At 42.1% G+C, this 72,089-nt stretch overlaps 2 protein-coding genes and 2 long non-coding RNA genes across 4 annotated transcripts in view; 2 read left to right on the top strand and 2 right to left on the bottom strand.

The window, feature by feature from the left end:
• Positions 1-1,900, top strand: part of utp11 (UTP11 small subunit processome component) — a 2,695-nt gene extending 795 nt beyond the window's left edge. The window contains exons 3-8 of the mRNA XM_067510574.1: positions 1-63; positions 293-412; positions 836-929; positions 1,082-1,212; positions 1,420-1,530; positions 1,633-1,900. The exon at positions 1-63 is cut by the window's left edge and continues 40 nt beyond it. Of these exons, the coding sequence (XP_067366675.1) occupies positions 1-63; positions 293-412; positions 836-929; positions 1,082-1,212; positions 1,420-1,530; positions 1,633-1,716 (603 nt within the window). The 3' untranslated portion in view covers positions 1,717-1,900. The remainder of the gene's footprint in view (positions 64-292; positions 413-835; positions 930-1,081; positions 1,213-1,419; positions 1,531-1,632) is intronic.
• Positions 1,901-17,343: 15,443 nt separating this feature from the next.
• On the bottom strand, positions 17,344-44,839 carry LOC137130868 (uncharacterized). Its single transcript, XR_010914912.1, has 3 exons — positions 44,713-44,839; positions 39,807-40,034; positions 17,344-20,480 (listed from the first exon to the last, which is right to left on the bottom strand). It is a non-coding gene; the product is annotated as an uncharacterized lncRNA (long non-coding RNA).
• pou3f1 (POU class 3 homeobox 1) lies at positions 25,385-28,733 on the bottom strand. Its single transcript, XM_067511504.1, has one exon. It carries the CDS (start codon positions 27,977-27,979, stop codon positions 26,852-26,854), a length of 1,128 nt encoding a protein of 375 aa, XP_067367605.1. The 5' UTR covers positions 27,980-28,733; the 3' UTR covers positions 25,385-26,851.
• LOC137130869 (uncharacterized) lies at positions 28,765-39,252 on the top strand. The gene is made up of 3 exons (XR_010914913.1): positions 28,765-29,626; positions 33,340-33,405; positions 35,976-39,252. It is a non-coding gene; the product is annotated as an uncharacterized lncRNA (long non-coding RNA).
• Positions 44,840-72,089: the final 27,250 nt, after the last annotated feature.

Here is a 72,089-nt window from a genome sequence, read left to right as displayed (position 1 = left end):
AAGAAAGCTCTGGAGAAAAACCCAGATGAGTTTTACTTCAACATGATCAGCTCTCAGCTGCAGGTAAGATCAACATCATGATCAAGACAAACTTCTTCATTCAAGCATGATAACCCACTGTTCTGGCTCTTCACAAACTATGTCATATATGTCTAATTTTCAGGATGTAAACAACTATTCATTCCATAAATTATAAAATCTGTGACTTTAGTGAATGAAAAGTAAAATAATGGCAACGATAAAAATGTTGGCATTCATTATGTATGACATATATTTTATGGCATGTTGACAGGATGGAGTTCACGTAGCTAAAAAAGCCAAGGATGAAGTAGAGGTGACGGAGGAGCAGAAGAAGGTGATGAGAACACAGGATATCAAATACATTGAGATGAAAAGAGTTGCAGAAGCCAAGGTAAGTTTATTACCCGTGTAGTAGCTCATCCATAAAGAGCCTGACCTTCTTAACCAAAGTCGAAGCTTAGCTACTTTCCATGTTATGGAAAAGATGACTGCTGTATTATTTACCTTCTGAGCTCAAAACTTTTAAATTAATATGCAGAATGTTTACCTTGCGGACTGAAATCCTATTGAAATCAGTTGTTTTTTTACTTACATTTGACCCTTTCCTGGATGTGTTTATATTTAGGGAAATACTTGTGGTCATTAACTTATCTTAGATAACAATATTAATATACCATTGATTATATTCAATACTATTTTAGAAGAAATGGAAATGTAACACATTCTATTAAATAATCTCAATTGAATTAGCTGACATTATTATTTAACATTCATAAACATATATTCATCATTTTGTTTTCTTTTGTTTTTTCAGAAAATTGAGAGGCTAAAAGGAGAGCTCCACCTTCTGGATGCAGACAGCAAACAAAAAAACAATCACACGTTTTTTGTGGATTCCAAAAAGGAAGGTAAATATAGAATTTTGGTAGAGCAGTGGGAAGCATGGGTCATAATTGTTGTGGTGGAATTTGATGTGCACAGACATCGTTTTTTCATAGGTTTAGATTAACTCATAAAAAAATTTTGAAAGTTTTAATAGTTGTGTTCTCTGTTTCCACAGTACAGTCATTTGACCTGGCAAAACACTTAAACACAGCTCCTGAGCTGGTGGACAGAGTGTACAACAGGCCAACTCTAAAAGTCCTGGAGACTACGAGCATCAAAGGAGCAGTAGAGCCTCACAGTATAAAGGTCTGAGTTTATTATCATTATCGCCCCTATTTGCTCATATTGTGCCCTATAATGTTTTGTGACAAATATCTATATTGAAAAATGGAAGCAAAATTACATGGCCTTGAGAATTAGATTATTCAGAAATCAAATGTTAATTACAGTTGAAGTGGCTTCAGGTTTCTGCTGTCAACATCACTAACTTCTGCTTATTCACTGTTTCTGCAGAAGCTGGCCAGGCAGAGGAAGCACCAATATACGATCCTTTCCCAGAGGATTGACAGAGAAAAGAAAATGTTTGTGATCAGTCAGAAGATCCAAACCCGCAAAGACTTACAGGTGAGGAGGAGGAGCAGCAGGTGGCCGGTCACATTATACATATTGGTGTTAGTGTCACACAGCTGTCTTCATTGCCATGCTATTGTTTGCTCTGAGCTGCAGGATAAAACCAAAAAAGTGAAGGTAAAAAAGGAGACACCCAGTGCTGCAGCTATCTACAAGTTTGAGGCCAAGAGGAAACGCTGAGAGGGAACTAATCATCAGACTGTGTGGGGGGGAGTCTGGCAAATTAATGGATCTCTACACTATGGAACTGCACAGAGACAAAGGATATTCCTTTTCTTCCATTTGTATTGTTGCAATTTTGCAGTTTTGTACATATTTCTCTCAAGATTTTTGGGTTTTTTTCAAATAAATATCAGAACATGAACCAAAATGTGACTCCTTGGCTTAATTGAGTTTGACCAACTATAGGGATAGTACTTTGTGGATTTTTTTATGGGTCATTGTGGAGAGAGAGGGACAAGGGGATGATTTGTGAATAACATACTGAGTTTAGCTGTCCAGATGGTTGCAGGTAGGTTCAAGGTTATATTTTACTCTCTGACCAGTAGGTGGCATTGGTGGTCTTTATGGCACGAACTGCAAAAATAGTTTGGTGGCTTAAGATCCTGGAATACAGACAGCTGGCTTCCAGGATTTGATATGAGTCACCCTTTAATTTTAAGAATGCAATGTTTGTAAGTTTTTTCTTCCTAACTAAAAGTGAGTAGTGAGCAGTGAGGTTCGACCTTTAATCCGCACGTCAAACCTGTCATTAAAGACGCCACTGCTTAATTTCAGATCTCACAGGCAGTCAGTAAACGCATTCTTCCAATCTGAATTTGAAGATACAACCGTAGCCCTCTGCGCCTCGTTATTTGTATTTGTGTATGTGAATGTTTTCAGTTTCATATTTAGCATATCACATAATCTCATTCATCTCATCTATTATTACCTGGCAAATACGGACATGATGTGCACCACTGAAAAGGCAGCCTGGGTATGTATGCAGCTTATGAGATGATCTCAGACATCATTCGACTTTTTTTGAGGGTAAATTTAATTTAGATAAACTTTAACTTTTGTTCACATGGAGCACACCAATGCCCATTAATGATTTGCCATCTTGCCTCTGAAGGACTGACTTTTCTTGCAGTCCTTGGCTTAGGATGCAGCACACCTCCAGAACCTTGTCACATCACAGCAGGGTAGACACAGCTGCAGCTTAAAAAAAAATGAAGTAGGATTTGGGTGTCAGCTAGCAAGCACTGATATTACTAAAGGCTTCTCACTGGTTCCCTTTTTTTTTTTACAATGACCCAGTGTTAATTTTGTAGCTGCAGTTTCGCTCCAGTTATACCTGGGTTAAAAGTCTGCCCTGACAGACAAATGCTTTCACTTATACAGCTACATCAGTTTGTATTGGAGTTAACTGTCGACTCTGTGACAGTGAACCAGTATGAATAATATCAACAACCTGAAACTAACATAGCTAAGTGGAATACAGTCATTATAAATTTTATTATTTACACGTGCTTTTCCTGCATGTCTTCCATGAAAAAGTCAGATATTTTCCGTCTCACACCATTCTGCTTCCACAAGTCTATCCACTCACCGATTTATGGCACTTGGTAAATCAAACTTATCAGGAGACTGTGTGCCTGTGCTGATCAGTTTGCCCGAGTGGACGAGGTAACAGGGTTTAGCCCTGATGCCTCATCTACAAAGATCCCTGATTTGACTGCCAGCTCTTCTGCTTTTAGGCCTTGCTAAGTCCTCCTGATTATTGAAGTTAGTTGTTATAAGAATTCTGGTTCATCTGAAATGTACATATTACTAGCAACGTATTTAAGGTAAGGAAAACACACTCAAAATGTCAGAAGAAGTTTTTCTGACACCATGAAGTTTTTTTTTTAAAATACATCTTCCTCCAGCAACCTCCCTGTAGTCACGAAGTGAGTACTAACAAACTGTATGTGTGGTTACTTTGCCAGCTTGTAATGTGAAACAGACTGAAGGCCTAGCACCCAGCAGCAGATCACAGTGACCCAGGCTTGATTGATCACCGTGGTGGCAGCAGCTTCATAAACAGGGCCCATCCATCAGCCTCTCTCGGGAGCCACTGGAAGAGAAGAGGGAAGAGAGAGAAGTAGGCGGAAATGTCACAAGGCACAGTGAGAGGTGGAGGGGCTGCAGGAGAGGGACCAGAGAGCAAAGGCAGGCCAACAGATCAGGACAGGCCAAAACAGGGAAGGAGTGATGTTTCCACTTGGTCTGGTTGTTCTCATTTAAATTCAATATGGATCTATTGGCTGTGAATGCCTCCAGTTTTTGGTTCCTAATCACAGTACAAACAATGAAGAAGGTGTTTAAAAACACGCAAACACACATGCATGTCCACTGCTGGCATTCAAGTCTTGACCATTTATGTGATTGATGTCCTTTGACCAGATCTCCCTCCTTCCTTACGCCTTCCTCCCACTCCCCCTGCCCTCTATTACTGCGTCACACTGCTGAGAGAGTGTGCGTGTATCAGGACCCTCAGGCCTAGTGTCCGTAAGCAAAGGGGGTGGAGGTCAGTGAGGAGAGCCCAGCGGTCAAAACACTGTGTGCGCAGTTCCGGGACCCCTATCTAACTGTGTGACCCCTGCACAGACAAGCCACTGTTCCTCCTCAAGCTCTCCTTTCATTCCGCTTCAGGAATGGGACTCTTAGGCTGGGGTGCAGTGGCAGGGCCAAGGGGTGGGTAGTGGGCAACCTTCAGATTTTAAAGATATAGGCATTTCTTTATTTTCAAAAGCCTCATAATTCATTGGACAACTTGCACGGGCCATCCTGTCCCCCCAACGGCATCTGTAAAGTTATTGACCCTGGAAGTTTTCTAACAAAAGTCAAATTTTGGAACGGTGGAAGTTAAAAACCGGCTTCTGTGTGGTAGCCTCACAGCTGCAGGGTATGACATTGACCCCGATGTGTATTAACTGTTTGACAGGGAAAGTGTAGCCTGGTTAAGAAGGGCTACAAAGAGTAGATCATTGTTTTCAAAGTTTAGTTATCCGATGTGTCATGGCAAGAACTCATTTAAACCATTTAAAAAACTTTTTATACTGTTATACATTTTATATCAACTGCATTGTTCAAGGTCCTGAAAACAAGCGGCATACCGTGTCACAAAAAGTAAACCCTAAGATACTGGCACTGATGGGAGAAGTGCACAAATTCAATACTCAAGTAAAAGTGCAAGTACTTGCCTACATAAACTCCACTACAAGTAGAACCACCCCTTCATATTTTTTACTCAAGTTAAAGTAGTAGCTCTAAAATGTACTTTAAGTAGAAAATTGCAAATACTCCATGGAGAAACACTGAGGTGTTGTTAAAACAAAGGTTAAATTCGATGCTGTTGAAAACTTAAAGGACGCCTTCGTTGATATTGAACTTGCTTTTTTCATTCTAGTTTGAGTACTACATGTAGATGAATGCCATTAAACCTCCCTACGTTAGAATGTCCCTCTACTTCTAGCTGAAAAACGTCACTTGGAGGAAACTTCAGTTCACATTATGTCATCTAGTTGCTCACGCTATGGAGTTTGTAATCATGGTCAACCTGCTTCTCCAGAGCTCCTCCACATGACATCATCTGAACTCCTCATGATGAACAAACTCCTTCAGGTGAGGTGAGTTTTTCAGCTAGAAGCAGAGAAATATTTTAATGTATGGAAGTCAGAGGGAAGTTTAAAAGCATTAAGCTACATTTACACCCTGAACTAAAGCCATAGAAAGCAAGTTGAAAATTGGTGAAGTTTCCTTTTAAATGCTCCATTCTTGATTTGTAGGACAATATATGGCAAAAAGAAATTCTAGTAATTCATACAAAAATAAGGACGAGGATTCCTGTTACTTCAAGACTTGGTAGGGAATAAAAACAGAAACAGACCTGATTTTAACCACTTTACATACTGACAGGTTAATTCATAGTATTTAGTTTATATATATATATATATATATATATATATATATATATATATATATATATATATATATATATATATATATATATATATATATATATATATATATATATATATATATATACACACACACACACACTAATTATATAACTATATATAAGTTATATAATTCGTTTATTATGTTTTGAATTAAGAATCTGCATCTGCAAAGGAACTAAGGCTGCAAATAAATTCTGCAAGTACTTCACAGAATCCAGACCTGAACCATTTTAAATTAAACTACGTTCTGTTAAAAGAAATTTCTCATAAAAATTGTTAAATATGTTGAGTCATGTTGACTATCTACAGTGGGGGCTTTTCCTGGAAAGTGATATTACATTTCCATGATAACCTCAACTGTACTGGGGAGATGACTAAAAGCAGACATATTAGGTAATTACAGATCATTTTGTGGCAACATTTTCTTTATTATGAAATGAAACAAAGTAGTCACAGACTCCCCCCAACAATGCTAACCTGGTACTTTAACCACAAGTGCTGTACCTCCACCAACCTTATTCACAAACACAGCTCAGCCCTGCTCCAAAGCCAGCTTACAGAGCCGAGGTTAAGGATGGTTAAGGACAGTACTAATCGATCCTCCAATTACGGAGAGCTGGAGAGCAAGATGTAGGGAGACGAGAGAGGTAGCCTGGGGTTTGAGTGTTGGGAGGGTGTCTCAGAATGCAAGGGCTGGGGGGATGAGAGGTAGTCTTTATCTTCGGATCCCTCTCTCCTTTAACTTGACGCTGGGTGTCATGGGGCTTTTGAAGTAGTGGATAGAGAGGAGGGACAGAAGGGGGGAGGGGGGGCAGCTGGTGTGCAGGCAGGGTCTCTCTCCATGCCAGGGGGAAGACATCTGAAGGAAAATCTTTACAGCCTTGACAGTGCCCCTGACATGCGTGGGTTTTTATTTTTTATTTTTGGTGTATTTGTGTGTATATGTTTGGATATGTGTGTGTATCTTAGCATGTTTGTGTGTGTGTGTGTGTGTGTGCATGCATGTGTGCTCGAGTTGAATTTCTGGCTCATGCAATGAAGTGGGGATCACAGAGCCCCCTTTTTAAATTGCTGCTAATGAGCCCTGGCTGTCGAGAGGTACTCGAATTGATTAAATTTGCATGGGAGCCTAAATCATGACGGGGGCCTCACACTTGTGCCCCCCACCTCTAGGTGCGAACACACACTTACACAGTACCCCTTGTAACCCCCCCCCCCCCCCCCCCCACACACACACACACACACACACACACACACACACACACACACACAACTCCACATAGACCTACAGGGGGTATCTGTCTGCAGGAGAGAGGGTCAGGATAGACCAGGGGGAGGGTGTGTACATGTGTGTATGTGCGCGTGTTTGTGCGCTGGGGAACAGGGCGTGGAGTTCACCCATCTGCCCCGGTATCACTGTCAGTCCATCATTCAGGGGAATGCCAGGCGCGCGCCTCGGGGACGTGTTCATTACACTTTAACTACCGGATCTGTCCTTGTCTCGCAGCCTCCCCATGTCATTGTCTGCCTGAGATTGTGCGTGTATATTTATGCATGTGTCTGCTTGCATCACAATTGAATGCACCCAGTTCATGTGCATGGGGCAGGGTGGATTGTGTGTTTTGAAACTGAGCAGTACACATACTGGATACTGTACTTGTTTTTGATACTGTAGGTGTGAGTTTTTGAAAACTACTCAGTCAGCTTGTCATAATCATTTCAACTTCATTACAACAATCTCAGTATCTTAATCTGTACTTCTCTCTCTCACGCAAACAAACACTCACCATGCACTTTTTTTGTCTCCAATTTGTTTGTATGTTGCCTCTCTAATGGGAACTGCGTAGCGATGCATGATGAGAGCTACTTTGTGTGTACATGTGAGTCTCATATCTGCTCAACAGTGAGGTATTTGAATGAGTGTGCATGTGTGTGTGTGTGTGTGTGTGTGCAGTGGTGGGGGACAGTGCTTGTGCGTGGTTAGCTTGGGTGATTGCAGTAATCAGATGGGGGTGTTAATCAGAGTTTGTTCGTCAGTGGCCTGATGAGGGGCGATGAGGGCCGCTGATTGTAATGTGATGCTTCGATCGGTTTCTCTTGACGACTACAGAGACAAACCGCCAAGAGAATCATTATCATACCGTACACTTTTTTCGTTCACTTTTGGAACGCCACAACAGTCAGCGCAAGTGTAAACAAACAAGCCAAACACTTCACTTCTGTATGCATGGAAGTATGTCACTGGGAAGATGCAGACTCATTATTATGCAGGATGTTTTCATTCCAGTGGACACAATGAAACACTGTGGCACAATGGGTTATATATCACTATTTAGGTGTCAGTGTCACCCCTATTGAATAAGTAGAGCAGGGGGAAGGGATGAGTTGGAGTTGGAGGGTGAAAAGACATAGTTGCAAGAAAGGTTGGGGGTAGGGAGGTAACTATGACCCCATAGTTTATAGTCTTGTCTGGTTACAGACATGCTCGTATCAGATCCCCTTTCCCCTTTTTTTGCAGAGGGGGGAGGCAAGCACTGACGCTATTATGGCTGCCTCATCAGCCAAGTCCCTACAAGGGCTGATACAAATTAATTAACCTAATTAGGGGCTGTGATTGCGGGTGTGATTATAGAGGCTGGAAGGGGAGGGATGGAGGGATGAGGCAGGGAGGAATGGTTCATGGAGGGTGGGGGTGCGCTGGCAGCCAGGGCCCAGGCAATGATGAGCCGGGAGGTGTGGGAGAGGAGCCAAGATGCTCTGCATGGTTAATGAGGGGAGCCAGCTAGCTGCAGCCTTTCCCTCCCCTTTCTGTTTTCAATTCTCCACCTTGAATTTACTACTGTTGTTTTTTTCTCTTTATTTTGTTTCTATATTTCACCTCTTTCAATTTCCATTAAGAGCAATGTCATATTTCCCCCATTTAGGCTTTGGCACCGATCACTCTGAATTAGGAAGAAAAATAGCCTGTTGCTGTAGAAGGGTTAACTCAGAGTATTCAGTTATCTTGTCCAATTAGACAGTAAATGCTATTTGGATCCAGATATTGGACCTTCAGTTAGATGTATCATTGATATTCAAGACCTTTATGGCTTAAAAACTCCCAACATTTTGGACTGTTTCCAAAAGTGAAGCAGAATTCCTCCAGAAAGCTGAAGTCTGCCTTTTAGTTCAGATGTTCTGTAGTATCACGCTGCATAGGGTGCAGTGCAGAACTGCCTATTGTTCACTTTAACTGTACTCTCCACAAGAAACAGAAATACCCTCTGGGAACACACAGTGTCTCTCTCTCTCTCCTTCACGCACACACACACATAACCCTAACAATTTCTCATCCTTTCGTATGCACAACCAATCACGACTCAACACACAGATGCACACAGTACACACACTCTCTCTCTTTCTCAACACCCCCCCTCTCACACAGCCACACAGGCACACTCCAGAGGAGCAATATTTAAATCTCCTTCTATTTGTATTGGAAACAGAACAAAGATATTCCTCAGACCGAAGCAAAATGTGTTTTCTTGCCGGCATCAGCAATTCTAATGTTTCTAATGAGTTGGAGGAGAAGAGGAGCAACTGGAAGCGGTTAGGTATCTGTAAATTAAAAAAAGAATCAAAAGAAAAGAAAAGAAACATCAGAAAAGTTCCTCAGAAGAGCAGTTCTGGGGCTTCTCCGATCCTGATCTCGAGTCAGTATTGTCCACTGATTACAATGTCACCTTAAAATACTGCAGTTGTATCTGTGCCATACAAAGCACGTGATGCATTGTGGCATTTGATTTCAAAGATAATGCCTAGTCCTGCCTCTGTCTCTCTTTTCTCTTCGTCTTGCTCACACTGCCTCTCCCAGACTGATTCTGCCTCACTATCAGTTGCAGGTTTGTGATTAGGAAGCTACTAGCAGACAGTGATAGGGAGGTGTTCATATCACTGTTTTATTCTGGAGCCCCAGGATAAAAAGGGCCCTTTCTGCTTTCCTCCCCCAAGGATTCTGCATCGTAAATGGCAACAAGGCAGTTTGTTGAAAAAATGCGAAGACACTTTTTCATCAAGCAGAGAGGTTAAAATAACCAAAAATCTAAGAGGTGAAATTTAAAGTAATTGTTTGACATTTGGGAGCTTAGCTTAGCTTAGCGTAAAGAGTGGAAACAGGGCCACAGCTACACTGGCTCTGTCTACAGGGGGGGAAAGGAATTCACCAACCAGCACTCTGTAATTAACAGGCTATATCTTGTTTGGCTATTCAATACACAAATGATGTAAAATGGTGTAAAATTGATTTCAGAAATACGCCTAATCAAGAAGTAGTCAGGCACACATGACACAATATTAAGTGTTTCCTAATGAGCAGTGGGCAATTTTTCTCTTTTATCTTTGGACAGTGCCTGGGCAGCTGTTTCCTGTCTAGATAAGAGATTATCATATATAACAATATATCATATATTGATGTTTATCAGACAATTGCTTTGATGAACAGAGATTCATGTGAACAGGACATAAAATTGGCCATTGCACATAAGGCATCACTAAAACTGTTCACATTATTACATGTTTGTTTGACAACAGAAGAAGAGAAATTGACTTTTTTTTTTATTCTGTGAAAATTTAATGAACTGCAGTGAACATCTGAAGGCTCTCAGGTGTGAATGGCTGCAGTGCCATAATTTTCCGACCCACACCCGAGGACCAGTGATCTCGTTGCGTTTCTTATGGGCTAGTTAAAGTTTAGCAACATTTTTGCATTGCTTTTCATTTACATTAGTTATGAAGCTAATGAATGGTCTCAATTACATCTTTCCAAGGAAAAAGCCTCTAAGTTTTCCAGCATCAGTAAAAAGTTGTTTAGAATTAATAGATACATAATTAGCGTGAATCACTACAGCCACATGACTGCAAGAAAATTCCTCTTTCACACACTGTTATGTTGTTTTGTTTTGATCTTAATGAGGTGTTATGAATGTTGATTTGACTAATGTCTTTGTAGTTACTGTATGTTTTATTAGATCATTTAATTTCTTTTACGTTTGTATTTCAAATGCATAATACGAGGAGAGAAGCATCACTAGCTAAGTGGCGTTCAGGTTGGGGTGTGTGTGTGTGTGTGTGTGTACAGTCTCTTTAGTGTCTAGGGAGAGGAGCCCGAGTGATTACTCAGGCCTTTGAGAAGTCCCTGTCTCTTGGCTCCAGTACTCTCGGAGCACTGATAAGCATGAGACCTGTCAGAGGGAAGGTAAATACAACACTTAAGGATTCCTCTCTCATTTTGTAGCCACACTTACACTTTAATTAAAGCCAGAGAGAAACACAGCGAGAGAGAACGATAGCCCTGCAATGAGCCGATGCTATCAAGGGACAGGCAGTTGGAGCTACTGGGAGATGAAGGGCCGAGATCTGGCCTCCGACCAGTGTATGCACGTGTGTGAAAGAAACAGAACAATACAGTCCGCGGTTAAGCATGTGTGTTTGTGTACATGCATGCACACCCTTGGAAAACCTTTGTGTGTGCGTATGTGCAAGGTGCTTTACGTTGTTCACCCAGCTAAACAGCTGTAGCAAAGCTGCTATCAGATATTTATAAGCGGCTCATGAATATGGATGGGCGGCGAGATGGGACTGATGTTTGTCCTCTAAGAGGGGATGAAAGGAGAATGTGCTCCCTTCCCTCAGAGACCCAGTCAGGGCCGCTTACAGAGCAGGGGAAGGAAGCTCTGGATTGGGAGCCGGCTTACGTTGGGGATTGGGGTAGGTGCCGGTGGTTCAGGACAGATGGTAACATTTAATGAAATGTGATTTGAGTACTCAAGGCAAAGCATTTCCCTTATGGGTTTCTAAATGTAAAACTTGTAGTGGAGTATTAACACTGATGACTGTGGGTTCTTGCTAACTCCCTCCTACATTCATCATTCCTGGTTTTCATTGCTTTTTGGATTCTGACATATTTGCATTGTTAATAATGAAATAAGATTGTCCAATTATAAAAAGATAAGAAGTATGACACATGTTGTTGATCAGTACTGATACTTAATAATTATATTCCTAATGGGTTTTACTTTCGTAGTCCAATTTTTAGGCATAAACCTTTTATGTAAGAATAGCTAATGAGAATAGTCCATGCCTGTTCATGATGATCATGTTCTCCTAGTGAAATGGAAGTCAAGTGTTTTTCAGGCCTCCAAGGAAAAAAAAAATGTCTTTGCCATTGTCACAGTGAATAATAAATGCCCTTGTCCATAGTCACTCTGGTTCCTAGCAGCAAACATTTAGTCAGGGATGTGCATAACTGACCTATGTCTCCACAGTAGAGGTCACCGTATTGAGAGACAGGGTTAGAGGACAGCAAGCATGGGGGCACGCAGCAGCCATGTACTACAATGTACCTTTCAATGGTAATCACTGAGTCATCTATCAGAGGTAATACATGGGCGCTAAGCAACCTGTACATGCATTAGGCCTCCCCAATTACCATAATGGGGTGGTTTTTAATATGGCTAATAGGCTGGCACGACCTTGCCCATTCACTCAGCAGGTACATGCACACAGATGATGTGAAATGGACATATTTAGACACTAAATGACCATTAGGGACTTTTAGCAGTTATAGGTCCGTAGTTATGCATTTGAAAAGAGAAGGATAGACGGATGGACAGATGGATAGATGATAAACAGGAACATTTGTGGGTTAAAGTCAATAAAATGAGGGGAAAAAAAGCTGAAATGGCGATGTATGCAGAAGAGAATGGATTTTATTGTTGGTTTTGCTCTTTGGGAGCACAAAACACAAAATGGCTATTTTATGGGGCATTTTGACCAAGCAGCCTTCATCATTTCTGAATGTGCTGGTGTAGAAATGCCCTGTGGGCACTGCCACGAAGTACGTCAGCGTAGGCGCAATGTTGTACCGAGAGGGCGGATGGGTAGAAGGAAGAAGGGGCAGAATCTGAAAAATGTGCCTCCGCAAAACCTTGGGGGGGTTAAGATTTTGGTTTTCTCTGAGTCTTTGTAGTAGTGGACAAATGATCCCAGGACTTGGACAATAATGTTTTTATGGGACTCTAAATGTTGAGCTCAACAAGGTCATTGTGGGAGTGTAATGGTCAACACGTGGCCAGGCTTGAACTCCAGCAGCCACGCAGTTGGTCTGGGGGCCAGAAGGGGAGAGGACGAGAGCAGAGACTCACCCCCTCTGGGTTTCTCCAACAAACCCTCACTTTGTTCTTAGGGAAGACAACAGCCACTCAGAGTACAAAGTACCTAGATTGCCAGACTAGACCAGGCCAGGCCAGGCTGGGCATTATAAGCTGTGCCAATAAGATAATGTTTCCCTGCAGTTGATCTGCGCCTGGGTGCCCACGCCCTGGCATCCAGTGAACAACAACCCCTTCCTGCTTCAAACAAGAATCCTTTTCTTGGTCTCTCTTAGGACACGCTGGACATTTACTGTCTCTTGCACTCCTGCGTGTAAGTGTGTGGGCCAGAGCTGAGTGATTTATCTGTTTGTTAGTCGGGATAAAGGACGTCACTGTTGTCTGGCTGTCCACTTTACCGTCATCAATAAACGGAGGAGACAGAACCTGCTGGAAGGTGCAGACACTTAGTGGTATCACACTACGCTTTTTTAAAATAAAAAAAAAATTACAGCAAACTGGAAGCAGCAGGAGATTTCCTTGCCTCTGGAAAAAAGTAGTTCATATTTAATTGAATAGAAGTCATGAAAAGCCGTAAACAGCCTCTAAGCTCCAGAAAGAACAGATTTCTTGGCTTCGGCTGAACAGATGTTTAATAGGACGGAGTTCAAAGAGGAATTTTCATCCCACCTCTCCTTTGAGTCATAGACCACAACAGTCACATGGTTAATAGATGGACCAATGTCCTCTGTATTCCTGTGAGGGCCCAGCTTGACTGTCCCCTGAGTGAGGCCGTATGTCAGCTGTTGTGGGGCTGCAGACAGCTGATCAATAGATCAATCATAACATTTCCACTCCTAATCAATTACTAGGTGACTACCTATATACCTATATCGGTTTATTTTTTATAGATTGTGCCTTATATGCTACTAATTATATGATTAGTTAATGTAATATCTGATTTAATTTGGATTTGCAATATATAAAAACTGTCATTTTGAATGCCTTTCAATTCATAGGCACCATGAAAAATCTCTGTCAAAAATAAACCATCAACACAATGCAGATTACAGCTACATTTACAGAGGATGGATGACTAAAAGCCAAAGGAGAGTGATTGAGAGTGACAGAGGGAAATAGAGAAAAAGTCATGAAGAAGGCACATTGTTTCCACTCTGCACGCATGAGCTTGTCTTTTCGACCATGTTGAATTCCAGCTATTCAGATGACTGGAGTGCGTAGGCCAAGCCTCCAACGCGTTTCCCCATCATCATCACAACAGTTGCCATTCATAGGGCTTTGCTGGCTGTGGGGAACATCTGCTGCGCATCGCCCTGATGAAACACACACACATACACATACGCACACACTAAACTGCTACAGCTAAATGCCAGCGGAGAGAAACAGAAGGGCATCAGAGATGGCTGTTGTCTGCTTACGCCCATGTGTGGTTTTGTGTGAATGAGACCCAAAGGTGGGGAGGTCTCCGATACCACAGGGTGCCAACGGGGGTGGCACATAGCTTGGCCAGCTCGGGTGTGTCACGATGCTTGGTGGGTTGGGTGAGTGACAAACCTAGAGTGTTCCACCAGAACGACCCCCTAGCACTCCACGCTGGTTTGCTTACACCGCAGTGACGTGGTTGTGCCTTTGAGCCTATGGACTTCTATCGTGGTAACTGTCCATTGTGCCATGTCCATCGACAGAGTGGAGATCTCACTGGGTTTCAATACAAAGCTCAATGTTCAAACGTAAGACAAAAAGTCACTCTGGACATAGCCAAAACAACTGTGAACTGTTAAATTATTCCTGATCTTCAGCCTTTTAGTGGTATACAAATTAAAATAATTGAAATATACCTCAATAAACACAAATACTCAATATAATCGCTTTCCCATTCATGATATTCCCAAGCTGGCTCTTCTGCTGGTATTTCACACAATTGGGACTTGGGCGAGGAGACAGAGGTTTGTTGGATAAACATCCAACGCTGAGTAGGAGCTCCAAGCATCACTGTTATTGTAACTGCTTAATGCCATGCACCAGCATTGTTGTTTTGCAGCAATCAACACATACATATGTAATAAAGCTGAGAGGCAGTGGGACAATACGAGCTATTGTAACGCCCATCTCAGATCCGTACAAAGGACCCCACCAGTCTAGATTGAAGCTGACACTAGCTTTGCATAACTGTTATCCAGGACTGGAAATAACTGTTTCCTAGTTGAGAGTGCAGACTAACATGATTGGTCCCCTTTGGGGAGTTCACCTGACATTTGTCATGATCCTACTGGTTTGGAGCCATCTGTTGAGCCGTTTGGCATTTTTGTGAACGATGAGGGTTGATGGATGGTGATTCGAGTTCAATGGACGGAAGGACGAGAGGTGATAGGACATTTTCAAGTGACTGCAAAGACACTGTCGATTGTCCACATGTGTGCTTCACTGTCATTGTATGTGTGAGTATGTGTGTGTGTGTGTGCATGCGCCTCTAAGAGCAAACGTCAATGACTGTGTCAGGGGTGAGTGATAACCGTGGTCTTTTCAGCACTACAGGGCGGGTCAGACGGCTGTGATGGATAGTTAGCAGTCTGGCCCCTTCTTTACGCCTCTCACCAGTCCGGTGTCTGGAGATCTGGACTGGGGAGCAAAGCAGAAGGGGCTTGTCTGCGAACATGTCTGGTTCGCTTCCGGTTGTCTGCACTCGAAAGTTAGTCCCTCCAAATGAAAACAAAAACTGGCACCTGGAAGTATTTTTTTTTGTTACAGCTGATGTGAAACATATAAACTTTTTTAAAAGTTTTATAGATCACAGTTTTTATTTCATCTATTAATGTACACAATATGCTTCGGTGGCAATTGCATGGCAATGAACAGAAAAAGACCTTCATGTAGCTCTCTACAGAGTAATTTATGTCAATTAAAATATAAAAGAGAAAATAAGTGACTGCACAGATATTAACCCCCTTCAAAGTGACTCATCTAAATCATCACCAGTGCAGCGGATAGATTTTAGAACTTACACCATTTGTTACATGGAGATCATGTGAATCCAGTGCATGTGTTTCAAGTGATTGTAGTATTAAAACAACTGTATCTAAAAGGTCAAATTACTGGTGAGAAAGTAACTCAGTGAAAAGTCAGAGGATGGATACATGAACATTTGGAAACCACTAAATATCCGAAAATAAACGGAGCAAAGGTAACTCTGTGTATATGAAATTAAAGGATTATGGCACATGCATAAATCTGCCTAAAGCAGGCTGTCCTAAAAAACGCAGTTACTGTGCAAGGAGGCCACCACATCACCTTCTCTGGCTGCAGGAGAGACCGCGCATGCAACAGGTTTGCCCGAGTTTACCAGAAGGCACGTGGTAGACAACTGGAAGAAGGTCCCAGGGTCTGACTCTGATTGGACCAAAACTGACCTGTTTGGCCTTCAGACTAGATTCTGTGTTTGGCATAAACCAAATACTGCACTTCATTTAAAACAAACCCTCCCCACCAGGAAGCACGATGGTGGTAGCAACACGCTTCTCTGCAACAGGCCCTAGAAGGCTTGTACGGGGTAAAATGATTACAGCAAAATATATGGGAGTGGGTGATTATGTATTAAATCACTTATTTTCTGTCTTGCACTTCTAAATGATTTTGATTATCTTGTACAGATCTGGTTTTGCCTTGGCATGAAAACATATTTTTTAGTGGATCATTGTCAAAAAAAATCCAAATGGACCTTTATTCAATGTTGGGCAAAAAACAAAGGGGAAAAAAATTCATAGGGGGTAAATCTTTTTATAGCCACTGTACAAAACACATATATTATATATACACATTTCAGAGACTATCCAGCTCTATTTATTGGCTGAGGTGACGGAGGATAGCTTTCCATGCCCAGTTCTGTGCCCTCCCTCATTTGTTTTGAGCCTCTGTGGATTCTGCAGTCTGCTGCTTCAGGCCAAGGCAGAGGGGCAGACAACAACTAATACCCCAGAGAGGAGCTACAGTAACCTGCCTTGTGTCTTTTCTCAATCTTCAAACATGTGAGGGACAGAGAGAGGGAGAGCGAAGCAACAAAGGCTCATGTGAAAGAGTGCCAGGCCTTTGCACACCCAGGCCCACTAATTGATGGCTGCAGGGAGTAGGAGAGATGAGAAAGCCACCAGACCCTGCTTACGCTCTGTACATTCAAATGTCCATGCTGAAAACACATGGACACATATACTGAAAATATGTGTATATAGAACACATTTTAAAGACTTTAATGCTACCATACCTGTAGCCTTTTCTCCATGTACTCACATTACATAAAACACACACATGCCGAACTTGTTTCATCTCTCTGGTATATCTGCTCATATGTGAGCATGTACGGAGAGAAAGGCCCAAGTTGCTGCTTTGTCACGGGTGTAGTAATGGCAAGCTAAAGGCCTAAGGCCACTATTTAATTGCTTTGGCCATGTGCACCAAAGAGGTGCCACACCAATTAATCCCGTCAGAGTGTCCTGTCCCACGCCTTCACCCCCTGGCAGGGCTATCCCACAGGGGGAGAAGTGGGTGGAGAATGGGTGGAGAGGCACATGGGAACCTCTTACCAACAATGTACCAAATTCATACCCTCTGCTCCACTTCACCACTAACCCCCCCCCCCCCCCCCCCCCACCAACATCAATGGGCCACCTTTCATCTGTATATGCAAAAAAGCAATGCACGCTGATTGGCGTGAGTGTATTTGATCCCCGAGTCACTCTGCCAAAAGCACTTTACAAAACGGCATCAATCACCCTGAAACTCAACAACGGGTTGACAATTCTATTGTTTATTGCCACCAATATGGAATAATGCTTCAGATTCTTTACTTAAGTACATATATACTACCAGGCAAAATACTCCAATACAAGTCCCCACACACAAGATATCATTGGTGCATTAAAATGTAAGCAGGAGTTTTATGTGGTCAAAGTGGGGATCATGCTTTTTAAGCTCATAGATTTTCTGCAATGTGATGGCAGTTTATAAATTTACTGAAGTAAAAACACTTCTTTATGTAAGAAAACGGATGTATACAATGTTATAGAAGCAGAGCACAAACACTAAATGTAGACTTTAGTATTTGTATGATTGTATCAGTTGCTAACTCAGAAAAATGACCTCCAAATTATGGATCATCCAGTGAGATATGATAGGTCTGGATCTAAACAGAGTGATAGATTCCCTTACCTCCGCTTTGCCTGCTTACCCATGGGTCATGAGTCTTTACTCCAACAAAGGACCTGTCACCTCTACCCATCAACCCCTCATCCCCAAGCCCCTTGACTGTGACTGAATAGGGTAACCTTCTAGTCCACTCACTGCAGGCAGAGCAGCAGGTGGACCGACAGGCAGAATGAGGCAGATTAGAGAGAAGGAGACCGAGAGATTGGGGAGAATTGTTTATTTGCCTTTCTACATAGGGAGGAAAGCACAGGGAAGAAGGAGAGGGGAGGAGGGCTGTGGGCGGATGCAGCATCTGGCTGATATGCAACCGTGCACTGAGGCGATGAGGCGCCTCCAGCCCAGGAGGAGGTAAAGGGGAGTTTGTATGAGGCCAACACAGATAGGCAAAGAGACAAACAGTGACAACAATAGTGCCCCATGGCACCAGTCATTCACACCAATGACAAACTCTCTCATCCATATAATTCTGTAGGCCTTCTCTACCCCTTACCCAAAACTTTGCTCATCCCCTGCTCAGTTTGCTGCTAAAAGGCAGAAAATATAGAACCAATGCTTTATACAGAAGAGCCATCAGGTACACGAACGGGAATCACTGTAAAGACAGGGCAGGATATCATCTGACCTTTAGTTTTACTTAAAAATCACAGGGGTGCCACTGCCAGGCCCATGGGGGAATAGAGGTGAGTTGGCTGGAGAATCAGGGTTAGTGGGGGTGTCTGGGTGCTAATCCATTGGACCATCGATGACCCCTGACCTTTGGGGGCTTGGGATTGGGCTCTGCTGAAATTTGTCTGTAAAAGGCTTTCCCTCTGTGCTTCAAACAGGCCAGACCCTTGTGAGCCCTGCTCCCAATAATGATTTATGGGGCAGGGTGTGATCGACACGCGCTAAGCCCTAGGGATGAGCCTAAATGGTAGTTTTGACACTACTGAGAGACGGGGTTAAAGGTGATCAATAACAAGCCACTGGAGGAGGAGGCAGAAGGACAGACAGAGCGAGCAAGAGAAAGGGAGGTGGTAGATGAAGAGGAGGGGGAGGAGGCAGCTCTTTTTAATTGGCCTCTGCTCATTACTGGGTTGTTCGTAGACCTACGCTTCTTTTGTGCATCTCCTGGCCTTTAACTCTATGTGTTGGGATTTCAGATGTTTTTGTTTGATTTTTCTTAAGCTGAACTCAAAATGAGGTGCGGTCAAAACAGTTTGACTCAGAGCACAATGATACATTTACTTTGATGATTTTCTACAATCTCACTTCCAGATTATCACTAAATATACTTTTCTCAGAAAAAGAATGCATGATGAAGGCTCCAACTACTCTTCCTGTCTCTCTTTACATTCTCCCCTTCAGCATCCAATGTGTTTCCTGTACTGTTTCCAGGTGTTTCATCATTGCAAGTCATACAGTCATAGCTTCCTGTTTACATTAAATATCTGACATACAATGTCCCCCTTTCCCCCATCTCTGCATGTCTAACTTCATGAGCCTCAGTGTCTGTATGTCAATTTCACTAGTGTGCCCTCCTGAAGCTTATAGTGAGGGTAGCAGTGTGAAACACCCCATCTACTTCCCCTGCACACACTTACACACACTAGCAGTCTTGGAGTATCTCTCAGAAGTGAGCTGATTAGGTCTAAGACTGGGGACTGCTTTGCCTAATCATATCGCTGCATCCAAATCATCTGTGTACATTTCTAATTACATAGTGGCACGCGGTGTCCTTGAGCACAGTGGCAGGTCTCCATTTCATCTCCGAGGCGTCTCTGCTCCCCCCTCTGCTTCTCTTATTTTCCCCTCTCCTCTCTTCTCCTTTTTCCTCTATCCTTATTTATTTCCATCAGCCTTATCTTTGTTGTTGTTTCGGTTGACTGTGCGCTGAGCAACAGCACTCATTTGCCCACCGATCATAGTCCTTTGAACTCAGCATTGCAGGGCAAAGCCAACTGTCAGGGGCAGCAGGATCATCTTTGATGATCTGTTTATTGTCCGGCTCCAATTTGCAGGGGTTCACAATATAATATCCATTCCAGCATGCATAACGTGAAGGATCAGTCATGGGTAAAGGACAACAGCAAAGAGTATTGTTTGGCTTTGGATTATAGGGCTGGCACACACAAAAAGTGTAGAGTAGACCTGGAACTTCTTCACTTGTGTTTGTACTGCCAAGATCTCTGCAAGAATGCTCTGCAATCATTCCCTAGATTGCCCATATGCTTCCTCAAATAAACAATAGAGCTCTTTGCAGCATGCAGACCAAATTATCTTTCCTTTTTTTAAAAATATCCTTGACAGGAAAAAAAGGTCCCAAACATCTTAGGGGTTTCTAGGGTTATATGACCTTCTTAATGTTTACCGCCATGTCTCTCTTCACTCCAAGGCCTTGATTTTTCTTTTCCACTTCTCTTCTCTGCAGTAGACCTTGTTATTTAAGTCATAAGGCATCTGAACACTTTCATTACAGTTGACAAAAGCCAGGTTTGAAGGGCAAGAGAGGGTACGAGCTTTCGTGGTCCACCACGTCCTTTTTGGCACATCAATTTACTTTGCAACCTTGTGCAGTCGTCTAAAAAGCTTCCCCAACAGCTGTGCTGTGTGATTTCTGATGTGTTCTGAGATCCTAAAAAAAAAAACAAAACTATTATTATATTATCTCTAATATGTTTCCTCCTTGCAAGCTTTTGTTAAACATCCTACAAAATGAAGGCAGCCTGTGTAGCTTAGATGATTGCATTTATCTTTCTTGTTCTTATCACCTGCTATGGTAGTCTCCAACGAGCTCAGTGAATCAGTAGTAATTGATGCCGCCGAATGCCTCTAAAGTACGTCTTTCTTCTCATTGTATGCCACCAACAGTAACATCTATGTGCTGCTGCCTGGAGGCAAGTTTCTGAGATATTAGTTCTCTACTCTCAGAACTGTTAGTCGCACTGACAGACACCTGAAGCAATATAAAGTGTCCCTCAAAGTCATGAAAGAGGGAGACGGGCTACTTCTTTTCTTCAAAACCTCCAAGTGAGGTGCAAAGAGATAAAGAGGGGAGGGGAGAGTAACTTTCTAAAGCTGCACTTATACCCCTTCACATATGGGGGCCATACCTCGGAGTAGACATGAAGGGGGGACCCATATAGCTACAAGGCCCAGTATCATAAATAACACAAGACTTCTCTCCCTTCTCCGTCTCCTCCAGTTCACTGCTGGAGTGTTTCATATGGTAACTAGGTGTTCACTGTGTGGCCACATTGTTGCCCAGCTTTCAAAGTAGCTCAGAGGAGGAAACCTTGAGGTAGAGGAAGAGAAGGAATTTTTGATGAAAAAATGCATTATTCTGTTCTTTTTCCAGTTGCCACCCCCCTTTCTCTGCCACTCACTGTGGGAGTAGACTATTTATTACATAAACGGTAAAAAGAGGAGAGGAGGACCAGACTGGAGGAAAGGGTAGTAATAGAGAGCAAGAAATCTACAGGCCTGCTTACACGTTAGGTTAGATGATGCGGGTTAGACAGTGGAGCCTGCAGCCTATCAATCCAGGAATGTGTAGTGTCTGTTATATTTCAGTAATAATCCAATAGAACATTAACATTATGTGCAATGAAATAAAAATAGATGCATATACTGTAAAAACTATGTAAACTATATTTAGAAAGCACCGCTCATAAACAAGATGCCATGTACTTTACCAATACATACCTCCAAGAAGACAAAATTGCAAGATGCGAATGTGAAATTAAATAGTGCAGCAATAGCAACAAGTAAGGCTAAAACCATAACCCAATAAAAGTGTCCAAGGGAATGCAATGGTAAAATGACCTGGATCTTAGCAGCACCGATTTGGTGAAGGTTGTTAGGCTGTAATCTGGCTTGTTATAGGTAGTATATAAACCTGTTGGATTATTAAGTACCTTTCAGACAACAATGAGCTAATAAAACTGCAGGTGTAAATGTGTACGTTCGTGAGAAATGGCTTTGTGGTCCGCTTGGCTAATGAGCTCTTCTCCCTAAAAACCTACAACAACCACAGGGCATGGCGGCTGTGGCTCCGGAAGTAAAGTGGTCATCCACCAATTCCCACCTTCTACTGTCCACGTGCTACATCCTTGAGCAAGACACTGAACCCAAAGTCGCTCCTGTTGGTCAGGCCAGCACCTTGTATGGCAGCTGCTGCCATTGGTGCGTAAATGTGGTTGAATGAGAAGCAACTGCAAAGCAACTTACAGATGACCAATTACTTTAGCGTTGGACTACGGATCAATGCAGTAATTTATGATACATATTACATCAACAATGTATAAACCTCTTAAAGTATGTGCTTTTAGAAAGTGATACCCAAAATATGCTTCATTACCCGTAAGCTGCTTGCCCATCCAGCATCACCCCACATGGATGATGTGGAATCCCAAACAAGTGCATTATTCATCTTTTCCTATTCTTTCCGGAATTGTCAGCATTGTAGTGGTATTTGTAATGTCATTAATAACAGGCGTTAGCGCATAATATGCTTAATGTTATTTATCTGTTGGCAGATAGCTTGATGCTACTAATCCTCATTCATTTGCTGTAGATCAATGCAAATCCGCAAGCGTGAGTGAAATCCCCTCCCCCTCCCACAGCCAATGGTTCCTAATGTATTTTCCCACCATTAACCAGCCATAATCCCTGCTAATCATCACTAATCCACATATCCTGTGTGTGACGATACTTCCCTGATGAAGGAGGCATTGGTGTTCACGAGCGCCCAGGCCCTGTTGAGGCTGGAGCTCGTCTGCAATTACCACCAAGTGCCCACTGAGTGAAGGAGAGGAGGCTGCTAAGAGGGGAAGGAGAGCAAAGGAGGAAAGGGTGAGCTGTGGCGCTTTGTGGGTCAAATAGCTGGGTTTTGCCGTTTTGTGATGAGCTTCCCTCATGTATTATTGATTTTATGCCATAATGGAGGTTGTGTCCCTCCATACGGTCCAGAACAAAAACTGCATATCATCACAAAATAACAGTTGGTGCCAGTCACAAGAATCTCTCTTGTCTGATTAACTGTGGATCCTTGTGTTTCACCATCTACTGTATTCCAACCCAGTTAGGCCTCTGTGCTTTGCATTACGTGTCAGTGCATGTTGTTCAGGTCATAAGGCTTTTGAAGGTTTGAGACCCTGTTTGAAGTTTCATTTCTGACTTTTAAAATGTGTCTTTAAATCTTTCTGCATAGACAGACTGCGACATACTAGTCTACGGTTTTGTTGCACCTTGGTTCTGGAGGAACGTTATCTCGTTTCTACTGTGTACTGTGTACCACTGTGTATAGTAGAAATGACAATATAAGCCACTTGACTTGACTTGACTTGATGGAAGTGTAGCTACTTCACCTTCAGAGACACTGTACTTTGTGCGATGTCACATACCTCAGACCAAACTAAATCTATTTTAATATTTGACAGAAAGTTCAACTTGTAAACTTATTGAAGCTATTGTAATGTACAGGCTACAGATATATACATAAATAGGTAAAATTATGTGGGCGATCGGTGTTTTATTGTTTTAAATATTTTGTTTTTATGGTTCATTTTTGTCCAACTTTAAGATAGAGATTTAACGTTGCAGTTCCCATGTGTTATCAGCAGGGGGCGCATGTGCTTCGCTGTTCTCTGGGAATCTGCTCCTTAATGTTGGCCTCCTCTCCCCGTTTGACCACCTCAGACACTGTACAGCCACTTTGTTCATTTTCATTTCAGCACCACATAAGGCAGATTAACAACATTTTGTTACTTATAGTTTTATCAACTTTACAACTGAACTGGCGAGTGTACAATTAACACACACAATTTTTACTTTGAAATCCAATGGACATACACAAAATAATATACGTGGATACGTGGATATCTATTGTCAATCCATGGAGAGAGATGAAATTGGTCAAAAAAATTTGTACATTATTATTGAGTAAACGTCTGCCTCCAGAATGTGTGAATTGTGATTTTTAGGAGCTAAAAAACTACACTCAACTTTGTGCGTATTCAACGGCACGTTTTCATTGGCAAAGTAATAAAACGAAAACTCTTAACAGTGCAACTGCTAAATTACTTGAAATAACTTGATGATTAATGTAAATGACTAAATACGGACATATTCAGGATTTTATCAAAGACAGACTTGAAATGGATAAGCTGCGTATATGTAGATTTTTCCAGCTGCTGTACATCTTTTCGTTTTTACACCTTTCACGGTGGTTTTCCACATGTATCAATGAAAACATAAGAGCGATGTGAGAATGGAAAAATAACAAGCTCCTATGAATTTATCCATAAACTTAAACTGTGCTCTACTCAAAGACGTATTTGTAAATGTAGAAAGCTGTGGCCCGTGGTAACATGAAAGCCTGAAGGGCCCAACTTTAAGACTACACTAAATACGATTTAGTAAATGAGAATATTCAATTAGGTGCTACAGCTATATTACAAAACATGTTCCCTGTGAATGCAGGCATGACTTGCTTTACCTAAACGTGCTTTCTCTGATTTTATGTCTTTAGAAAAAGGCTGATTTGGGCTCATTTACCTATTCTGCCTCAGACCAAAGATTTGACCCAATTCGCCTTAAAACATGTTTAAAACACGACAAGTGATGGTCGATGGTTTATGGAAGTAAAACAGTTCAAATATCAGTTTTACTGAACCTAATCAGCCCACTTTAAATTAAGTGTCACCTGAATAATAATAATAATAATAATAATAATAATAATAATAACAATAATAATAATAATAACCACTCAATAAAAAGACAATAATTCCGTATTGATATTGCACAATTTAATACTGCGATTTTGGCACAAAGATGTGAACAACGTCAGACTGTGTGAACTTAGCAGGGAATGCCTGAGGTAAAAATACTGTTGTCTATTTCCCTTAACAGCACATGTACACAGCTTCTGATTTTAAACGACCCCCTGTTACATAAGGAAACTGTTATTTAAACTGAACACACAGTGTGCTCACCACCTCCCGATGCTCAGCACACTGAACAGCATTAAACTTTATGATCATGTTTATCTGGTTTGGCTGGTGATGCTACAATAGACAGCAAGAAGGACTGGTTTGAATCTTAATGAAGACAAAAGACCATTTCTTGTATATATGTTTTATGTAAGTAATAAAATATTACTATAACATAAATATAAATGTGACTTTGCAGTCTACATTTAGCAATCAACATACAACCAATGTAGGAAACAAAAAAGAAAAACATACCGAAATCCACTGCAACATAACCATTAACAGAGCTAAACAAAAAGCTCCAAACACGTTTAAGAAATAAATATATATATATAAATGGTCAGATTCTTAAATGAAATCATATTAAAATATCTTCTTGGAATTAGTAAGTGTACAAAACTGCCCGGAAAGAAACAAAACAAAACAATATCTCAGAACAAATACAAGTTTACATATTAGACATATTTACATATCGGAAATAATCCTGGCAACATTTCCTCTAAAATCTTTTTTTATTATTATTATTATTTTTCCTTGAAAAAAAAAGTTTCCATCATCTGTTTGAGTAGCACTACTGTAGGCTTTTTGGACTGGTCCAACATTGAGAAATGACACAACGGATGTGATTTTTTTTTTCTTTCCCCAGATTTCCTTTTAGGTCAGAAAAAAAATAAATATATCTAAAGCAAGTCCCTTCATCGCTTTCCCTTCTCCAAACCCAGTGTTTTAATATAATACAGTGGATCTATGGGACAAAAGAACACGGAGTAGTTGTGATCAGATTAAAACATAGAAGAAGAAAAAAAAAAACACTGAAGAACAAAAAATCATGTACAGGCGTGATATTTCGACACGGGGCACTGAAGTTACCTGAGTTATTATTACTTTTCTTTTCGTATTTGACCAATCTCTCCTGCATTGTTTGGGATACAACAGGCAGTGAGCAGTGTGAGCAGACAGCGCTCTGTGGGGACAACCAGTAAACCTGTAAACATGGGGTTTGTCGAGTTAAAGCCTATCGAGATCAGCTCCGCTTACTATTTTATTAGCAAATAAAAAAATAATAATCCAATAATAATAATACTAACGAAAGAATAAGTGCTCCATGCAGAGAAAACAATAACCCCCCCAAAAAGAAAAATGTGTGGTTAGAATTGCCCTTTTGGCGTCTGGTGCTGATGCAAATTCGACGTGGTATTTTTTTAAGGCATGCAGTCAGAACTTTGATGTTCTGTTGCATTTAGACGTTTTTTTTTGTTGAGTTTTTTTTTCTGAAATGTATCTGACATTAATTATGAGTGTGTTCGGGTGCCATCGTCGCTTCTCTATCATCGACTCCCACTGAGTAAACAAAAATGATAAGTTACAGTACTTAGAGCAGATCATGAATGAAATCATAGACAGGTTGCAGAAACAGAGAGACACTGAAGTTAAAGTATTTCCAAACCAAAACATCACACGTAATATAATAAAGAAAGTATACACTAATATTCAGAAATCTGGTTAATCAGTTAAAGCCTGAAAAGCAAAATGTTCGTTCAGTGAAGACTATTCATCTCCAGTGCTGGTCATTTTCAGGCAGCCACCTCATTCTGGTGAGCGCCAAACATTTCATGGTTCACCAGGAGGAGATGGCCTCACTTGCCACATTTTATTCCTCCATAACTGACACAGCCGTGGGATAGCAAATTTACTTTATGTGCACGTCTCCTCCGTATAATTTAGGTAATTAAAGATCTTTGTTTCACGGAATTAGTAATAGCGAACTTTTTTCTTGTGTTTTTTTTTTTTTTTTTTAATTTCTTGACCTTTTTTTTTTAAACATTTTCCCTCTTGGCATCTATTTGCTGGAAACGACGATCTCCGAATACTAAGGGCAAAACTCATCCGTTCAACTTTTCCATGTCTCTTTTCTCTCAGGAAAACAAAAGCCAAACTTAAATACTGTAAACTCCATAGTCCCTTTCCCTTTTCTATCCCCCCGTGGTAATGCTCGGATTGTTCATGAAAACAGTCACTGCACAGGACTCTGTAGTGAACGGTGTAGAGGAGGGGTCTCTGCTTGAGAATATACGTCCTCCATATTCGGGTGAGGGACCCCCACTGGTGTCATTCTTTTCTCTTTTTGTCTTCTGTTGCAAAACCAAACACGGACAACCTCTTTTTCCAACTGCAGAGTGCCGGCTAAAGTGCTGATTTCATGCGCGGATGGCTTTGGGCATTTTAAGAAATGATTTTCCAGCGCCCCTTTCACGCCCACTTCGATGGAGGTCCTCTTCTTTCGTTTCCTGCCCTGCGCAGCAATCTTGTCCAAATTGGTGGGACTGCCAGTGTTTGAGTCTGTCTCCTCCAGCCACTTGTTTAGGAGCGGCTTAAGTTTGCACATGTTCTTGAAGCTGAGCTGCAGCGCTTCAAACCTGCAGATAGTGGTCTGAGAAAAGACGTTTCCATACAGGGTGCCCAAGGCCAAGCCCACGTCCGCCTGGGTAAAGCCCAGTTTGATCCGCCGCTGCTTGAACTGCTTAGCGAACTGCTCTAGGTCGTCGGAGCTAGGCGCGTCCTCATCCGAGTGGTCCTGGTGATGGCTGAACGCCTGCTGGGGCGACTCCATCTGGTTGTCGTGGCTGCCCGAATCGTCGTGGAGCGGGTCCCGCATGCCATGGTGCAAGGTGCCGGGCTGGGGACTCAGCATTGCGTTAAGGTTTGTGTATCCAGGCTGGGAATATACCAGTGACTGGTGGCCGTTTGATGCAGGGGAGAGCGGGGATAAGTGATGCGTCGTGGTAGGCGCCCACGAACCATGGTGGCTACTCTGTGTCTGCTGGTGCACCAGGTGAGATCTGTGGTGGAAGCCGCTGCTCAGGTCCTCTCGGGTCGCCTGCACGCTGGCTTTGTGCTCCTGCTGCCCGATGTGGGTTCCGCTGGACCAGTCGGTGTTGGAGGTGGGCAGCCACTGGTGGTGCGTCAGGCTCATCGGATGTCCCGTGTTGGTAGCTGCAAGCCCTTGCAAGTACTCATGGTGCATCATTTTCTGCACCTCTCTGTAGGTCGTCCCCTGGTGCATCCTGTCCGAATCCGGATGCATGAGCGGGTTGGACGGTAAGGAGTTATTCCTCGGAATATACTGAGCTGTTGTCGCCATGGCTCCTACTTCGAAAACTGACGAGCACTTCGGAGGTCTCCAGGCTTTAGAGCCAAAACGCAACAACCTGCTGTGGGAGGTCTTGGGGAACAGCGAAGACACGCCTCCCCTCCGCTTGTATTGGCTCTTCTCCGATTCAAGCCCACTAGGGACATATTCAATAGGCGCAGAGTTTTAGAGCATGGTACAGCGCATTTCTCGCACAGGACGGGTACAGGTCCGATCTTACACGTGTTATAGAAAAACATATGTTCTATTTATTAAATGTCTCTTTGAGTTTTTAACAGTTTTTCTCCCAGTCTCTACACCTGTTCTCCATTGATAGCCTCCTGTCCCATTCTCTATCCGATATTCTCCAAGTAAGGTGCACGGGGCTGCACCAGCGGGGTTTGATTAGGTTTCCTCAGTTTGGATCGGTTGTTTTGCAAATAACCACGTGGGGGAGTACCGAGATCTTTTTGAAGCCCCCCCCCCCCACACACACACACGCACCCGTGCACCTTTACAATAGGTCACTGATGATTATAGCGCTCCTCATTTTAAATAGATTATAAGGTGTGATGCTCAAGCTCTGCAGCCACCCACACAAGAGGTGTGTAAATAACCTCAATGCGATGTGTATGTAAGCATGCGACATCTATTTCAAAGCACATTTGACACACTATGTCATTTATTTGTATTGTCTCAGTAATTTTCAGTGTTGTATGATGTCATCATCACCACCCACTTAGTTATGATAGGCCAAGATGCATGTTTTGTCTCTTCTCCCCCCCCCCCCCCCCCCCCCCCCCCCCACACACACACAGTCACACACACAAACACACGCACGCACACAGACAAACACTAGCGCGCGGGCACACAGTGCAGGTGAGAGGGGTGACAGGTATTAAAGACAATTTATTTTCATCGGTCAGTATCTTACTTTAAGACGACCGCTATTATTAAGACGAAGAAGAAGAAGAAGATTAAATGGCATATCTGATAAGAATCAGTTATAATTTAGCATAAAACTATCTAATTTAATTTTCAAGACATTGTATACCTACTGTCAAGCAGCTGCAGTTGTTCTGGATTTCTCCATCCATGGACATATAGATTTAAACGATTCAAGAAAATAAAATTGGCTCTATTCTTTTATCATTTACCTCTCGAAGCATTTTTACGAAGCAGCAACTTGGAGAGAGAAACCTTGTGTTTCTCCCTCCTGGCTCCCTCCTTACTACCTCTCCCGGTTGATCTGATTATTTTTCCCTTCACGTTTTGTCCCAATAGCAAATTACCAATTCTATGAATTGCAAAGCAGCCTCAGAGACGCTGAGGGGTAGAGAGAGGGGGGGGGGGGGGGGGATGCGAAGATTGAAAGGGATCTTTGCAAACACAATCACGTTCTTAAATGGAAATGCGGGGCTTTAAACAAATCTTACATCTCTCCCGTTCCATTCGCCTAAAACTCTGCAATCAGGCACATGTTCCACTCCTTCTAAAACAGGAGCTTTTTGGAAGGTTTTTCAGGCGCAACAGTCCCATTTTAATCATTTACCTGAAAGCAATGTTTTGCCTTTTTATCTCTGCCGCGTGTTTGTTTGTTGTCATCTTCCCCCCTGCGACTCTACTGTTCATTTTAATCCGGGACTACATGACCAAAAGGTAAGTTGTCTCCTTTCTGCTGTGACCGCGTCCTTGCTGTACTCTTGTCTCCAGCGCTAACAATGTAGTGTGTGTGTGTGTGTGTGTAAAATGTTGTCGGGGTCACAGGTGCTCGTCATCATCTCTTGAAAGGCGTGGTTTTTGTCCATCCATCCTTTATATATTTATTTGGGATGAGTGGGAGACAATCCTCGCGAGTTACCTGCGTGTTATTTTAACACACTCCACTGGCAGCCAAACTCCAATTTAGGATAAAGGTTTTAATGCGATGTGCATTTTATTGGCAGCACTGACCATTTATCCCATTTCAGCAAACACTGTAATTAATTTGCTACCTTATGCAAACATCTGTTTCCATATTTATTGTAAAATTAATGTAATATGTCAACATATTTTCTGCCAATATTTTGATTTGGTTGGCTGAACAATATTTTGTTTGATCAATATTTTATAGATATATCCGGGGTGATGTTATAACATGCATAAAATAACGCGTAAGACAATGATGGACAGTGCTCGTCTAATGCGGCTCGTTAATGGGAAATCCCAGCTCAGACATTTCCTATTGTCAGTGTCTTGTCTCTGCGCTTCAAACTCCTCAGAGAGACCCCAGCGGCTGCGTGTCACTACTTTAAGGGACGGGAGCTCCATGGAGCTCCCAGTTAATGAAGATGCGTTAGCCATTCCGTCATTCTTGTCTCCCAGTCTATAAAAAGCAGTGGTTTCTGCCACACAGACTCAGTCTTGTGCTTTGCCATGCCAGCGAAGAGCTGCAGCAAAAGAAGGATCCAGATGCTCTGGCCCTTTTGTGAAGAATATGGCCTTGTGTGCGCTGAGGTGCATTTTTGCCAGGACGCACTAGGTTTCCATGGTGCGCTCGATGAAAGGGATCACACACAACTTAGTGCGGAATGACAGGCCGTACAGGAAAAGCGGCTGGAAATGAACAAGATATGATGGATTTGTAAAATAGAGTGGAAAAAAAGAAAGAAATTACGAGGCACACTGAGAACCGCAAATAAGTGGCTTCTTTGTATTACCCTGGATACACAATCCTCTGATTTATTCTTCACTTACTCGTGAGTTTCGAGTGTACGAGAACACACACACACACGCATCTGAACGCACAGCTGAACTCTAAATTTAGTGGACAAACTTAATTTGCTCATTTTCTTTTTTCTTAAAAACGTTTTATTTAATGTGGTCATTGCATTTATGTGCTATTATAATTTGGGGTCTTATTTATTAGAATGTCGGGCCTTTGCTTTTTTCAGTCAGTCACGTGTTAATCTTTCCCCCTGTCTACTTAATATGCAGCAGTTATTGTCAGGACGCACCTCAACAAATAGGACCCCATCGACCCCTCAATTAACCAAGTTTCCGTCTGTCTCTGTTTGTCTGATAGTCAGTTCAGTAAGCAAAGCAAAGCATAAATAATAGTGTAACAATTGACAGACAGTAAAGAGAATCGTTGTGGAAACAATAACGCAGAAAAGAAAAAAAAAGATAAGTTGTGATAATAATGGGAAAACTTTAAATTAATCCAAAGTATATTTTAAAATGTGATACTGGTTTTTAAAATCACGAGTCCGATGATGGAGCAGGTTATTTTAGTCCTCAGTTTAAGGTTATAAATATGCAAACATTAAAACTTCAACACAAAGTTTAATCAGCTCTTATTTTCCAGAAGTACACCTGAAATAACACACTCCCACTCTTCAAACGGTCGCGGCCTCATATTAGATGTTAAATACAAGTCTTCCTCAATTCCAGGGGGAACATTTCGGCCTGCCACAAGTTATGTTTAGATTTTAAAATTCATGTGATGTACCTCCCAACTGCAGCGAGCGGAATAATATTAACCAGCTCACTCAGTTAAATGTATTGTATTTTATTTTTTTCCTTGTTGATAGACATGTGTAATGGGCACTAAATGTGCAATCGCCAAACCTTGTTTGCCCCATCCATTCTGAAGACCAAATCGTCCCGTGCTTTTCAGGTAACTTTTTTTTTTTTTTTGCCCCTTTTCTTTTTTGGTTAATGAACTCGGACTATTCTGCCAGCATCCCCCTGAGAATGAGACGGGGGGAAACGCTTCTCTTGTGGTAAAAGGTGCGAGTTTCTTCCTCTATCTCCCGGCTAATTAGGCGGGGTCTGAACACGCCAGAATGAATATTCATGAAAAGGCACCGGCGCGCAATTAGTAGTGGAGAGAGTTCCCAACTTCAATCCCCAAACAAGGCAGCTTGCAGTGGAACGGGGTACAGGTCCCCCCCTACTCCATGTGTCTCTGCTTCTGCTCAAGCACTCTTTGAGCCCTTACTTATACTCTCAGTTCTTATCAGCCAGTCTCCTGCTCCCCTAGTTTCAAAGCAGCCACCAACATAAGTGATTTGTCCACTTCATGGAAATCTCCATGATGGGAATAAGAGCTAATCCAATTAGTTTTCTCTGTAACGTCTGAGATGGCCAAAACAGACGATTTCTGGTATGAGTTTGTGTTTTTTGGAGTTCTTTTGAGTCACTTGTGAAAAAAAAAATCATTCTAAACTTCAATTTCTAGATTTTAATTGTCACATGACCATGTTGGACATTGGCTCTGGGAGGTTGAAGATGCACTGTATCAGAAATTGACACAAACTTGCAGATGCTCCTGCAGAAACGCAACCTGCGCATGCACTTATCACCTAATGACGCATATCATCTATCAACACTCAATTTCACAGGCATCACAGTTCACTATTCCAAATCCTCTGTATTCCCAATGGCCTCTGGTGCATACATCTGCTCCCATCCCCTAAAGCCTCCTTCTACCTGTCTCGTGGTTTGTGTGTCACGCCTTAGCCTGTGTGGCTGGCTGCCTGTCCATCCACCCGCCGAGGACCAAAAATCCTCCGCTTTGAATTCAAGGTGATTCTTATCCCCGACCCCCTCCTGGCCCAGCACGTTTGCCTCCCGCCTCCATAAAGATGTGTTTATGTATGTATGTATGTGCAGAGGGGAACACGGTGAGGTTTTTCAAGGGTTGGGGGGAGATAAGCAGAGGAATTTGAGGCCGGTGAATATGGATGGAGTTCCTGCTTTTAGAGAGCACTGCTGATAGAGAGGTAAACAGCTCCTGGCCAGGAGAAGCAAGAAGAGGGAGGTGGGGGGTGACTGATGCATGCACTGGCATACATTTGGGGCCTAACTCCATATCCCTCGCTCTCTGTCATTCACTCACCATCTCTGAGGACTATCTATCATTATTCCTTCACCTTATTTTGTTGTTATATTGTTGAGTTTTTGCTTTTGGACAATCTAGTGGATTTGGATGACGAGCTTCCATTATCAATACACGGGGAGGCAGGGCGTTTGCAAACCTGATTTCAGATTCAGAAGTTTTTTGGTTTCTCGGAGCCGATGCTGAATTTTAAACACAGTGAAATCAACGCAGGTTAGAGGTTACAGGTTACAGGTGGCATTATTTTGGCGTATGCAGACTGCCAGTTATTCCTGCCAGTCACGGTGAACATTGTATTATTGCTGTTATTGTCCCCATTATTGCGGTCATCTTTCAGCCTCAGCCGTATCTCCAGGAATCCTGCATTGCCTACAACTACATGCTCTTTCCTTTTCTTTGAGATGATGATAAGAGCAATAACATGATGATCTCAGACCCTCTCTGTCTCTCTCTTTTTTTTACCCTCTGTTCCTGTCTTCTCATCTCCTAGCAGATCTTGTGAGGCCGAGCGGCTTGCCAACACGAAGGCCACGACCCCAAACAGGACACAGCAGGAGTGAGTCGAAATGTCTCACACACATTGTCACAATGTGTGTGTGTGTGTGTGTGTGCGTGCAAGAGCCTAAACATGTTCCCTGATATGGAAAAATCTGTTGTTTGTGCATCTGCTAGCTCCATTAGAGCATCTTCATCCTTTTGTTTTAGCTACACTTCTCTACTAAAGTTGAGGATGGCTGGCTTCAGGTGTGTGTGTGTGTGTATTATAGTTTTTAAAAAATATTTTGGAGCATTTCCGTGCCAACATTGGAGCAGTAAAATAAAATAGATGACAGGAAACAGAGGGAATGAGACTGGGAATGCAGCAAAGATGTTGGATTTGAACCACAGATTTTGCAGTTCACGGCTGGCACCGGAACCTCTAAGCCTCTATCATGTTTCAATACAATTTTGCTACTACAGAATTAAACTGTGACTGAAGTTAACTTTATTTGTTGAATAACTTCCTTTTTTTTTTTCATTTTGCTAATTCAGACGAACTGTTTTGTTCCACAGGTAAGCCCTCTCAAGCCCTGACTTTCCTTTGGGGCAGCTGCTTAGTTTTATCCCACTTGATTGCTCTCTTGGCCCTGACACAACACAGCTTCTCTCTCTTTGACACACACAGACTAGACACACACTCCAGAGAACTTCCACGCTAAGGCCCCACTGCAAAGTTATTAATGAGCTGTTTAATTTTAATTAGATAGTAATTCATGTTAATGCCTGCTTAATGGAGCCAAATAATTCCCCTCGGTCACTTGGGGTCTTTATGCTTCGTTTACCAGCCCCTGCAGTTATTCTCTGGCTTTTGTTTTTATATTACATTTCCATTTTTTCAACCAGTGAGCGAATGATGAAACAGTAAATGCAGGAAACATATGGGTTGAGTGAAGCATGCAAGTGTGTGTTTGTTTGTGTGTGTGTGTAAGAGTGTCATCAGTGGAAGGGAAAACTAATATTCCTATCCCCTCTATGTGTGTGTCTTTTATTTAAGTGCCTGTTTTATCATCTGTGTTTGTTTTTATGAATGCCTGTCTGTAGGTGTCAAAGTTGAACTACTTGGCCACACACACACACACACACACACACACACACACACACACACACACACACACACACACACACACACACACACACACACAGACTCTTAAAGCACAGACTCTGCCTAAAGTCAGGGAAAAGTAAAGGTCAATGTCAGTATTGAACGCTAAGCAGGGCTAAGCCCTCAGGTTGAAGTGCAGGTACCAAGACATTTGTAAGAGAGAGGTCGTGACCTTTTTGTCCAGGCCAGGCCTCGAGGTAAATTGCCCCTGCCTCTTGTCACATGTGCTTCCACGGTGCTGCTGCTCACCTCAGGGAAGCATTTGTGTGGGACACACCTCCTGAGGTTCAAAAATCGGTAAGGCTGTGTAGGAGTGACCACATCAGCATGTGTGTGTATGTGAGGAGGGGTAGAGGGGTCAGCGATGTTGAGTCTGTCTCGGTTCTGTCTGGGTCCCTTGGCTCTAACAGAGCACTAAGCTGAGTAGCTGAATTGAGTTAGTGGCTACAGACAGGCTTTTAATTGTTGATTGACCAGTCTGAGTGCTTCCTGAGCTGGGGTCATTGCGGAGAGCAGGCAGGGAGGTCCACAACCCCCAGTGGCAAATTCAGCCACACACATCCAAGCATTGGGAAAAGGGTGTGGAAAGAAATGGAAAGCGGACCGAAAAAAGGTACTTAGGACACGGCAAGGAGGAGTGTATAAGAGCCTAGAGACTTTGAAAAGTTAGAAAATTTGTTGTGCTTTAAGAATATACACATTTTTACATGAGGTTTGATCTTAGGATTTGCAGAGGCCGTGTGATTCAAGCAAACAGAAGTGCATATTGGTGACAGTGTTGCAGTGTCTGTAAGCAGAGCCAGCTTTAAGGTCCACAGATTAACAAGTTCAATGTTTACTCCCCCCGCAAAATCTCAGTTCCTTCATCTGTTTGACAATTACAAATTTACTCTGTACCCGTTCCATCCACTTCTTTGCCCCTCCATTTTCTCCCTCTTTATCCTCTCTTCTCGCTCCCCCTTTCAGCCCTCCTTCCTCTAATTCTACACAGGGCCACAAAAGCCCATTCTGCTGTTTTAGCGGGTTAGCTGTTCTCTCCTCTCCTCCCCACTTCGCCCACTCCCCTCTTCTCCTCCTCTCAGCTCACAGCAGGTGCCGGTCCTCGGCTAACATTTGTTATCTCTAATCCTGCAGGTTCGGCACACAAAAAGAGCGTAGTAAACTCTCTCTCAGACCTAATCCCACCACTCCTTTTTTGATGGCGCTCCCCCTTGCCCTCCTCTCCTCTTTTCTCCCTTCACTATCTCTTTTTTAGGCTGATGGGGGGGGTAGGGGTGGCACTCCACTTCTCTGATTGCCACATAGCTTTTTATCACTATGGCCTTCAATTTGGGGGGCAGCTGCTGCTGGTGGTGGTAGTGGTGGTGGTGGGGGGTCCTTTTCCCCCTGTTCTTTATACCACTGATTCCAACTCTCTTTTTCCTCTCTCTCTCCCTCTGTCTCCTTTTTTGCCCCTTCTCCTTCTCTCTCTGTATCATTTACAGTCATTTTCTGGCAATTAAAATGGAGCGCTGCTGCAGGATTTTCGCCTGCAGTGCAACACTACAGTGCTGATGAATAATTCTTCACCCTGCAAACTGGAAAGCTAGCCTTTCTTTCATGTCGGCCCTTTGTTGATTTACCATTAAAACTTACTGCACCGTGCTATGAGTGGAGGGCCCGGCTCTGCGGGAACTAGCAAAAAGCAAAAATGAGGATGAAGCAGATATGTGTACATATGCTTTAGGGTCATTTTTTCCAGCACAGGATGAGGAAGTTTCTGAGTTATGTGTGTGAGTCATATATATTTGTTTATGGTTTAGATTTATGGTGCATGAGCCACTTTATTTATGTCCACTGTCTTGTTCTGTACCACTTAGGTTTTATGTTAATTTTTCTTATCAGCTGTTTTCATTATGGGGCTTAGCTGCATTGTGTGAGTGATTAGACGGTCATTCATCTCCGTTTCTCCTTCTTGTGCACACTGAAACTGACACACACACTCTCACTTTTCCTCTACCAGACAGAAAGGCACACATGCACACACACACATACACACACACCCAGTGACAGATGTGTGTGGATGGAGTGTGAGGTGCTCAGCCTGCAAAGGCAGGGAGGTGTTGGCAGTATGTTAAATGTGGGTGTGGGTCTCCAGACCTTTTAGCAACATCCGGGAGCAGACTATTCAGTGCTTTAAGGTTTTTAGTTTACACAGAAGTTTATTGTCCCCATAGAAGTGTCACAATATGTTATAAAATGCCACAAATAGAGCACAGAGTAGGAAATAAAATATACAGCACAATATAAGTCAAGCAGTAATCAATCATCACAAAAATTAATTTACATTTAGTTTATCCTGTAATTGGAATACTCTGTTATAAATTTGTCAAATTTACTGTGTTTGAAGCTGTTATTTAGAGTAATGCTGTTAACATGGAATCTTTGGAGACTCTCAATAGAAAACCAGCATCACGATTGTTTGTTCAAATAACCTAAACAATAACAGTTGCTAGAGATCACCTGATCACCTGCCTCCCCCCCAATCAGCTCACAATAAACTATTTTTGCAGGAAAAAGCATTAGTTTCTTAATCTATAGCAAACACTGTAGAGGTCAGTTTGCAGTTTTGGATGCATGTAGCATCTAAACAGTATCTGTGTCATTAACCTACCACTGGGGGTGCCAGATCAGCTTTGAATTGCTTGATAAACTTTAACTTTGATCCCAGACCAAGGCCATTTACAATCATAAAATACTAAAATGAGGGACCAAATATTCACACTAGGAAAGATAAACCCAGAATTGTGTCTTTTATTCTTTGAATGCCACTAAATGACTCACTGATTATCAAACTATTGATAATTTGTTTTAAACCTAGACTAGTTTATTTAATCAACAAACTGCAGAAACACAAACAGACTGCAGCTAAAACCAAATGTAACTATCAAAACACTAGCCCCCCCCCCTTTAAAAAAAGCTGTTTAAAGAGTTGTTTGTTTGAATGTTTTTCATCTAAGAAAATAATTATGTGAACAGGAAATCCATAGAGTAACATCGAGTGCAGAATATGACCAAAATGTTGAACAGAAAAGTATTTTTATGTTATCAGTGCTAGTATCGGTATAAGTCAGTACTATCAGTGCATTATAGTTATCTATAATTACTTTTTACTATTTGCAACCTTTTTTTATTGGTGGCTGGAAATAAGTTTGATAATGACAATGAATGAACCAATTCATCCAAGAGAGAAAAAGGAAGTTCAAGGAGTTTTAACCCTAGCTGGAATCGCTGAATTAGGGCCTGAGGAGGGGTACCTTCCCGCCATGTCATCTGGCTCAGTAGTTATCTCCCAGTGAGTTACATGGGCTTCAGCATATTGAACAGCAAATATGAACACACGCTAACTCGGATCCACTGACGGGCACACACACATGAGCATGCAAACACTCTGGCACACAGACACACACACACTTAGTAAGTAAACAAACAAACAGTATTTTTCACACTGTCACACTCACATGGACACAGTCACACACTGAAGAGATAATGGTGGCCAGAGGCAGTCTTAGTCCTGTCTCCCTCTCTCTCTATCTCTCTCTTTCCCTCTCTCTCTCTCTTTCCCTCTCTCTCTCTCTCTCTGTCTCTGAGGCAGAAAGCGTGCTCTGGTCCTCACTGTCTGTTAGATTTGATCACCATCACCGAGTTGCAACGGACAGTGCACAGCTCAGCTGACGGCTCATTGGTGCGCACACACATGCACCCGCGCACACACAGCTACTGTGCCAGAGGATATTACATGCAGTGTCTGACACCTCTAAATAAGTGTTTACTCTGTGTGTGTGTGTGTGTTTGTGTGTATCTCTGTGTATGTATTTTCCTTTGCAGCTTTTTTTCCTGTGTGGCTGCCTCTCCATCCATAACTCTGTATATGTGTGTGTGTGTTTGTGTTTGCGTGCACATGTCAGGCAACAACAGACCAATGAAATGTATCCAAAATGATCAACACCCATTCCCCACTTCTGCATGGCTGTCTCCATCATTAACATAGACAGCATGTAATTCTTTGAAGTACGACTGCTCATTTGAATTGACATTGTTCTCATACTATGTATAAGCAAGTGTGGTACAGTTTACCGTGCAAGAGATTAAGAAGAGAAATAATCTAAATAAAAAAATTGATAAAAATCTCCGTCTGAAGTGATTTTTTTAGATTTCTGGCATTGACGTTTTTGAAATATGAACCTTTGCTGTTGCTCGTGTATGTGTGTGTGTGCGTGTATGTGCACGCATGTGCGCTTGCCCGCCCGCCTGCCCAGACACATGTGCATACATGTATCTCTGTCTGTCTGCAAAGAGGTTTTTAATAAGCCAGAAAAGAGGGGGTACAGTAAATCCTAAATCTGAGCACGCCTATCTTAGAGACCCGAGGGTGCCACACTATGACTGACAGGCCTCCTTTCACTGCTGCTGTCGGATGGGGGATGGATTAGGGCCGTCTCACCCTAAAGGGCCATTGTGGCTCCACATCTCCCAGCTGCCTCACCATGCACCCCTCTCCACAACCGAGGAGGGGCCCTTGTGAGAGAGTGTGTGCATCTGGGTATTAGGGTGTCGTGGTGTGTGTGGCATGGGTGAGCTTGACCTTCTGTCTTAATTCTCTCATCTGTTAGAAAAAGTATGATGTTACCATTTATTCGAAAGTTGCTTTGTTGCTGAATGTAAAAAAATACAACATCAAGACAATGTACTAAACTTTGTTTAAATTCCAAAATACATATTTTTCTCCCTTGACAATTATGTTTTCCCATGTCTTTTTTTTTTTCCAACACCACAACAAACATTTTTTTGTCTGGAATTTAGATTTACCTTTGAAAAAGACCACGTTTAAAAAAAAGTGGTCTTTTTCCTTTCAATTGTTTAAACAAGAGCATGCCACATGAGTAATTATAACTTAAGCATAACTAAAATGTCTTCTAACAGATTTAAGAATCATCTGTTTTGCAACTCTTTGAACCATTAGCTTTATAGATGCAGAACGGAGGCCTGTTAAATCCATACTTGTAAATTCCAACAGCCAAAAAACTCAGGCCTTTACCATCATCATCACCATGATTGATGACACCAGTTAAAATGGTCTAAAAGGGTTTAAGGGTTCTGTTTTAGTTACACGACTTGATTTTCATATTAAAAATCATGTTTATAGCATAATCTGAGATTAAATCACGGCTAAACATAAAATTCTTAAAAGGAGCTTTTATTTGTGTGTGAGAGACAAAACGAGAGGCAGAGAGAGAGACAGAGGGCTACATGCAGATACATGCCAGTAATCTGACCTTTCCAACCTTTCTGCTGCTTCCCTGGGGTTTCCCATCCGTTTCCAAAGAGGCCTTGTGGGGAGCGCCTATCATGGGGAATCCTTCTGGGTTATGAGACCCCTTGCGTGGATGCTGGGGAGGGCGGATTGGCACTGAAGCAGTGCTGGCACAGAGCTTTGCCAGGAGAGGGAATGCCAGAGGCCTGCCACACTCCTGCTGAGAACCTCCCAGGCAATTAAACGTCTGCTGTAGTGAGATGAAGGAGGAAGACAGGACCAGCTATTAGCAATATTCAACAGTTTATGTTGACACTGTTTTGACACAGAGTGTAAGTATACATATTTCAGGTTAAAGTGAGCACACTGTTCTCATGCACCCCCCCAGTTTAACTTGTAAGCATTTTGTTCTGGAAGTGTGAGCAACATAAGAAGTCCTTGGAAGAAGAGCCTTGATTTGATATGTGCAAAGGAGGAAAAAAATTTGCCCTCCTTCTATCCATGTCCCTGTCACCCCAGCGGAAAAAGGAGTGGATCGCTCTCACTCTCACTGTCTCTTTTCCTTTCTCTCCTCTCCATCTCCATCTGATGAAAGAGGAGCCATGATCGCTTCAACAACAAAGGGCCCAGCCGCCTGTGTTTGGATGAGGCTCTGCTTTCTTCTCTCCTTCCTCCTCCTCCTCTATCTATGTCTTCTAACCACCTCTGATCTTACTTACTCCCTCTTTCCTCCTCCCCACCCTCTCCCTCCCTTCTTGCTCTATCTCTCACTGCCTGTTGCCACTCACTGGCGTTGCTACTCCGTTCTTCGTTAGGGCCTCTGCGATACAATCAGGGGATGGAATTAAAAATCAGAAAGTGTCCTTGTCGAAAGAGACACCCCGGATGGCACACTTTGATGTCTCCTCAGAAATTTGAAATTCATATGTTGTCACACTTCATTTTATTCCCTCCCTCCCTCTCTTTCTCCTTCTGCTTTCGCCTTTTCTTCATCTTCCTCCTCCTTTTCTCCGTCAAGTGCCATCATGTACTATTCAGTTAGAAAGAGAGAAATGGGGGTAAAGGAGAATAACGTAAAATACATTGTACATGTGTTTCTGAAAGCAGTTTCTTCTCTTTTATTTTTTTATGTTTTTAAGGCGGGAAGATATAATGAATCATTTAATTTTCTTTTGATTGTAGGTACTGGGGTGCGTGGGCTTAGAGGCAGATGACAGAGAGAAAGGGACCAAAGGACATAGTGGCAAGTCACTTTCATGCGATTTCAGATTGGGATGCTAGTCTAAACTATGTGACAGAGTGAGAAAAGTGAGGCTGCGACACACACACACACACACACACACACACACACACACACACACACACACACACACACACACTCCAATGAAAACAAATAAATGCACACTCCGCTGGAGTTTTTCTTGGCCTACGATTTCCTTAAGGATTTCATTAAGAGGAACATCAAAACATTTTAATTTGAATAGCATGTGAGTCACCATGTGAGTGTGTGAACACATTGTTGAGATGTGAAGGAATTCCTCTTGTAAGGAGTGTGGAAAAATAATTAGTCTTGAGTGGATGACATTAATAAATAGCAGCCATCCAGAACAAACGTAAAGAGCTGAGTTTGGAAATGACACATTGTTGGACACACTTCTCATTCTTGTCTTCAAGAAAATGAGGGGGCAACATCACCACGTCCGTGATGGCCCCTCCCAAGACAGTTACAAATGGGCATGAAGGTGGGGTGGCTGGGTAAAGGGTGGGGGGAGGAGGTGGATGAGCAGGATAGGGAAGGAGATGGGGAAGGGGCGTCCCACTGGTCCACTATACCCTAGATTCATCATTAATCACTCCTGCTGAGCCCCTCAGACCGTCCCGCTCCTCCTTACCACATCGTCTTCCACCTATAAGACCCTCTTCCCCTGGTGATGGCAACCCATCCCTCCTCCCTCCATCCCACCATCACCACCACCCGCAACATTTGCCCCTCCTCAAAACAACAATTTCTCTTATCTAGCACCTCAGGAAAGTCACCCTTCTTTGTCTGTACATCTCTCCCTCTCTGTTTGTATCCCCCTTTCTTTCCCCTCTTTCACTCTCCATCTGTGTCGCTCCCCCCCACTACTTTTTTCTCTCTCCTTCTCGTTTTCTGCCTCTCTCTTTGTGACAAATGGGTTTTAATAAAAGTTGACAGAGCGATGAAATTAAAGGAGTGCATCCCATGGCCAGCTATAGCTCCAGCCTGAGTGTGGCACTGACATATTTAAAACAGCTCCTTAATTCAGTAGCCTGCCTGTGTCTTACATCAGCAGGGCCCCTCAGTGTTATCAGAGTCATTATTACTGTCTGACACTGTATTGTTGTTGTAAAAAAAATAATAGCTACAACTGGCACCAGAGGAGACAAGCATTTAGCAGCCCCTTCGTCCTTGTGCCAACAGTGACCCCTTTAAAACAGTTTATTCTATTGACCCTATTAACAGATATTAGGCCCCATCTCCCATGTTGCCTCATTACAGCCCTGGATCATAAAGAAAGGGGGTTGGGATGAAGGAGGACGGAGACAGAGAGCTAGTGTGCGTCTTTTCCAAGGGAACCCTTCCATAAGGAATAACTGACATGGAGGACTTACCCACGCCTCGGGAGCTCTCGCTTGACGTTAGAAAGCATTGTTTTGTTGGATTACAGGGTTAGGAGGGGAACCTAATCCCCTAATTTTTAATCTCTCCTGATTCCAGAGGGATGCCTAAGAGACTGGGAGGGGCTGCCCTGACACAGCTTGGGTAGGTGGTTTGCAGAGAGGGGGTCCTGGGGGAGGGGTGAAGGGATAAAAGAAGAGAGTAGATTTCTTAACAGAAGGCGTATGATAAGTTTTTTTGAGGATGACTATATTGCTTTACAAAACTATGAAGACAATATGAGAAATCTTTAAAGAGAGAGACCATTTTTTTGGTCTTTGGCAACTGACATCTCACAAAAGGGATAAATTAAAGTACTAGAAAAGTTCCAAAAATAAAAATATCAAAAGTAAAATCAAGAGTAAAAAGATAGCAGCTTACTACCTTCTAACACAAATAACCCCAATGCTATTTGTAAGCTGTGCACTACACAACATTCAAGATAGTTCAGTGACAGTGATAAGTTATCCTTCCTCCAAAACATTTCCGCTTTGTCATTTCATACCCTCACCACCATGTGTCTGGGTGTGTGGATAATTTCTCAGACAGCTTACAGTGACAGCCTTTTGGGACGAAGGGATAAGTTGTCTGGGAGCTCATCCCTATAATCTGCGAAGGATATACAGGGTCTCCCCAGGCAGAATACAAGGCTGTTCACCTGCAGCATTAGCTAAATAAGATTAGGAGCTGGACTGGAACTCAAATACTTACTATGAGCGGAAATATATATGTGTATATGGAAAAATGGCAAAGGTGAAATTTGTTTGAACATTTTAAGCTGAAAACACAGTTAACACCTTTTGCAATGGGAATTTCAGAAGCCAGTTGATGCACAAAATGTATGAGGGGAAAGAAGGGACACGAAACCTCCGAATGGGTTCAACTGAAGGCCTCTTTCAAATGTAAAGTTAGCTATGGAGCTAGTGAGAGACACAGCAGAAAGGATGGAAGCAGGGATGGAGAAGGGAGGGTGGTCGCAGCAGAGCAGACACAGAGAGTTAGAAATCATTGCGTCCATTGACGAAGTAACCTTGGGCGGCTTCCAGCATGACTGAGAGAGAGAGTGAGCGACGGGGTCTTGGAGTCGGGCCAAGTCAAGCCTTTTGTGCCAGCAGCCGCCACATTCCAATCATCTATGGATATTTATACTCCAGGCCTAATTGAAAGGTTGGCTTGTGAACCATCTGCATGCACCCACACTCCAACTCCCCCTTCAACACACACACAGATACAGACACACTTCCTGGTCCTTTACCATCACAGACACTGCCAGCTTTGACCCACAGAAGAGGGAGGCCAGACGTGCTGCAAGAGCAATGGCTAACATCCCAAGAGGCCACAAATGCTAAATGCAACTGTTTCTGTCAAAGGTTAGATGTTTCTAGTTCTTGGAAGTTACTTCTCCTAATGAAATTAAATGTTGGTACAATGCAGCTGCAACAAACCACTATCTTAAGCACTGAGGTAATGAGGCAAATCTGTAAAGTGGTGATAATTTATTTATATAATAATCACAACATCACATTTCAAATAGCCTGTGTCAGCAGGACCAAATTGTTCATAATGACAACAGATAGGCATGGGAATCTGACTTTTAATACAGAGGTACATTTTACAAAGTGAGCCAACAAACCTGTATTTAGTAATACTGTGCAGCTAAGGGAGGTTGGCAGTTGATTAAAGGAACTCGGCAACGGTGTGAGCAGTGAGATAAATGACTTGATGATTGATTTGCGCCCAAAGCAGAAAAATGAGCAAAGCACAAAAGCAGTCAGTAACGTTTGTGTAATGAACATTTTCTCACAGTACTACTCTATATCACACAGCAATGACTGGTGACTAGATGTTTAGGGTCACCGCTGTGTTTCAGCTGTTTTTAAAGCTGTAGTCAAGAAAAGGCGGAATGCTTTCATTGGGACCATATACACTTCTTGTTTAAACTTTCTGTAAGTAATCCGGAACATAAAGTAATAAAAAGAAGCCCTTATTTGGATATCTCTCATATGCTCTCGTTTGTAAAGTTGTTGATAATTTTATTGTTTCTATACTTTATCAGTCTGTTAGTCAGAAACGAAGCCAAAAAAGCAGCAGGTGACAATGATGATTCTATAACACGCAGAAGATTGAGTTGATCACCTGTCATGCTGATCGTAAATAAAATATGCAGTTTTAAACCTAGCCAGCAACCCAAATTTTACTTTAAATATATTCAATAATACCCAACTACAAATTTAACTGACCAACTTACCACATAGCAGACAGCAAGCCAAAATCAGGACTCCGGGGGAGCCATGGAACAGTGAAACATAAATATCAGACTTCTGTTTCACAACCACTGAAATGCACCACAGGCTCATGGGATCGAGTGACTAAACCCACTGATTAATGCACAATTAGTGTTGTGTTGTGTCAGTTAACAGGATGGGCTGACGGAGTTTGCAGCAATGGTGAGGAGTGTGTTAAAGCTCTCGGCGGGCATCCAGCTGGCCCTTCGCTCATCTCGGGGACGTGTTAGGCTTCCTCTGCCAGCTGGCACTGGAACACAGCGCCATGTTCATTCATGACAGGCATCTCCCAAAACTTGTAAAAAACCTGGTGATTCTTGAATGCTCCTTTCACAAGCTTCAAAAGGGGAAAAAATAGAAAAAAGAAAGAAAGTACCTTTTCATGTGTTCTAAGCCAAGGACATTTGTGGCAACTCAGAAAAGTTTATTCAATATCCTGGCCCAAACATTATTTATATCTGTTGTGTATGACGCTCAACACATTTACACTGTCTCAAAACAACAGTCAAAAAAACTATAAAAAAAGCTTTGCCACATCCAGTGTTCCCTATCAATTCTGCATGCAAATTCTATTCATGTTAGGAGTACGTTGTACATTTTAAATGTAAAAATGCCAAAATTAAGTATATTTTAAAATCTCATCATGCATACTAAAACAGTTTTGTGTGTACAAAAACGCATGGATGTGAAATATGCAGCTTGTCAGAGAGTAAAAGTTTAAGTAGTAAAATATGTTAACAGGTTCAAGTTCAAAAGTTAAATTTCCTCTTTAAGTGTTAAACTGTTGATTTGTTCATGCATAGGCAGCCTTTTAAGTTAGTTCAGTAGCAAATGTGTGCATGACTTTCTTCCAGTCTTGCCAGATCATCTGCTTTTTGTTTGTTTCATATTGAAAATGTCTAACCTGCAAAGTAACTAAATCGGATAGGTTTGCGGAATAAAACGTACAGTGTTCCCCTCTGAAATGTAACGGAGCAGATGCAAACTCCCAAAAAAGTACAACACTTCAACAAACAAAGTACAGGCCATGATAGTACACAGTCAGGATAAGTGCACAGAGTAGGCAGAGTAGACTGGTATGCAGTTTAGAATTAGGACATTGATGCAGCATGTGGACAGAGCAGGCAACGCTGGCTCACTCAATTTAGGCTTTTCACCAGAAAACAGAACCATTGGCATGCTGCTGGGGGTTGGGGGCAACCAAATGCAAAACCATCCTCTATTCTCCCTTGGCTTGTGTCTGTGATAAATCAAAATGCCGAACAATTAGCACTCTGTTGACACTCTACTCACATCCAACAGTTTATACAGGGTGTGGGCCAAATGATGTAGAACGGAACTTATTGTGTTGCCAAGTGCATCTGCTATCATCACAAGTGGAAAATCATCCACTTGTTATATGAGCTTGTAAAAATAGGTCTATGGATTCCACTTACCACCAGTATAAACTGTGTTGTACCACAGATTTCTGGCATTGCAAATTTACACTACATGCATACTGTGAGCAATCACAAGGGGCAACTAATCCCCAACTGATTAGGCACTCCCATAATAAGAACTCACTGCATATGCCTTACAGGTCAAATATACAGTAGCATGTCCCCCTTCTTTACATTCAATAGGAAATCATTCGCTCAAAGCAATCAAATATAATTCAGTAACAACAGAGATAAACAACATTCATCCGGTCTAATCTCTCTGTGGACCACCCAGCTCAATCAATTAATTACCTAGTCTCCCTGTTTTACTTCAGGGCAGCAGTAATTATCTTTAAATATTAATTTGGCTTTGTCCAGGGACTGATACAAGGGCCCTGTTGTTGTCTTCTGGGTTTCTACTTGTCAAGTCAGGGGCACTCTGCTATGGGAGGTGAACCCGAACCTGGATATTATGTGCAAAGAGAAAATACAGGGCACACTTTGTCATCGCAAAGAAGGCATTTATTCGTTCTGCAAGATACAATATTTATATAAAAGTTTTGGGCAACTGCTACAGAAAGGTTGTGTAGTTTTAACCGTAGGTGGCTCAGGTTGTGCTGAGTAAGAAAAGTGCACCCACCAGATTTTTTTCTAGTGGGTTCTGAATTGATTCCAAATAAGAATCAATTCATTTATGCTCTTTGATCCATATAATTGGAGTTGTCATGCATTCACAGTTAATTTTGAATTCACGTTAGAGCCAATGTTGCAGGTGGAGGAATTTATTCCAAACTGTCCTCTTTGTGATTTGCCCAATCCTCTGTGTTTTTATTTCCATTTTCTGCATAATATATAAGAGAATAAGGCCAATAAATTAGGGTACATATTAGTAACTGTCCAAAATCCCACAGTAAACATGCGGGGACATGCAGTATGTTTCTCCTAACCACGAGTAAGGCAAACAAATCGGAATAACAACATCTGAGTTAATATCAGGCCTGTGGAACCACCAAGCCTTCAGAGGATAATATCTATCTTCGTTTAGGCTGTCTTTAATAATTAACCCAATACATTTATTTATTACTCTCCAGCACAGAGATACCCAGGTGAGTTGAGTTTCTCTGTGGCTCAGGGGAGGGGGAGGAGTGGTTCTCTTCCATCTCTCGCTCTGCATCAATGTTTGTAGCCCAGAGCAGAGGAAGCCAAGAAAAAAACTCAGATTTGGCCCATGTCCACCTTACCTGGAGAAAATATCCTGCATCAGCATATTTCCCGGAGTTCCAAGAGCAAAGAACGAATTAAACTAGAGAGATGGAGCTTGCGGAGCTAAATGGCTAATATATTCCAAATAGCCTAATTTCTATTTTCTTTTAACATGGCACATGGGTATGAAATCTCTGTGCAGTACATATTAACTAATAGTTACAAATTATTAATTTCTTTCATGTGAGAGCCAATTCATTTTTTCTCCTCAGTCCAAGAGTGTGTAGACGGACTCTCTACAGACGACCATGCCAAACATCTATGTACACATATCCATATCCCTAGTGATTCAGCAGTGCATTTGACAACAAAGTAAAAAAAGTATGTAACGTTTCAATGACACAGTTACACATGCTGCTTTAATTCTTTCACTTTTTCATGTTGTTACGACACATAGAGGAGTGCTTCTTCTCATTGTTGCTACTGTCCAAAGTTGCCTAGATCATAGTTTATGGCGCATACTGACACTTAATAAGGGTCAGCATGGCCCTTCCGAGGAGGCTGCTGCTACACAGCCTATACACAGTAAAAGGCGCCAAAATATGACAATTACGGTAAGTAATGTACTGATTTTAGCAACGTTCTGCACTGACAGTTGGTTACCCCATAATGATATATCAGCATTTATTAGATCATAATATTTTATTAAACCCATGTTATATTTTTATATTAAAACCACTAGAACGTGTTAATGTTCTGGCCAATCCGTCTGCTTTTTTAAAATATCTTCGGAACCAAATTCAAGATAAAATGTACTATTTTCTGTGATCCTAATATATCTGGCGCTCATCTTGAGATCCGAACATAAATTGACCAAATGCCAAGTTGGGGGTGAAACCAGCACAAACGAGGAGCAGCTTAACAAATTACCACTCCACTGCCAAGACCTAGGAGCGGGGAAGAAGCACACTGGCTTAAAGAAAGAGCTAAAAGCCCAGCTACAGAGGCCAAGAAACCCCAGAGGGTGAGGGGTGAGGAAGAAGAGAGGAATAGGAGTCAAGGTGGGTAAAAGCACATCGCGAGAGAGGCAGAGGGTAAAGAACAAGCCAAATAAAGAGGCAGAGTGTGATGGAAAGAGTGAGAGGCAGAGCAAAGGGAGTACAAAAATGAGGGAACAGAAGAGGGTTGATATGATTTCAATGGAATGTTTGTTGACAGTGCTCCGTGGCCCGGGGCGTTGGGATAAATGATTGAACACTGCGCCTGTCAAAGCCAGAGGATTTCTGTGGGCTTGTGTTTCTCTCTGTGCTTTTTTTTGCTTGAGGGAAGGTAGCAGTCAACTAATTGACACAGAATTAAGCATGAAACACACTAAGCGCAGCCCTGTTCTACCGTGGCTGGCCTCTCCACCAAAGAGGAGGCTTCCAGCCACTTAAAGGCATCAGATAAAACGCACATGCACACATAAAACACATACATTCATACGAAGATGAAATCAGATGTGCAAATATACAAGCATAAATACATCTGCAAAAAAAAAATTTAAAAAAGAAAAGAAAAAAAGATGACGATAAACATTCGAGCAGATGGCCCACTATTCAATTACACTAGATCAGTAATTCAACATTTAACTACACACACACACACACACACACACACACACAAGTGCAAACAAGCACATCAGCACAGGCAACAAAGCGTGGGCTACAGGAGGATATACACAGAGTACATAAGCAAACAGTATAGACTTTTCTTGTGACAAATAGCTCAGTGAGAAAGTAATCCTTCAAGATTAACAGTGTCATTCTGTGCCACACCTTGCATATTATGCTCAGGGGGCTGCGATCTCAGCTGCAGGCTTCTTGCAAATGGCTTATCAGGCATGTACTTGTACTGTTTTTGCTGTGGTCTGAAAAGCAAAGCACATGAGGGAGAGAAAGGAACTAAACTGAAGCAAGGAATGGATGAATGATCAGGAAAGACATTTACAGAAGAGAAGGAAAAAGAAATTGCCCAAAAAGAGTGAAGGCAATAACCTACATAAAAATCAGATCAAATGTGTGTGGTGCAGAAGAGGATTTGAATGGTAATTCACAGCACTGGGCACAGGTATACAGGTGGGCCTTTGTTTTCCAAGCACTTGCCTGTGATTGAGCGAAGCATGGGTCGATTAAAGGTGAGCAGCGCAGACCTTTAGCTGTAAATAAACAGCACCGCCTGCTGAAGCTCACTCTGTAACATGGTGGTATACAAGGAGCCTCACCTCATTAAAACTTGGAGCTGCGACAACAAAAACAACATGACTAAGCAGCGGGTGTGTGGGGTGGGGCACAATCAAAAATGGAAAGGGAGGGGAGGGGTTTGTGCCTCACCGGCAGAATGGTCTGGGCCGGCAGCACCCTCTCCTCCTGTCTCCACTGGCCACATCACATCGTGAATGCCCTTGTGAAGGAGCCGAAGGGAGGAAGAGAAAGTGAGAGGAGCCGAAGACAGGAAAGAAGACTCTGGGTCAAAGGGCCAACCCCATCCTGCAGCCTACCAACCAATAAGAAGGGGTCCTCCGCTGTCTTGGAGGCAACAGAGGGCGAAGAGAGGATGAAGTAAGGCAGAGGAGGAGGTAAGCAAGGAGAGTAGAGGGTGGGTTGACTGCAAGGTGGATCCCCAGGGTCTATTATCCCCGGGAAGGAGGTACTGGAGCCAACATTCTGCATCTCATTTGCAAGGCAGCAGCAAAGGTGCACCTGAGCGCAGCTAGTGAGCATCCTGCCATAGCACCAAGGCAATTAATGTCTCTTTTCAATGACATGTGCTTCTCAGTGTGACAGTGGCTGGGCAGCAGTGGGCTGGGCCAACTGGCTAAAAGAAAAGGCCTCTTGTCTTCCCACAGAGACTAATTTCAGGTAGAGAGTCTTGCCTCTGTTCAGGCGACAGTCTGAGTTACAGGGCTTTGGGTTCAAGCCTATGCACAAACACACACGAGCATGAATAAATGCACACATGCCTAACACAACATATGCACAATCATGCTGATCAGCCACTAGCAGTTTCTCACACACTAACACACAGAGTGACAATACAAACATGTATGATTCACAATTAAAATGTAAAAACCTAAATAACAAGGCCTAAGAATAATCTCCACTTGTGATATTTACTTTATGATATCAACACACATACTCGTTCACCTAAGGAGCAGGTTCACCAACTTGCTAGCACAATCGAACTGTGCCCGATACACACCCTAGGTCATCAGCTGCTGTCACACACACTCTGGTGAAAAACTAATTAAATTAGGAATCAGATCAGCACTCTGTGAGGGAGTGTTATAACTCACTTGTGAGTTCACTCACATGTCTTTAAAGGACAACCGGTTTTCTAAATTAACTGTATTTTCAACAATGCCCATACAGACACTAAAACCAACGATGAGCTATATCTAGTCACACATTATGTCTCTAGCTCTGCAACCTGGATTAGATTTGTTTGTCTGTGTTCTGTGGCCTCCTTAGTTGTCCAAAAATAATTAAAAACACAACAGTCAGACACAATGCTTTTCTGGGTGACACATTTTTTCATCAACCTGTCCTCAAACCCTACGCCCAAATAGGTTGTTTCTCCCTACCCTCTCATACAACCCAATGTTGAAACGGTGCTACCACCTAGGAATGCAGGGATCTATTGAAATTACACCCCTTTTGGTCTCAGACAACAATGTAGCAGATCGTGGCCAGTTTTTAGCTCTAATTAGTCAAAAATGCCAGTTTTAATGTGTGGTTTTAAACAGCGATTTCATTAGGGACAAAAAACATCAGTGTTAGTTTAGGTGGGTATCCACATCACCCCAATTCAACCAGAAATCAACCAGAAAACCAGAAGTTTCAATAGTGTTTGGAACACTACACAGTTCTTGGAGCACAGGTTTCAGACTGACAGACATCAACCATGAGTACGTCATTACTGGTTTTAGGGACAGTATGGGAATTGTTGAAAATGCAAAAAATTTAGAAAGCTTTAACACTAAAGGGGTGGGGGGACTTTGGGGGACTGACACAAGAAACTAGTTGATATAGTTATATGAATAATACTGGCAATATCTGAAAATTAAGTCATTCAATTCATATACTGGAAAACAAAATACTCAAAGCTTATAGCTTCTGCCTTTGAATTGAAAAAAAAAAAAAAAAAAAAACGTTTGATCATTAAGATGTAATTAGAACCTTACCAGCACTGAGCTATAAACTCCAAATTCTACCCATATGTGACGCCGAATTTTGGCCTGATGGTTGCACTAAAAGGGTTAGAGGTTGACAGGAGTTTTAGGAAACATCCTCTGTGGATCATGAATACCAACATTGGATTTGGTGGCAATTTTGCCCAGAAGGGTGGTAAAATACCCTACCCCGGATAAAGGTGTGGGATGTACAGATCAATAGAGCGGACAACATCCACATCCTTGGGCTTCTTCACCAACAGGCCAAAGATATGTTACCTTCAAATCGCATGCAGTTCAGCACCTTAAACAGACAAACTCAATGTGTCGGAAGCTATTGTGTTTAAACATTACAACCTAGCTCTGATATTAAAAGAGGAGCTTGCGAAAGAGTGGCTGTACAGCACAGAGTACAATAGGAACAAAAATCAGTGTTGATGACAGAGAACACTGTGCGGCCCTCAGGCTCTTTCTTCCTTTACACCCACATATTTGAATTAAAAACAAAAGACAGGAAAAGGGTGTCATTTTTCCTGTGTGTCTGCCTCAGACAAAAATAGTACTAAACGGTCCGTGTGTTATATTTTTATTCATATTTTACTACAACAGACTTACAATGTACTCACACATGCTGTGTTTAAAGTAGATGTGAGACATGTATTTGTTAAGAAAAAAATGTGTGATTTTTATTTTATTATACATTTGTTCATTTTGTAGTGGAAGAAGATATTTGTCAAGAGTATGTGTTACTTACACACCAATTTCACCAAGTGTTCTATCATGTAATCAAGTCATGACCTTGTGTGTGACCTCATCGCTGCAGGGCAGTGCAGCTCTAGCAAGGCTAACGCGAGGCTAATAAGTGCCATTCAATGCTTTTGTGTGCAGAGAATACATGCAAGTGCGCTCTCTCCCACACACACACGCTCACACAACACAGAGACACATATACAACAGATCCATCCTTCCGATCACTGCTCTCTACAGCCCTGGAGCTCACAATGAAACCCAGTGTGTCCCTCAGTGGGAAGTCTGCGATCTCCTTCTTGACCATCCCCACTCATCCGAGACAGAAATAGACATCGCTTTGCTTCCCTGCTCATTCTCCTAGTCAACTTGTGGTTGACACACACTGGATGAATGACTACTTCCTCCTGTTCTCCTCGGCCGACTACTGAGGTGCAGTTCCGAGTTGTCGAGCGTGCCACTGACAGAGAAAAAGAAGAAGGGATGTTGGATTTGGCTGGGTGAGAGAGAGACTGAGGGAGAGAGAGAGGGAGAGTGAGGGAGAGAAAGTGGGCTAGTTTCAGCAGAGGTATCATGCACACACACAAACACACACACTTACAGCAAAGCTGGCTGGGTTTTGACAGTGGTGGAATTATTATAGTGAGGTGTATATTACACTCCTGGGACTTCATTTACCTCCAGCATATTCACTGAGTTTCTTTGTGTTTTACGGCTCCTCATAATCCGAGGCAACACACACACACGCACTCGGGCACGTGCGCACACACACACTTATATCACACAGTATTTTTATGTCCATGAGTGTTGTCAGGGTTATTATTGAGATCATTATGGGATGTGGATACTGTTGAGATACCCTCCTCTCCCCCCTCCAATCCCACCCTTTATGTTGCCATTCTGAATCTTGGAGACCTCTCGTGAAAGGTTACCACAGCGTTCCCATTCTGGCTTCTATTTATCAATAAAGCAAATAGTCAAACATAAACACAGGCACACACACATTTGCAGAGGCGGTTTTGTATTTTGCAACTTGTATTGTTGTAATTCTCCTCTTGGTATTTAGCTGGTAAAGGTCACTGATGGACTTCTTTTGTTGTGCTGTTTGAGGTCTCTTTTGCCCATTGTGTTAACAAGTCATTAAAAATTGAGAGAAGTAAGGCAGGCCAGGAGACAGTGCATATGTTTGGAAGCATTATTATTATTAAATAATCATGTTTGTCTCGCAAATTGAGAGTGACTCATGCCACAATATCAGTAATTAGATAAATTATTGATGGGTTAGTGGGTGGGTGAGAGGACGGTCGGTGGTGGAAATGGAATTGCCAAACCCAATTACTGTCTTTTTCTTAGAGTGGCCCCATTAGGGTTGTCACTTAAGACCACCAAATGGTGGCACTAATAAAACTGCAACCAGCACTTAACAGCTTAATTAATAGTAAGATGATTAATATTTTAATTGCAGCGGATTAAATACCACTAGCGCTGAGAGGGAAGCTTTACAAGAACAGAGGCTCGTGTCCTACGCTGTCTGGTTTTAAATGTCGAACGTGTCATGTTTCACTACAAGCTCTCTCACACTGAATCAAACATAAAGCACATACGAGAAAAACTAACAGTTGGGGTTTCAGTGCAGAACATGCATTCATTTCATTTCAATAACATATTGATAAAAAAAAAAAAAGAAATTACTAAATAAATTGCACGAGGTTTTGCATATCCACACAGTCCAAAAGAGAGAGTAAACTATCTACAAGGTTATACACATTTTCATGCTATGTTAATCCTACTTAGTTGAATCTGATGCCTGGATAGTTGAAATGTTGTATCCCTTGCAGTTCTTGATAAATGGCGTTAGCAAAATGTCTCAGATGTAAAGCAAATTAGACCAACACATATAGCGTGTGCAGCTACTATCTGAATATTGTTTTCTGGATGTTAATCCTATTAAAAGACTATCCGGTGTTATTTTATGTGGAATAAAGTTGCTTGTATAAAAATGTGCAATGAAATTGAGATAGCAATATTCAACTTCCACAGTATATTACTCTCAGCAAAGAAAGGACTTCAAGAACACAACGCCCCTGAGCAAACACAATACCCCTGGGTTTATGTCTACCATCAGTGCTATGAGGCACCTGCGCACACATAAACACACTCATAGCATGCCACAATAAAAAGCGACTATCCCTCTTGCACTAATACTCATCAGCCCCCTTTCTCAAGAGGGCATGGTGTCTTCCATCCCCAACATGAATAAAACAAGTTGTTATTCTTTTCTAGATAAACACCCTCCAAGTGCCCGCAAACGAGAGGGGGAAACGACACCAAGCTTTGGTTTTCCTCCAGCAATTGCAATAGAGATGGGCTCCCCAGACACTTGCTGGGCTCTACAAAGTGGTCCTACACTGTACAAAGTGTCTGATTTGCCAGAGGCACAGGATGAAACTTCTAAGTGCAAACAAAATCTACTAAATACCAAGAACGGCTGGTTTGCTACTTGAACAAAGGTTTATTTTTTTTCACTTTGTCAATTCCTTATGTACATGGTAGTATTAATCAAATTCCCCAAGTGAGATTTGAGCTGTTGTTTGTTAATTTTAATCTACCGAATAACGCTGCTGGTAATTGAGTCATTAGGAAGCATCACTTTGGCCCATCTTTGGAAAAAAAAGAGGCTGGGAAAGTGTACATTAACCAATGGAAAAGGTTAAGCACGGCAAAATGAGAGAAAATGTGGCGGACAAATTGAGAAATTAACAATGTGCGGGTGGGGAAAATCTCGAAGGACACGCCACTGAGGCGAGACCTATAATGGCACATGGCACCAGGCAGCTGGGTGGGTAATTATCATCATGTTTTTAGCAAGGCACCCTTATCCAGGGCAACATATATGACCTGTGCTTTAACCACTTAGTTGGCCCATTTAGCTTTGTGCTGTGCTGTGTGTGTATGTGTGTGAGTAGTGCCTGAATGCAGATTTTCAGCAGTATGCTGCTATAACACTAGGCATAATGTCTCTGTTGCAGGTGCTAGAAAGACAGCCATAGTTGGCACTTTGGATTGTGATGCAGGTGTGTGGCCCTCCCTGTGGTGCCAGGGTGGCAGAGGTGGCAGAGGTGCAGACAGGTGCGGATTAATGCAGGGTTCATACACCTTTTAAAAAGTCAAATTTAAGCACTTTCAAGGTCAAGGTTCAAGCTTTTCCAGCAATTTACAGCTGTGGTAAATTAGATACTTGCACAAATAGATAAATACTGAAAATGAAAATCCTATTTTCAAAAGAAAATGTAAAAAGCAGCGACATTTGTCTTTGTATTGTGCAAATCAAAGCAAAATTTTATTTGACAAACAAAACAGCATTATCAATTATCTTAACCTATGCAATTTAATACAACCCAATAAAACAAGTTGATGAATTCTACTTTTACAAGATTACAATTTCTCCTTTTTTTTTTTGAAAATGTCATAAAAGTAATAATTCTAGTATGTGTTTATTATTTGAGGTGGCTGAGTGCATTATATTAAGACATGGTTCTAATCTTTTGGCAAAGAAAGAAACCAAGTGAAAACCTTTTGTTCACTTTTCTATAGCCTACTCAGTTATCTACAAGTTGGCTGGTTTTATTGTTTATGAGTTTTTCTGTTGTGATAAATTACAAATGTTACCGTTACTGTTAGATAACAGTGTGTTGGGGGTTCGGGTCGGGTCACACATAAAAACAGACTGACCAGTCAGTCACACACAGACCCAGGTGTAACAGTTTTAATATTAGACTAGTTTATTTCTCCCCCTACTAAGCGAACCAGCTACTCAGTCGCTGTTTATTGTGAAAGACATAGTTTTCAAGCACTTTATCCAAAATCCAAGCACATTTTAGGCCTTGAAAAAACAACAAGGATTTCAAGCACCCGCATGAACCCTGTTAATGTCCTTGGGGAAGGTGAGAGAGTGACCCCATGAAGATCCAGCTGGGAGCCTGGTGAACAGAGAACCCAGATGTGTGTATGTGTGTGTTTGAGAGAGTTTTCATTTAAGTGAGAGTCTTTTAGTTTCTCCATGTGCGCCCACTGCCAGCTTGGTACGAAACAGCTGGCTCCCACCATCTGCTGCTCTTCTCCATCAGCAACCTCAGTGTGTGTGTGTGTGTGTGTGTGTGTGTGTGTGTGTGTGTGCAATCGTGTGTGTACGTATTAGTGTTGTCCAAAATTAAATATATTGGACATAAATGTAATAAACAGATTTGAGATGTTGGAATGTGCAGGAAAAGATGCCATGTAAGTACTTACGTTCTTTTGAAATAGGTGAAAAAAATACTTTTTGTGACATTTATTTTGCGGAATTTCAAAGGCAAATCCAATGGATGTACATTTCTTTGAAAGCTAAACATTGACTAGTGTATGTTAGCATACCGCTTTGGTTGTTAATCATGTGCTCCAAGGAACCCTACTTCATCGAACAGACTAAGGAAAGAAAAAGAGAAGGATTGGGAGGGTGGGGGTTTAGTATGCTAAAAAAACATCCAAAACAAGACACGTGAGACATACGGTTCAAGTGTTAATTAGGGAGCCAATATTACAAGATAAATCAGAGATGGAGGGAAGGTTTGGAGCAGAGGAAGATGAGGGAGGGAAGAGGAGGAGTGAGAAACGGAGAGAGAGGCAGGGCAGGGTGTTGATTTGAGCAGGGCCTGGGGGCAGCCTACAGGGCAGAGAGGGGGAATGATAGACTGGCTAACCAGGCGTTGATCAGGCCTGTGCAGCTCTCCTCTTTTCATCTATAGTGAACAACTGAAGTGGCAAGAGAAAGTCTGTTAGCTTCTTGCCTATTTGCTTTAAAGTCAGCATTAAACATCAAGTGTCACTTGATTTTAAGCTAATCAATTATGCGTTTTGATGTACTGATGGTTGAAACTGTATTTGTTATGGACTAGGACTCAAAAGCATTTTATTGTATGAAAAACTAGTAGTAGAAGGTATAACAAGTGTCATGTTGCTCACAGAAGACAGTAATGAAAAATGATGCCCCTTTACCTCCCCAAATTTAAAGTCGAGCAGCAGAGGCAAGAGTGAGTAATCTGTAATCGGAGCAATGTGGAGGAGTGCGGCGCTGCTAATGTGACTAGACCCCGCTGTTCTCGGAGGAAGGCAGTGCTGGAGGGAAGGAAGAAGAGGAGGAGAAGGAGAGGCAGAGGGGATGAGCAGGAGATAGAGGAGATAGAACACACACCGAGGCGGTTTGGGAAACGCTTGCTCCAAACACGGCAGAAGGTACGGAACAAGGCGCTCTGTGTGGGCCCCATTATTTTTACTCCCCATTCTCTTTTCCCCTCTCTCTGTTTGAAAACGGCAGGATTTTTCTCCTCCTCCCTGACATAAAAGTAAACAACGTTGCCTGCAGGCACAATTTTCCTGGCAACACAATAAAATGTGCAGTGAATTTATGATGGTCATCCATTAGCTCTTACCAAGGAAACATCACCCGTATCTGTCGTCCATCATTATAATAGAGGGTTAATGCACTGAATTTACATAAAAAAGTCATATTGTCTGCATGAATTATTTACACCCTCAGCTGTTTTTTCCAATTTCTCTCTTTTTTCCCCCCCTCTCCGTCCTCTTGTTCATGGTGAGGGGGTTTTGGTCCAGATTCTCATGGAGAGAATCTGACACTAAATTCCGCCGTGAGGTGGTCCTGTCGTCACAACCCCTGTGCACCTATATTTCTCTCCGTCTCTGCTTCTTTCCATCCCTCCTGCCTTCCGTCTCTTCTTCTATCTTTATCTGTGAGGGACAAAATGAGCTGGGGACATTATGATGTGCTAGTTTATAGCCCCCTGGTTGTTATTCAGTCAATCAACACTGTGAAAATCTTTCACAGCTTCCCACTTGTAAGTGCACTTGTAATCAGTCAACTCTACTCAGGTTTTGACAGTGAGTATTTAAATGCGCTATACAAACCTGAACATAGTACAACGTATACTATATAATGCCAATTGTACAAATTAACAGCCATTCCACCAGCCCACTGTTTATAAATGTTTGCTAATTTAGTTTCACAAATAACACAGCGATGATCTCATCCTAATTCTTTAGTGGCATTATCTGGTACAACATACCATATGATCAGAGTGACAGTCATACTACTGTAAGTGAATTATCCTGATATCACACCCCTGTAATGAAAGCTTGTACATGCGCGAACAGTTGCCTCTCAGACCCGGGGGAAAGGCTCAGTGATTGAGCAATTATGACAAGCTCAATTACTGTCATCATATTATCATAGCTAATCCAACTCCTCCATACTGCGCCTTCCACTGCACTGATCACAATGCCTTTTTCACTGTCACTGAGGTGAGAAAGTGCTGTCACCGACACCGCTTGTGCTCCCATGAACACGCTCAAATGAATATGTGGCAAATACGTCAATCTACTGGTGCCTGTCTCTGTTTCTATCTTTCCACTGAATGTCTCTAGGATAGATGCCTTAATTTTTTCTAATTCTGCCTGACAGTGCCACAGGCGCTCGTGCGTGCTGAGCTAAATTTGTGACGTGTCTTGACAGAGTGCGGGTTTTGTGAGTTATACGACTCCTTGATATGGCTAACGTGCTTCTAAGCAGCCATGGCAGTTGCAGACGTCGGTGCAGCGCAGCCGAAAAGTCGGCCGGCTGTGCAATCAAGCAAGTGTAGGCTCACAGAGGTGCTGGAAGAAGTGAGAAGGGTTCAGGAGTAGTGTGAGGCAAAAATGGAACCTATACAAAGCAGTGACCTCACAAGCCTTCAGATAATCCTCCAGCAGTGGGAGCGACACAGGTCACCCAAACAAATGTAGATGAGGAAGTCAGTCTGCAAGAAAGTCAAAGACTAAACTTGCAGAGAGCAGGTGTTTTGCTGAGATGAGTGATGCCAAAGGTATGAGTGAAGGTGAATGGATCAATTGGAGCTGAGCCTCAGGTATAACCCATTCTCATCCACATAACATCGCTTTTATAACACCTCTCCCCCACACAGCCACCATTTCCTTGCTTCTTTCTTCAGTGCTATTGTTTATTCCTCTCACTGGTATACTTCTCCTAAGGGGGCTGATCTGTTCTTGCCTTCAGGCCCTATTCTCCGTCCTCTTAAGGAGGTGGAGATTAGAGGTCAGAAACATGGCCGTGGCATGTAATGCGACGTGGCCTGCACAGCCTGTATCGATCCCTGTTAGCACATTTCAGAAATACTGAAGGCATGGACTGACCTGTTGAAGTGGAAAGATTTTGGCCTAATACTGTAACTTCTCTTATCTGTCAGACACACCTCTCCCAAAGCTATAAGTTTACACTTTCATGTTGTGGTTTTTTCAATGAAAAAACACTTTGACCCTATTTAAAATGAATGTGGGGGCCAAGACTTTAGGACCACCCCTTCTTATAATGCACTCCAGTTCGACGTCACTACGCACTCTCTAATAAACAGAGAGTAGAATTATCCCCTTTCTAATAATTTAAACTTAAAAAATGAGAAAATATAACATTGTTAAAGTAGAATTAATGGCAGAGTTGCTGTAATTGATGGCGTTAGATCGTATAGGTGTAACCAATAAAGAAGCCAGTGAATGTATTTATTTCTCATTTATACACATTATGCTGTTTCTCTGCATGTCTGTATTAAGTTGAGTAGTTTGGCCATTGATAAGATTTGTGGAAATTCATTGTGTTTACTGAATCATTAATCTGCTGTGGTAACAAAAGATTTTTGTTTTGTTGACTTGTTTTATTTGCTTTTTGAAATAATGTGCCCCATTTTATTATGAACCACAACTGGTTAGAATGTAATTTCTGTTTTGCAAATGCAGGTAAAAGATTATATTGTTATATATGTACATATAAAATCAAGTCATGTCACATTTGATTTTATGCTATATAAGAAATGAAAGGCAGATGCAGCTACCACTTGACCACCTTTACACAACTTGCCAGTAAAGTAAACTAATCACTCACTTTGAAACAAAGTATCCCATGATGCTGAGAAGTGCTGAGAAGAACGCAAGCAGGTCAGTTTACTGTACAAATAGGGTGGCAAACAAATTTGCATGTCAAAATTAAAAATCAATGTGTTCCACCTCACCTAATGACCAATCTCCCTGCTGCTGCTCTTGGGCTCTGATTAACATTCTGGGGGGTTCAGGAGAAAATGTTAGAGCAAAGCATTAATCTCTCTCAGCAAAAAAGCTTGTATCTTCTGACAGGTGGGTCAAAGTTGCTGTTTAATCTAGCCCATAATTTCTGAAATGTGCTGACAGAGTGCATTTTAATACATTAAAACATGGCTGTGTTTGAGAAAGCTCAAAGCACGACACCTCAGCAGGAAGTCTGTGTCCCTTGCTCTGAGTTATGGCATGTTGGAGAAATGTTAGGAATGCAACAGAATCCAGAGGAAAGCCACAACAAAACTGTATCAGACATGAGTTTGTCTGCTTTATACAGTGTTGATTCATTTTTATTTTTATTTTTTTAAGAGAGAATACTGTTAGAATACTCTTTTTAAATAGAAACTTGGAGAATTAAAATCTTTTACTGGTTGCCAATCTTGTTGCTTTAACTCTAAAATGCAGATCAGCATCAGGCGTAATTACAGTTTGCTACAGTGAAAGTATATAATCATTTGATTGTACATCCCAATTGTATCTAATTTATATAATTTAGTTCCTCATTAAATTCCATTAATGCCGAATACATAGAAAGGAGAAACTGTTCCGGGAAAGACATTTACTTATTGAGAAATTTCAACTTTGATCTGTTTTTTTAGAACCAGCTGTAAAATGGCCGGATTTCTATCAAGACCCTAAAGACCCTAAACCTGCCACAGCTATTTATTTGTTCAATGGCCTGCACTTGACTTTACTGGCCATTGGCAGGGAAGTGCCTTTGGAGGCGTCCTGCTTGCCTATTGAAAAATGTGTCTCTTACCTCTTGCCCAACCTAGTGGAAATAATATCACTCACACTGAGAGATCATGGTGTCAGGGTCAATTGTCCTGCAAAAGACGGGGGAGATGGGAGACGTGTATTGATTTTTCATTTTGTTGGGGTAAGCAAGCATGTTGTGGCTGGGCGAGGGTGCAATGAGGCAGACAGAATGTGCTAGACTGCCTTTACAGCTTGTCACCCGTGAGCTGTGACTGCTGAGACACCTTGACAACGATTATCACAAAAAACTATGAAGGAACTATCAACATGTGCTATTTATCGCTTTAATGCTAAGACAGCTCAAATGCTCTGCATAATAACCCATCTGATTGCATTATCCCAAGCAAAAGAGAGCTGGTGGAGAAAATTTGGCCGGGAATCCAGAGAGGAAACTCAGCCAGCATCACCCTAGATGGGGATGAGCCAGAGCTGGCAATCATACACCATGCTGGGTCTTGCAAAGCGGAAATGCTTGTCAAACACATTACATGATACCACGGGTCACAGACGCATTCAAACAGTCCAGCCCTTGCCTAACAGCTACAAACAGTGAATGAATGCCAAATCTAACAACCTCTGTGAACCTGACTTGGTGTGCTCAACTCAAACCATCCAAAGTACTTCATCACTGCACAGAAGCTTGTGGCTTGATAAAGAAGGCAAGTGATTCCTGTCAACTCCTCTGTGTCCCTGCTCATTTTGACTTTGCAATAGAGGACACTGATCTCACTTTGGGTCATAACCTACAGTGTGTCCTTTCTAAGTGTTGTAGTTGTGCTAGGACACAACAGAATGACTACAAGTCATTCTTGAACATGGAAGGGTTTAAAAGCGCTTGCTGCCAGTTCACTCCCTGAATATACATGACCTGTTTGAAGGGTATATTGTGCTCCTCCATCTCTGCATTCCACTTCTCACATAACTCCCATCACGCTCATGCATTTTGCCCATCCCCACTGTGCTCCTCATTTGCAAAGGCTACGTTCTCAAAGGTGGTCAGAGGCATGACAGACATGCGGTGTAGAAAAAATAGCGGCCTTCTGCTGCCCTCGCTGTGCTCCAGTCACCTTGTTGACCAATGCAAACTGGTCTACATCCCTCCAACCCTCTTCTCCGCACCACCTTCTGTCATGTCTATGCTGCAAGTGACAATATGAGCTTATCAGTATACCCAACATCTCCTGTTAAAGTACCAGCAATATCCTAAATATTAATGCAATCCAACCTCCTTTGTAATGCTATACAACAATACCGTTTGGTGCAGAGAAGACATGTCTGTGACAGGAACAGAGTCATTTCAGCAGGTCAAAGAGAAACACCAGTAAATGTACAAACTTAATTTTCTGCTGTGTCTAGCTAACCTCTAAAATACCTCAACACTCAGGGCACAAGGATAGAAACAGAGTATCTAAACATTGTTACAGAATTTGGAAAGAAGTTCTATGTAATGGCTACTGAGACACTGCAACAACAGAGACCGACCTGAAGTAAAGAGGCCAAATAAGCACAAAGGTTATCAGAAGTACGTACATCAAGAATTCACCATTTAGAGCAAACGGCTGTTAGTTATGCTGTTAGATTTGGCAGAAAATGTCTCTGTCCTTTTTTAGAGGTTTACAATCGGCATAGTGGACAATACCACAAGTTGATCATGAAGAGACGGCTGTGGTGGTGGGAAGAGCTACAGGAGCAAAGAGCCTTGGAACAAGGTTATAAGAAAAGGAAAAGAGAATTTTGAGCATGCTTCAAGACGACCAACAATCATAAAAAAAATAAACATTACAGTAACAAAATAACAACACAAACAACAAACATGAAACAAGGAACTGTGACATTATAATGGCCTTTGAATATGGCCATATTCTTCAGCTTCTGCGTTACCAGGAGCCACTGATAGTAAAGCATGAATGATTTTTTTAATTGGCATAAATGTTGATGGGCAAACACAAGCAGTGCTTTGCCCAAAGTAACAAACTTCTGCATTTTTGATTATCTCAATAAGCAAGTGAAAATGAAATGAAAAATGAATACAACTGATAGGGGCAATAATCCCCCGTGCTCCTAGCACAACTACGCAATTAAGTCAAACATGAACAACAATGAGTTTTTGACTGACAGGTCACCTTTGATGTTTATGACTCATTTGCATTTGCTGTCCAGTGGAGAAATTTGGGTTGGAGATACAAAAGCTGCTTTGTTTTATCTTGGTTAATATATCTAGACATACCAGGAAACAAAAGCTAACATTCTGTCTAAAATTGCCTCATTTTCATCTTTTGATGTATACTCAAAATCAAAGAAATTGGCTTTGCTGTAACAATACTTTTGGAGAGAACTGTACATGACCCAGGAGGTAAAAAAAAGGGAATCTTCCTTTCATGATTGCTATTTGAAAGAGTTTGCCTGCTTCTTTGTTGGAATTCAGTCTAGGATGGGTGCAAAGCAGCCTTTCTTCAAACTGATCTTAAACTCCACCAATCTAGCTATAAATCACATTCCAATCACAGTGTATCAAACTTGGAAAGGTCTCCAAGATCACAAGAGTCTCCTCACACACCTGCTAGGCATGTCAGTGTTTGGGTGAGGCTGGGTATGCTATCACAACACACACTTACACCTGTGGTACTTCCTGCCACTAACGCTGAAAGTGTTCCAGTTTCTTTCAGACAGAGGGCCTGAAAGAGGTGAGAGAGGGGGCGACCCAGCAGCTGGTTACCTTGGTTGACTCTCACACCTGTTAAAGAGGCACATATCATACTATATTACAGAAGTAAAATGCTGTAATAAATGGCTGATGCAAGCATGCTGTAATGGCCTGCACAGCCTTCATTTCTCCTATTATTAGTGGGAAAGGTATAAACCATTTAATCTGAAGGGGCAGATCAGAGGAGGCCTACTGTGTAACCAGCAGTTCACATAGGTTAAGACATATTTGTGTACCATACATGTCAAATTTATGCTGCATTTTGGAACAAAGGATTTCCGTTTTTATTATTTTTATTTTATTTCAGAGACAGAGGAGTGTAATAAAAAAAAAAAGTAGTTCATACCGTACCAAACACTTGAGGTTCAATTTGTCAAATTCACTTTCTGCAGAGTGACAGGGTATATTACCCTGGTGAGCAGCCAGGCTCAGTGCAGAGACTAAAAAATGTGTGCACGTGTGAAGTGGTATCTAGTCACTTGTGTGGGTTTTTATAGATATATAAGCTCCACAGAAGCTTTTGGAACATAATGCAGCCACTTCTTCTAATGAACTAGACATGCCATATTGTGATTCTGCTAATTCATAATTCAAAGAGTACTATCAGCAAAAAGTACTTAATAGAATTCCAAAACACAATATTTTAATAGCATAAATCTTGTAGGGTCCTGAGTTTTCTAAATCAGGCTCAGATTCAGTTCCCTCATCAGAACAAAGCTCCGGGGAGCCAAGAAGCTCACAATTCTTTCTCCCTCTCTTCTTAAATAGTCTTCTCTTGCTGGGCATAGTGATGTACCATGGGATCAGAGCTGATACTGTTTACTCTTGGGTCCATTCAGAATCTAGATGGAGTAGACATGTCCCAACTCAGGCCTCGATCTCAGTAAAAGGCCCTTTGCAATGTTAAACCTTAACACTGAAGAATGAAAAAATTAAATAATTTAAATGAATTTAGTTGTTTTTTGGTAAATCCAGACATCAGGAAACACTTTTAAATTTATATGATAATTTTAGTAATAAGTAATTACATTACTGTCAAATACATGTAATTTAGATTAGAAGCCCATTGTTTCATCTAAAACATCTGAAGTGAAATTTTTTTTTCATAAAATGGAAAAATTCAGGGTGGGTACCAAACTATAACATTGTACAACTATAACTGAACTCATAATTATGTACCTTAATTTACTTATTTTCCAAAAACCAAGATGGTGCTATCTAAAATCTTTAGCTGCCGACATTTCTCCACTGCACCTCCTTCCTCCAAATCCTACATTCATATTATACTGCATGTACATACTGTATTTGCGTACCTGAATATGTTCAACTTTCAGTGTGTCTGACTGAATTCTGAATTAGCTCTAGTGGTGTCTGTCCTCTGTCACCTGGTCTATCATGTTTGCATATACTGCTGTGTGTGTGTGTGTGTGTGTGCGTGTGTGCGTGCGTGTGTATACCTGTCCGGCCAGGCCTTGCAACAAGCACTTTCCTAGTTAGTTAGTATGTGTGTGTGAGTGTGTGGTGCCTGTGTTTAATAATGCATGGCCCCAAGCCCAGGACGGGCCCTTTGATAAAGCACAGCTCCACGGCACATGCATAAGTAGCTCCAGCCATATGCAGAAGCGGAAATTGATGGTGGAGATAAAGTCTATGCTGCTGCTGCTGCTCAGTGTATGTGTGAGTGTGTGTGCGCGTCTGTAACAGAGTGAGAGAATGAGGCAGAGCAAGATTTATGAATCATATCAATGTCGATATGCAAGTGTTGGATCACATGGCCATTTGCTGCTTATAAGATGTCTTTGTGCTGTGTGAACATGTTTGAAGATGGTACTTTTTGCTATGTTGGATTAGCAAATATAGACTTGAGCAAAATGAAGTAAGGCCATTAAGTACATGTATGCTTGACACTGTTGCCGCGAGTAAAAGAAAACGAGTATGTTTCAGGTTTACTTGTGTCAGAGAAGGCACATACACACTCTACGGAGTGTGTACTTTTTGCTGAGCCGCCGGTCATACAGTAGTGGCCTCAGGGGCTGGTATCGGGCTCCACGGCCGCTGCTGCCCTTTCACCTTTCTCACCATACAGCTCTGTTACAGGCAGGAGGCCACAAACAAGGGCCAAGATTCACAAAAAAGCTGTCAAGGTGTGCGGATACATGCAAACAACCCTGTGTCAATCCATTCTCCTTCTCTACTATGGCGTGCATGACCTCAGACACTTTCTAAATAACACAGCTCTAACTTTTTGGCTTCTTCCTCTATTTCCTTCCCTGTGTTTTCTCTTTGCAGTCCATTATTTTCATGTGCCCAACTTACAAGTTTCCCTTATATGATCTGAAGTTGTCCAGCTCACCATCCAAATCCCAAACCTCTCCATGCCTTTAGTTAATTTTTAAGTTAGTTAGTCTTTAGTTAATTGTTGAACTCTCTTTATCTGCCACCCACCTTCCTCACCTCCCTCCCCTTCACTATTCCACCCACTCCCTCTCTTTTTTACCTCCCTGGCACCAACTGCCACCCCCTCACCCAGTCATAAAGAACAGACAGATAGTCAGATATACAGGAAGAGAAAGAGAAAACCCTATCTCTTTTTGCGGCAGCTTTAATTTACTTTGTACATTAATATTTTAGGGCCCTCTGCAGGCTTAGTGCTGGAGCCAGTGGGAGCTACTGTGTGTGTTGATGCAAATGTGTGTGTCACATTCCAGCTGTAGGAGGGGAAAGGATTAATATTTCAGCGGGCCTTATTGGAGACCCCTGTACTGACTCCACCAAAACCGGCTCACCTTGCTACTCCTACCTTTGTGTCTTTTATTTCACTGTTTTCTTCTTTTCATTTTTCATTTTATGAGTTTGTATATGTCCTTTATTTAAAATTTTCTTTCTTGTTTTTGAAATGTACTTTAATGTAAGATTTAGTACATGCTAAAGTGAATAATGAAGTGATGGTGGAATGGTTGTAGAAAGTTAAGACAAGTATCAAATATCTAGGTTGACAAGAAAATTAAGTCATTGGTTGAGAAAATATGGATGCACGGCTTTTTCCTCTCATTCTCTGTGATAATCTTATGATGTTCTACTTGTAGCTGCAAACAGCATAAATAGATATTCAATACAATTATTTTGTTTTGTTTATGTCCTCCTCATCTGTTTCCACAGGAGACTGCACACGAAGCAATGTAACTGTTTGAGTCTTTTTCATTTTCACATGTAATTTTGTTTTTAAAGAACTCTATTAATTTTAAAGATGGAATAAATTAGGTGATAGATTAGTTGGATGACAAGACATATCAATTAATAACAATGTTTGACAATAATAATGCACAGTGGATACTCACAGCTAGTTGATCAGGTGCATCTTAGCTATGTAATTTACCAAGCCGTAAGATTCCTACAAGCAACTGATGAGTTTAGAACTTAAACTGCACGAGTGTCTGACTATTTCTCCCCTTGTATTTCCAGCAAACTGTGTCATAACTACCTTTTGCCAATTAATCTGATGACTACAGTTTTATTTCTACCAACATAATCTTCTAGAAGTCCAAGTCTCTCTTCCCAGGTGCATTTAAAGAAGCAAATATCAAGCAAAATATGAACTCAAACAAATGTTTGAGTCCGTGAAGGTGCATTCTACCGAGACAAAAAAAGACCCAATAAGCAATTTGGAGGAGTTGGAATTGGATTTTGAAGTTGGAAGAGGATGATGAGAATGCAGGGGCAGCTTTTATCACAGATCAGTGGGTCTCTGAGCGGGGTTCTCCCAGTTGCTGCATCAGGGGCACACGGCAGGTGGGCATATTGAAATGAGGTGCCTTCCCCCAGGCTCTCAGCCACCCCTGACATTTGGGTATGTGCGTGTGTGCGGAGTGTTTAGGGTGAAGGGTGGGGGCTTGTGTTTCCGCCCAGAGACCCAATTGCCTCCGCTCCCCTGCTACTTTTTCCCCCTATTCTACCCCTATCCGCCCTCAACCTCCTTCGATTGGACCCTGTTTCTCATTTGCCTATTCATTTAAAAGCACAAAGTGCCTACTGAGATCCAATATGGGGTTGAGGCAGGGGGGCGCGAGTGGGCCCTCAGCAGGGGTGGAAAACAGAGCAACAACACGATGAAGAGAAGGCGGAGGTGGAGTGCGAAGGAGAGAGGTGGAGGATGCCCAGACCCCCGACAGGAGATGGCTTCAAATGGTTTCCCCACTCTGTCTTTTCTGTCTATTCCTCATCTCTTCCCTCCAGGTCTTTCTCACTCTCTGTTCACTCTTCCTGCCTCTTTCTTTCTGTTATTCCTTGCTGATGCTCTGCTCACTGGAGTAGTGCTGAGATTGGGAAGTACAGCCCACCTGACCTTGCTGCTGAGAGGAAGCAGGCGTTTTGGAATCAGACTCCGTGTGCGTGTGTGTGTCTGTGTGTGTGTGTGTGTGTGTGTATATATGCATCTGTAAAGATGTGTGGGGAGGCCAGTTTTTAAAGAAACCACCCTTTGTCCAGCTCTGTCATTATCTCCCAGTATCTTTTTCTAGTTCACCTGAGAGACGCTCAAGGATTTAAAAGCCAAAGCTGAGCCCAACTTCTGAAAGTTCTGTCTGTGGGTTTGAAGAGCCAAAGAAAATAGCACTTTGTATAAATGCTAAAGAAAAATGTGGTTAGCCCTGAGTAGGAGCTCAAGCACTGTATGACATGTTTTATGCATGGCTGCTGGGTCTCTCAGGTCGGGGAGTTTCACATCAACAAAGTGCAGAGGGTGGCTAAAGGTGAGCGGCACACTGTCAGAGGGTGGAGAGGGGAGGAGAGGAGGGAGGAAGGGAAACAGAGAGTGGGTCGAGGGTAGAAGGATTCAGAGTAAACAGCTGTAAATTAAAGCAGCGATTCAGGCTGTAAGGAAGAACACATCTTTTTCCCCAAGAGAAATGGCATTTAGCTGTAAGAGGAGTCATTGCTAGTAGGCAACTACAATCCCAGGAAGTCTACACATTCATAAAGAACATTTTTAGAAAATAGATCTCTGATGATGGTTTACAGATAAATTGGTACAATAACTATAAAGAGAAACAGTCATGCATAATGACAGCTACTCTGGGGTTATTACAGAACCTTGCAGATATAACACTGTCTGCCACTACTTCTTTGCTGCTCCCCTCACTGACAGGTCCAATAAGTGGGGAACTGACGCAAGGATTATCACACAAACAGATGTTCGAGGGCGGTTCTACACATATTTACAGCTAATTGTTAGAGAGAAAATGGGACACGTGCCCAGTTCGCCAATGATAGTTCAATGAGCTCTCAAATATTATTTCCTGCAGAAATGATATATGTGTCGGCTCAATAAAAGTAACAACAGAAGTTGCTGGTGGTAAAAGTCTGTTATCTGACAAACAAAGGAGTGCAGGAAGTATCTCCTCTGTAGTGGCTGAGTCTAACAATAGTCAGAACACTTGAACGCTCTCTTCTCTGATCTCTCACCTTCTTCTTTTATCTGTTGAAGTATACACAAACGCACAGACTCGCACACTGTGCTGGGCTAATTGCAAAGGTGATGCAATTTCCAGAACATAAACAAAATCAAAGGCAGCTGCATTGTCTTCCTTCCATGTTCCTATTTTAATATTATTCAGTGAGTGAATTTGGGTCCACCTTGCAGTAGCGCCTCTCCTTGTTGTAAAACACCGCACTGTTCTCCTTTGCCACTGGAAAACAAAATGAAAGCTGTTTAAGAACCCGAATTACCATTAAGCAGCTTTCTTTTCTAACTCCAGCTCTTCCAAATATGGTGGGCCAGCATTAAATCTAAAAGTTGCAATTAAAATGGTGCTCTAATTGCTTTCTAAATCACATTCAAGTGAAAGTTCGCTACACCATTTTATGTTTCTTTCATTCCTCCCCCTGCAAAATGCGCTTGCTTATTTCATTGCTTTCATTGATGGCCTTCTGGTGTTTATTTTCCATGTGAATATTAAATGCATCAAAAGAGTGAAAGCAGCATGTTAGAACTACATTGTCCCAAAACACTGCAATCAGGAGATGATCTCATGTATGCAAAAAAGGACTGCACAAGCAGACCCTCTCGCTTTCACGTTTGACAGAGTACCTTTCCCTGTTGAATACATTAGAGGACCCTGCAGAATGAGAGCAAATGAATGCCCGCTTACTTCACCAGCAGCCAGATGGAAAACAACAATTCGTCCCCATTACATTTTTCATCGTACCTGTGTGAGCGAATAGCACCCTTCCCACCCACCATGGGGCATAACCAAAATGATCATCTCCTACCTATAGTAACTCCCTACACACTACATTTTGTGGCCATTCCTTGATCGCTGCAAAATGACTCCAAAACAATCTTAAATGATGATCACTGGTGTAAAGCTTCAAAGCCTTGCACATGCAAGCTCCTTTAGAGTAAAAAGCGTGTGGGGGAGTCAGCCAGAAACAAAAACAAAAAGAGATAATCAGGATGAGAAGGGAATTGCAACGTTGGAAGGGGCAAGAAGGACATGTATCCCCCCCATACCCACCTTATTGGCGAGTGGTGACCCTGGACGTTGGGCTATTGTCTAGGCACCTTATCATAATGTAGGCTGTGTTGTCTTCTCCATTACACCTCGGCCATTCAATTAGCCCCCATTACCATAGTAATAGAGCCCTGCTTCACTGGGGTCAGGACTGACAAGGGGAGGAGGAGAGCGGTCAGGGGGAAAGAGAAGGAGTGATAGAAAGAGATTTCAGTATACCTGTAGGCAACCAACATCAGCCTTTATTATGGTGGAAAAACAAGAGACCCAAGTCAGTGATGGGGGATCAAATCATATCGCATGTAGGTATTACTGGAGAACAATGAAGGAGAGGACCAGTGTCATTAGTTACACGTTACAACCCCAACAGAACCCAATTACAGTGACACGTTACTAGTAGTGTAGAAAGTTACAAATAAGATTTCAGTAATAATATGACAGTTACTGCCTCTGAAAGCAACTCATTACATTGATACTTTTGTTGTCACTACAGCAAAGACTGATTTGAAATGCGAAATTAAATATTCATAGTTGTCCTGCTTGCACATGTCACTATTAGCAGCATAATAAGCAGCAGGCTAGTGTGAAAGATCCAAGTGCCTACATACAGTGGCTGGAAATAGTTCTATATTCATATGAATAAGACCTTCATATATCAGTTTGATTTTATTGAGATAAAATGTGATAAGAATGTTAATTGTTAAGGTAAGATTCTGTCCTCTGTGAAATACACAACCACAAACCTCTTGAAACACTTATTAAGAGAGCAAAATAATGTAAAGCTTGTGGACATGCACCTTCAGTGGCTAAACAACTAAAACAAGATTTTATTTAATCTACAGAAGGCTACAAGAATCAAGAAAGAATTAACAAAATAAAATCATTTGGCAACATCTTAAGATAACAGAGACCTTCACTGTTGGCCAAATGTGGCAGAGTCAGTAGGAGAATTCCTTGACGTAACCTTGGGGTGCAGGCATTTTGATAGATGCAGTGACCTTGTCAGACATGGCCTATTCTGGGCAAGCAATGAATTTATCATGGAAATCAAAGGAGAAAGCCAAAGACAAATGGCCGGTTTGATATGGCCATTTTCCAACACGTCAATAGTGACGTACAACAACTGGCACTAAGTGGTAGCGATTGCCAATAATGAGTGTTGTACAACAGCCGCACGAGAAGCCTCCTGATGGTATCAAATATTGCAAAGAGCGGAGCAAGAAAGTGGAGAAATAAAGTTGATGGCATTGCACTTCATCTTTTTTGCTTGGTTGCTTCCTGCAACTCTATTTCTTAGAGTGAGTGACAACATCAGGAGAAGCTAGTGGAGGGTTGGTAGTAGCAGAGAAGGGAACAGACGAGACAAGCGTCCCAGAGAACTTGATCCATGTTAGCTGGGCAAAGATGTTAAGAAAAGGAAACAACTTTTCCATCTCAAAATACTACTGTGACCAGGCAACATATCACCCCCATGATTTGCATGCAGTGTGTCAGCTTTTCCCACCTCCATTCCTCCTGTTCTTCTCGCTCTGTGCTGCATCTCTTCACCATTTTTTAATCACAATAATTTTGGATGTCACCATAGTTTTCCCCTTAT

The sequence above is a fragment of the Channa argus genome, chromosome 7, assembly GCF_033026475.1.
Source record: "Channa argus isolate prfri chromosome 7, Channa argus male v1.0, whole genome shotgun sequence".
Classification (NCBI taxonomy): domain Eukaryota; kingdom Metazoa; phylum Chordata; class Actinopteri; order Anabantiformes; family Channidae; genus Channa; species Channa argus.
This window is presented reverse-complemented; position numbering and strand designations above follow the sequence as displayed.

Bases quoted from the DNA above. Each gene is read 5' to 3' on its own strand.
- pou3f1 (XM_067511504.1), bottom strand. From the start codon at position 27,979: ATGGCGACAACAGCTCAGTATATTCCGAGGAATAACTCCTTACCGTCC.